At 48.7% G+C, this 63,382-nt stretch overlaps 1 protein-coding gene and 2 pseudogenes across 1 annotated transcript; 1 reads left to right on the top strand and 2 right to left on the bottom strand.

Annotated features, from left to right (window-relative positions):
• Window positions 1-20,655: 20,655 nt before the first annotated feature.
• LOC115892734 lies at window positions 20,656-21,002 on the bottom strand (annotated as a pseudogene).
• Window positions 21,003-21,009: 7 nt separating this feature from the next.
• Window positions 21,010-21,106, bottom strand: LOC115893041 (annotated as a pseudogene).
• Window positions 21,107-47,195: 26,089 nt separating this feature from the next.
• MCHR1 (melanin concentrating hormone receptor 1) lies at window positions 47,196-50,959 on the top strand. Its single transcript, XM_010378286.1, has 2 exons — window positions 47,196-47,898; window positions 49,100-50,959. The coding sequence occupies exons 1-2, from the start codon at window positions 47,610-47,612 to the stop codon at window positions 50,077-50,079; spliced, it is 1,269 nt and encodes a 422-aa protein (XP_010376588.1). The 5' UTR covers window positions 47,196-47,609; the 3' UTR covers window positions 50,080-50,959.
• Window positions 50,960-63,382: the final 12,423 nt, after the last annotated feature.

Below are 63,382 nucleotides of genomic sequence, written 5' to 3'. Positions count from 1 at the left end.
GAAAGGGAGGACACTGACACCTGCCTGCTCCTCCCTACCTGCCGAGGCCGTGGAGATCTGCAGCAGCGAAAGTACTCTGGGCTTAGAAAAGGAGAAGGGCTGCGTGAGCCCAAGAGCTTGCATCGGAAGGCTCCAGAAAGAGCATCTGCAAAAGAGAGGATTCCACTCTCTTGCAAAAGAGGGGATGACCCCCGACGGCTCTTGGAATTCTAAAATCCTATACCCTTGCCCGCACCCATTCATGTAGTGAAGGGGCGCCCGTTAGGCGCAGAGGCCACACGCTCCGCACGTGAACCCGGGCGCCTCTCTGAACCTATTCTGGGCGTGGGGCGGGGAGCGGGAGGCTGCCCGATTTAAAAACATGTATATGTATAGGTGTAGGTATATGTATATGTATATGTATATGTATATGTATATGTATATGTATATGTATATGTATATGTAATGAGTGAAGTCCATGACTGCAACAGGGAGAAAGGAGAAAGGCAAAAGGGGAGAGAGAAACTAGGTAAGCCAGGCCCACTGTGATGAGAGCCGCGGTCAGGCAGTCCCTTCACATCCCCCTTCCTCCCCAGCAATGGGAGAGAGCCCAGAAAAGGAAAAATAACCCCAACTCGATGGGGTGGAAAAGGGGGAAGCGCTTTCCGGAAGGCGTCGGGGATAGGGTCACCAGACGGAGTCAGAGGAAGGAGTAACAGTAGGTAGAGGAAGAAGGGGTCAGGGGCGTCCTTCTAGGTTTGGGGCGGACCCGTGCGAAGGCGCAAAGACTGAAAAGGGGCCTCTCACTTTACATTCCAGGGTAAACTCTCACTATGACCCCCTTCTCCTCCTCAAAGACTTCTGGGACTGCCCATTGGTGAACTCTCAGAGGGAGGGCGGGAGAGGGTGCTGCTCTCTCCAACAGCTGCAAGAGTCAAAGTGGCCTTGGGTATTCTCAGTTACTCACTATAAATCAGCTTCCAGTTCAGTACCAATGCCGGACGCAGAATCTTGAAGTTAGACGGGATCGTCGTGGGCTCTTAGTCACACAGACCTTCCCCCAAGGCAAAAATTCTTGCACAAAATACCTGATAGAATTGTTTATTCGATAAATATTTTTTGAGTAAGAATACTGAGGAAGTAAGCTAGATGAGATACAGTCACTACCCTGGGGGTGCTTACACCAAATTGGAGGACGCTAAGGCACATACTGCGGTGACTGCAATGCCAGGCGGGTATCCCAGGTGACTAAAAGAGGATGCAGAAGTGTGCCTCCGAGGAGAAAGTACCCCCGCTGGAATTATTGGGGTGGGGCAGATTTCCCCAAAACATGACCGGGTGGGGCGTTCCAGATAGTACCCACCCAGACACAGCCCTCCTGAAAAAGCCCAGGTAAGGAGGAGGCACAAGTGTATTTTATTAGTCACAGGAAGAGAGATCTGCCCATTCATGGCAGAGACTACAGACAACCTCACCCTCTCACAAATATCTCTCTTCTTTTTCTGGACAACTTAAATTGTGTATGTCTTGTATACTATATATAGACACATATATATTTTGTGGATATATAAAAGGTTAGGCCGGGTGTGGTGGTTCACACCTGTAATCCCAGCACTTTGGGTGGCCGAGACCAGAGGATTAATTGAGGTCAGGAGTTCAAGACTAGCCTGGCCAACATGGCGAAACCTCGTCTCTACTAAAAATACAAAAGTGAGCCAGGACTGGTGATGCACACCTATAGTCCCAGCTACTTGGGAGGCTGAGGCATGAGAATCACTTGAACCGGGGAGGCGGAGGTTGCAGTCGGCCAAGATCCCACCACTGCACTCCAGCCTGGGTGACAGAGTAAGTCAGACTCTGTCTCAAAAAAAAAAAAAAAAAGGGTTTATGTATTTCTTATAGGTGGTCTGCCTCCCTCTAATCTCTGAGCCCACTCCAGCCTGGGTAACAGAATAAGACTCAGACTCTAAAAAAATAAAGTAATGAAATTATCTCTGACCCTAGATCCTAATGTCATCCTCTAAAGCTTCACACAACATGTCTAATCTCACTTCATCCCCTTTCCCACACCCTCGACCCATCTCCACAAAACAATAGGGATTAAGTTCCTTTTTCTTGCCCTGTCCTTACTGATGGTTTTCATATGCCTCGTTATCCTAAGGACTTCATGTGGACATCCTTCAGGATCTACTGGGAGTATGTGTTGTGTCCTTCCCCATAAACATTCTCTTTCTTTTGGTAAGGGAACCCCACTTTCCTCCGGGGAACTGTCAAATGCGTTGAAACCAGAAGGACTCCATCTTAAATAGGGGCTGGGTAAAATAAGGCTGAGACCTACTGAATTGCATTCCCCGGAGATTAGGCCTTCTAAGTCACGGGATGAGATAGGTCAGCACCAGATACAGGTCAGCACAAGATCCAAAGACCTTGCTAATAAAATACGTTATGGTAAAGAAGCCAGACAAAACCCACCAAAGCCAAGATGGTGAGAAAAGTGGCCTCTGGTCATCCTCACTGCTCATTATACACTAATTGTAATACATTAGTATGCTAAAAGACACTCCCACCAGCACTGTGACAGTTTACAAATACCATGGAAATGTCCAGAGGTTAGCCTGTCTGGTCTAAAAAGGGGAGGAACCCTCAGTTCTGGTTCCAGGGATTGCCCACCCCTTTCCCAGAAAATTCATAAATAATCCATGCCTTGCTTAGCATATAATCAAGAAGTGACAGTAAGTATAAGCAGCTGAGTGGCCGATGCTGCTGCTCTGCCTATGGAGTGGCCATTCTTTTGTCTCTCTTTTGTTTTTTTTTTCTCATTTTTTTGAGACAGTCTCACCAAGTCACCCAGGCTGGAGTGCAGTGGCACAATCTCAATTCACTGCAACCTCTGCCTCCCAGGTTCAAACAACTCTCCTCCCTCAGCCTCCGGAGTAGCTGAGACTACTGGCGCCTGCCACCACACCTGGCTAATTTTTGTATTCTGGTAAAGAGGGGCTTTCACCATGTTGGCCAGGCTGGTCTAGAACTCCCGGCCTCAAGTGATCTGCACCCTCACTTGGCCTCCGAAAGTGCTGGGATTACGCCCTAGCCACTGCGCCCAGCCTCTTGTTTCCTTACTTCTCTAATAAATTTGCTCTCACTTAACTCTATGAATTCGCCTCAAACTGTTTCTCGCACGAGATCCAAGAACCCTCTCTTGAGGTCTAGATCAGGACCCCTTTCTGGTAACAGAACCACTCCTCCCCACTGTCTATCCCTGTAGCTGCCTTGGGAATGACTCACTACTCACCTTGGGGTGGGGGATCACATGGCCTAGTCCTAACCAATGAAAGCACTCCAACCCCTGCCTGCCATCATTTGTAGTGATTGATTTAGGAAAAGACATGTGATCAAGACAGTCCAGTCAGCATGAGTCCTGGCATCTTGTTACAACTACTGGGATGGGGCCGAGAGCAGTGGCACATGTCTGTAATCCCAGCACTTTGAGAGGCCAAGGCGGGGGGAATCACCTGAGGTCAGGAGTTCAAGACCAGCCTGACCAACATGGTGAAACCCTGTCTCTTCTAAATACAGCTGGCTGTGCTGGCGCACACCTGTAATCCCAGCTACTTGGGAGGCTGAGGCAGGAGAATTGCTTGAATCTGGGAGGCAGAGGCTGCAGTGAGCCAAGATCAGGCCATTGCACTCCAGCCTGGGCAACAAGAGCAAAACTCCGTCTTAAAAAAAACAAAGAAACAACAACAACAAAAAAAACTATTGGGATGGAGTTTCCTCTGCAGGAGGGTTGCTGAACTGTCTGGCTGTACACCTGGCATTAACAGTGAGGACCACAGGGAGAATAAAGCGAACACAAAACCAAACAATCAGAGCTGATATATGCATAAAGGCCATGATGGATGATAGCTCTGTTTGAGAACCTGGATCCAGTTCTTTTCTGGCTATTTGATTTCATAGGTGTCTTGGGTCAGGGCCCTTAGAAACAGAGCCTGTAAGAGAGATCCAATGAACAGGATTTAGTGAGGGAGGCAAATCCTGTAAGGGAGGAAGATGAGCAAGACAGGGAAAGGAAGAGAGCCGAGTCGGGCTCAGCCTGATCTTTCTTTGGCCTGATGCACAAAGGAGAGCTCTGGGCAGAAACAACACCACAGTCACTCACCTTGAGGCATGGACAGCTTTTTGTACCCTAGTCCATGTCAGTGGTTGTGGGCCTTCAGGAAGTTAAGGTCCCCAAGGTCACTCCCTTCAAGTGAGGGCAATTCTCTGAAATTTTGGGCAGCTGGGAACCCTTAGCAGCCAACACTCATAGCACCTGGGGGATGGGCGCACTTACCTGCTTAGGAGGCATCATTTGAGTCTTCTGCTGTGGGCCAACACATTCCTATTGTTGCAGCAAAAATGTAACTATGTAAAGTGCTCAGGTATGACCTGACTGCCAAACAGTACCGTGAGCCTATGGCCTTCCTTGGTCTGACTCCCTACGTCTATTATTAAACTGTACTTTTTGCGTGTGTGTATAGAGACAGGGTCTTACTCTGTCGCTCAGGCTAGAGTGCAGTGGTGTAATCATAGCTCACTGTAGCCTCCAACACCTGGGCTCAAGTGATCCTCCTGACTCAGCCTCCAAGGAGTTTGGAAGTACAGAAGCTCACCACCTTGCTCAACTAATTTTAAAAATTTTTTTTGTAGAGACAGGGTCCAGTTATGTTGCCCAAGCTGGAATCAAACTCCTGGCTTCAAGCGATCCTTCCACCTCAGCCTCGCAAACAATCGGATTATAGGTGTGAGCCACCATGCCTGGTTCATTTTATTTATTTATTTATTTATTATTATTATTATTTTTAATTTGTATTTATTTATTTATGACTGAGTTTTGTTCTGTTGCCCAGGCTGGAGCGCAGTGGTGCAATTTTGGCTCACTGCAACGTCCGCCTCCCAGGTCCAAGTGATTCTCCTGCCTCAGCCTCCTGAGTAGCTGGGACTACAGGTATGCACCACCACACCTGGCTAATTTTTTTTGTATTTTTAGTAGATAACAGGATTTCACCATGTTGGCCAAACTGGTCTTGAACTCCTGACCTCCAGTGATCTGCCTGCCTTGGCCTCCCAAAGTGTTGGGATTACAGGTGTGAGCCACCGCACCTGGCCTCATTTTCTATTTGCATTGGCAGATATAGTGGCTGCACTGACCCTTTGGCTCAACCTGACTTTATAACCAATTCTTTCCACCCCTTCCCTCTCGAGCCTTTCCCATAAACTGATACTAAGCCAGATTCACTCTTGTATTTCCATAATTAATTCTTTTTTTTTTTTTTGAGATGGAGTCTCACTTTTGTCACTCAGGCTGGAGTGCAATGGCAGGATCTCGGCTCACTGCAACCTCTGCCTCCCCAATTCAAGCAATTCTCCTGCCTCCATAATTAATTATTTAACACAAATGTAAAACTTTAAGCCTAACTCTGCTGATCATGAGCAACAGTTGTCTTTTTGTCCATTTCCATCCTTCATTGCACCTTACTGAAAACATGTGCTGATTTCATTCTGTCACCTATCCACTGACCACCACTTCTGATTCTGCTGCCGCTGCTGAAAAGGGCAAACGCAATGACAGGAACCTTCAGCAAACCACTAAAGACTGATTTTCCTCCTTCCAACCTGTTAATTCACACTCTGAGAAAAGTTACTCCCCCATCCTTTCCCTCTCTATCTCTCTGCGTGGAGAATCTCTCCAAAAGTATTTGCCAGGACTTGACCAACTCCGTCTTCAGCACATCCTGTGCTTTCCTATTTCTTCTTAAATCTTTGTTCAGATTAGTCCTTTTGCCTAGAATGTCCTCTCTTATCTTCATCTATTCAAATCCAAGCTGACATCCCACTTCCTCCAGGAAGCCCTCCCATATCCCATATTCCTCCAACGTAGGTAAATCTTTTCTTTCTCTGACAATCTGTAGCTCCTATTACAACAAGCACAATGTGAAGCATTCCAAGTGCATTATCTTGTTTCAGATGAGGAAACTGAAGCTTAGAGAGGTTAAGTAACTTGCTCAATATCACACAGCTTAAAACTAGCAAAGCTAGGATACAGATATTAAAATTAAGATCCAGGCCGGGCGCGGTGGCTCAAGCCTGTAATCCCAGCACTTTGGGAGGCCAAGACGGGCGGATCACGAGGTCAGGAGATCGAGACCATCCTGGCTAACATGGTGAAACCCCGTCTCTACTAAAAAAATACAAAAACTAGCCGGGCGAGGTGGTGGGTGCCTGTAGTCCCAGCTACTCGGGAGGCTGAGGCAGGAGAATGGCGTGAACCCGGGAGGTGGAGCTTGCAGTGAGCTGAGATCCGGCCACTGCACTCCAGCCTGGGTGACAGAGCGAGACTCCGTCTCAAAAAAAAAAAAAAAAAAAAAAAAAAAAATTAAGATCCTGGGACCGGGCGCAGTAGCTCACGCCTGTAATCCCAGCACTTTGGGAGGCTGAGGCAGGTGGATCACTTGAAGGCAGGAGTTTGAGACCAGCCTGGCCAACATGGCGAAATCCCGTCTCTACTAAAAATACAAAAAGTAGCTGGGTGTGGTGGTGCATGCCTGTAATCCAGCTACTTGGGAGGCTGAGGCAGGAGAATCGCTTGAACCTGGGAGATGGAGCCTGTTAGTAAGCCGAGATCGTACCACTGCACTCCAACCTGGATGATGGAATAAGACTGTCTCAATCAATCAATCAATCAATAGATCCTGGGTGTAATTCAATAAACATTTGTTGGCTACATACAAGGAACTAGAGGAAATATTAAAAAGTGAAATAGATCAGCTCTGCCACAATCAAGAACAGGGTCCGTGAAATGATGCTAACACGAACAATGCCGAAAGGACAGTAGAATGAGGTCTGGTCTAGGAAGGGAATGTTCCTGTCTTGTGGAGAACCCACTGAGGCCACACAAGAAAAAGCATATGTTTGACAGGCAGTAATGAGGTGGGGCACTCCAACTTAGGAAGCACTGTGAGTAATAATGCGGAGGAAGAAAAACAGAGGACATGTTTGAGCAAGGGAGTCGTCTGGTTTGTTTGAGAGATAAGGTTTGAAAGTTTCCTGAGGCCCGTTTGTAAAAAGAACGCCATGGTAAAAGAGGCATTACGTTCTGGAAAACAGAATCCAGACTGTCTTAAGATTCACCTGGTAGTTTGTCAGTTGGAATGGAAGGAGAGTGAAATGGGACTGTGAAGATAAATTAAACCACTACTGTTATTCAGCCAGGAGGAAATAAAGACTCACAAGAGGGGAACAATGAGCATGGATTTTTTCCCCTCTACCCTGTAAACACTTTCCATATCTCTGTCCCCTAGACATTATAGCATCCTTGATAAAGAGCAATAATTTTTTTAAAAAATTGCCCATAACCTTTAAACTGCTAACAATTTATTCAAATGTAGTAAGCACTCAGCAAATATCTTTGGAAGTGAATTGAACGTATAAGTGGGGTGTTCAAATGTTAGGGCTCTGTGGCCAAGCACGGTGGCCCATACCTGTAATGCCAGCATTTTGAGATGGAGCCAGCATTACATACCTGTAATGCCAGCATTTTGGGAGGCCGAAGTGGGAGGATGGCTTGAACCCAGGAGTTCGAGACCAGCCTGGGCAACATAGCAAGACCCCCATCTCTATTATATTAAAGTTTTTTTGAAATGCTAGGGCTCAGCCAGGTGCGGTGGCTCACACTTGTAATTTCAGCTCTTTGGGAGGCCGAGGCGGCGGATCACTTGAGGCCAGGAATTGGAGACCAGCCTGGCCAACTTGATGAAACCCTGTTTCTACTAAAAACACAAAAATTAGCCGAGCATGGTGGTGGGTGTCTGTAATCCCAGCTACTCGGGTGGATGCGGCAGGAGACTCACTTGAACCCTGGAGTCAGAGGTTGCAGTGAGCTGAGATCGTGCCACTACACTCCAGCCTGCGTGACAGAGAGAGACTCCATCTCAAAAAAAAAAAGAAAAAAGAAAAAAAAAGTTAGGGCTCTGTTTACATAGTTTTACTGGGTCATGCCTGGGATTGCAAACACCTACTGTATTACTTGATAACAAAACTGAACTAGTTTTTATTCAGCACCTACTGTGTACATCATCATCTCATTGAATTCTTCCATGAACACATCATAGAAGGTACTGGCCTTATGTCCATTTCACAGATGATGAAAACTGAGGGTCAAGCAGATAGAGGGACCAACAGTCCAGTTTGCAGGAACTGAAGGGTCAAGATGCAGGACTTTTACTGACCAGGGGAAACTAGGAAATTTGCTCCCCCTACAAGAGACCTTGCCTTGCATCACACATGCCAAGCTTTAAACACAAGTCTGATTAACCCAAACCCCCATGGGATTTTATTCTGACTTTCTGATCATTGCAGCCAATATAAATGTCTTCTTTGGGTACTTTTAGGATACAATCCAAACATAACCTCGAATCTGGCTCATGTAGTCGGGGCCTACTTGAGACTGAAGTACTTGACAGGCAGAGAATCTCAAAATGGTTGGGTTTTCTTCAGCGAGGAAAGGAATCCAGGCTGCGGAATGTCATTCCTGGAGGACGGTCTCAGGAACGGTTCGATTATCAGTTGTTCTTTGGCGCCCCCTGGTGGTTGAGAGCTGTAACACCGTTTTTGCCCCTGGAGTAGAGAAGAGGCCGCGCTGGTAAACAACCAGGAGGTGGAACTGAACTGAAAGTTCTTATTGCTTGTGGAACAAAAAGATTTTGTTTTAAAAACAAAAACTTGGCATGGCGCGGTGGCTCACGCCTGTAATTCCATCACTTTGGGAGGCCGAGACGGGCGGATCACGAGGTCAGGAGATTGAGACCATCCTGGCTAGCATGCTGAAAATACAAAAAGTTAGCCCAGTGTGGTGGCAAGCGCCTGTAGTCCCAGCTACTCAGGAGGCTGAGGCGGGAGAATGGCGTGAACCCGGGACGCGGAGCTTGCAGTGATCTGAGATCACGCCACTGCACTTGAGCACTCCAGCCTGGGTGACAGAGCGAGACTCCGTCTAAAAAAAAAAAAAAAGTGGCTCAAGCCTGTAATCCCAGCACTTTGGGAGGCCGAGATGGGCGGATCACGAGGTCAGGAGATCGAGACCATCCTGGCTAACACGGTGAAACCCCGTCTCTACTAAAAAATACAAAAAAAAAAAAAAAAAAAAAAAAAAAAAACCTAGCTGGGCGGGGCGGCGGGCGCCTGTAGTCCCAGCTACTCCGGAGGCTGAGGCAGGAGAACGGCGTAAACCCGGGAGGCGGAGCTTGCAGTAAGCTGAGATCCGGCCACTGCACTCCAGCCTGGGCGACAGAGCGAGACTCCGTCTCAAAAAAAAAAACAAAACAAAACAAAACAAAAAAAACTTGCAAAGCCTTTTTTTTTTCCTCCTAAAATGAAAGCCTGCCATGATGTTATAGCCTAGGGTGAGGAGAATCAGACACAAAATTTAAGTGGATGCCCAAAAAACTTAGCAATTAAGAAAAATAATACAATATTTAAAAAAAATCAACATTAGGCCAGGTGCGTTGGCTCACGCCTGTAAATCCCAACACTTTGGGAGGATAAGGCGAGAGAATTGCTTGAACCTAGGAGTTCAAGACCAACCTGGACAACACAATGAGACCCCCCCATCCCTAAAAAAATAAAAAATAAATACAGAACAGGCAGAATCTGATCCTGCACTTGTCCTACGCTGCCTCACTCACCTCACCCTAATTCTAATCCAGTGAGCACTGACACAGGAGCCGGGAAAGCCAGTCCTATCCCCAAATGCTCTGGGTGAGAACTCGAAGGTGGCAGCTCAAAACCTCACTATAGGGCCAGGCGCGATGGCTCATGCCTGTAATCCCAGAGTCCTCTTCCACACCCCAAGGAGGTCACACAGTCAAATTCTGACCAAAGTACCCAGTCTCCCAAACCAGGCCAATCAGGATGCCCCATCAGGACTTCTGTCAGCATCAAACTCCTCCAACTTCCTAAGAGCTATAAAGACAAATGTAGGTGGCTGGGTGCCATGGTTCATGCCTGTAATCCCAGCGCTTTGAGAGGCTGAGGCGGGCGGATCGCCTGAGGTCAGGAGTTCGAGACCAGCCTTGCCAACATGGTGAAACCCCATCTCTACTAAAAATACAAAAATTAGCTGGGTGTGGTGGCGAGTGCCTGTAATCGTAGCTACTCTGGAGGCTGAGGCATGAGAATCGCTTGAACTCAGGAGGTGGGATCCGGCCAGTTGCACTCCAGCCTGGGCAACAGAGTGAAACAGTCTCAAAAAAAAAAAAAAAAAAAAAAAAAAGACAAATGTAGGCTTGGAGCTGCCGGTGGCCATCTAGCTATCAGAAGGCAAGACCAGATTTGAAAATAAGGCCCAGGCTGAGCACAGTGGCTCATGCCCGTAATCCCAGCATTTTGAGAGGCCGAGGCTGGCGGATAACCTGAGGCCAGGAGTTCAAGACCAGCCTGGCCAACATGGTGAAACCCCGTCTCTACTAAAAATACAAAAATTAGCCAGGTATGGTGGTGGGCACCTGTAATCCCAGCTACTTGGGAGGCTGAGGCCAGAGAATTGCTCGAACCCGGGAGGCGGAGGTTGCAATGGGCTGAGATCACACTACTGTACTCCAACCTGGGCAACAAAAGTGAAACTCCCTCTCAAAAAAAAAAAAAAAAAAAGAAAAGAAAGCCCAGTCTATAGCCATACCACCCTGAACATGCCAGATCTCATATGAAAATTAAACCAAATAATAACAAGGAGCAATTAAGGGTATAGAAGAGACAGGGGCAGAGTCCCTGTGATATGATTCAAACCCCTAGATGGAGCTGTGCCTGAAGTCCTCAGCATATGGGGGCAAATCACAAAATTGGGTGGGGAGGTAATAAAGACTCCAGCAATTAGGTGGAACTCTGCGCTTTGAGTTGGTGGAACAAGTTATACTGGTTTCTCTCTTTACCAAAATGCTACCTGATTAGAACAGCGTTCTGAAGTTATTCTTTTTTTTTTTTTTTCTTCCTGTGGAGACGGAGTCTTGCTCTGTCACCCAGGCTGGAGTGCAGTGGTGTGATCTCAGCTCACCACAACCTCTGCCTCGTGGGTTCAAGCGATTCTCCTGCCTCAGCCTCCCGAGTAGCTGGGATTACAGGCATGCACCACCTTGCTCGGCTAACTTTTGTATTTTTAGTAGAGACGGGGTTTCACCATGTTGATCCACCCGCCTCGGCCTTCCAAAGTGCTGGGATTACAGGTGTGAGCCACCGCGCCCGGCTGTGAAGTCATTTTGTTTTTCCTGCCTGTTTGTGCTGCCGTCCTACCAACTCATTCTGAAGTGATTATTTTTTCTTGCCTGGACGGACAAGGAGACCCCACTGCACCTGAGTTTTGGAAAACTAGAGGGTGGAAAAAGCAGCAGCAGCCACAGCAAAAACACTGATGAGAGTCAAACTGAATAATTATATTACACTAATGGTACCAGCTCCCCACAGGTGAATAAAATGTGCCTCATGATAGCAGTCATACAACAAATACCTTATAAGAAACTCATAGAGAAGAGGGGCAGAGCAACTCAGCGGAAAAGCACGTGTGGTTTCAAAGTCTGGCTCTGCCCTGAGCCATGTGACCTTAGGAAACAGACTGTGTCCCTGAGTTTCAATCTTGTCATCTGTAAATTAGGAGTAACCATACCGATCACAAGTCCACACCTGCCCTAGCACCGCTGTGGGGCTCAGCAGTCTCTGACGTGCAGTGAAAAAGTGGAAGTTCTAGCTGGGCGCGGTGGCTCATGCCTGTAATCCCAGCACTCTGGGAGACCGAGCTGGGCAGATCATGAGGTAAGGAGTTCGAGACCAGCCTGGCCAACATGGTGAAACGTCATCTCTACTAAAAATATAAAAATTAGCCAGGTATGTAGGTGTGTACCTGTAATCCTAGCTACTCAGGAGCCTGAGGCAGGAGAATCACTTGAACCCCGGGAGGCAGAGGTTGCAGTGAGCCGAGATCGTGCCATTGCACTCCAACCTGGGCGACAGAGCAAAACTCTGTCTCAAAAAAAAGTAGAAGTTCCTTTCCCGTCTATCCTGGGTCTTCACTGTCTACATGTGTCCCCTCACTCCCAGCTGTTTGGGGTCACGCTGTGCTTTGGTGTGGGTCAGTACCTGGACTCCTGGCCTGTCCCCTCAAGGTGTGTTGCTTCCTTCCCACAACACCAGGCCAGTGGTTCTTGCTTTCTTTTCTCATCTTGGGTCTCTATTTTCCCACACCGCACACTTTACAGAGTGTTGGGGTGAATACAGAGAATGACAACAGAGAACTTACAGCTGTGGCCTAAACCTCATAGTAATGAGATGGAGAAAATTGTGTTCACTGGAACTCCTTTCAGAGGAAGCACCGTTTATTTGTTCAGAAATTAAAAAAAAAAAAAAAAAATTATTTGACCCAGTGCAGTGGCTCATACCTGTAAACCCAGCACTTTGGAAGCCCAAGGCGGGAGGATTGCTTGAGCCCAGGAGTTTGAGACCAGCCTGGGAAACATAGCAAGACACCATCTCTACAAAAAACTTAAAAATTCGCCGAGCATGGTGGCGTGAACCTGTGGTCCTAGGCACTTGGATAGCTGAGGTCAGTGGATCGCCCGAGCCTGGGAAGCAGAGGCTGCAGTGAGCTGAGATTGCGCCACTGCACTCCAGCCTGGATAACAGAGTGAGACCAGGACTCAAAAAAAATAGGAAAAAAAAAAAAAATCCTTGATAAACCCACGTTGGGGAGAAGTTGAGCGCCCCCCATTATTTAATAATAAATAAATAAATAAAATACCTAGAGGAGGAAAAACTACAACCCAAGGCACAACGTACTGGCACTATTCAAACAGCACACATACAGATTTGTGGGGATCAGGGGATCTCTCTTTAGGCCCAAGCTAGTGAACTGAAACAGTATGACAGCAAGTATCATTGAAGGCCAGGCCATTGTAACCACTTGATTCTACCTCCGCTCAGCCAGTCTAGGCCAGAGTGCTTAGGAGCAGAGCAGGGATGTACCGATGTCCCCAATTCTCCACTCCTCTTGACCAGTAGGAACCCAGTATGGATGAGATATAATGATTAGGTCCATAATGCTCAAACTCAGCTTGTGACTTTGAGCAAGTGACTTTTTTTGGGGGGGGGGGAGGCAGAGTCTCACTTCTCACTCTGTTGCCCAGGCTGGAGTGCAGTGGCGCCATCTCTGATCACGGGAACCTCTGCTTCCAGGGTTCAAGTGATTCTCAAGCCTCAGCCTCCCGAATAGCTGGGATTACAGGTGTGTGCCACCATGCCTGGCTAATTTTTGTATTTTTAGTAGAGCCAGAGTTTCACTGTGTTAGCCAGGCTGGTCTCAAACTCTTGACCTCAGGTGATCCACCTGTCTCAGCCTCCCAAAGTGCTGGGATTACAGGCATGAGCCACTGCGCCTAGTGCAAGTGACTTTAACAGCACTTTTGCAAAATGCGAGTGATAATGCATTCCAATGGTTATAGACAAAGGTTAAGTAATTTAGCTGAGTTCAAACAGGCAGTAAGTGGTAGAGCTATGATTGGAACACAGACCATCTAGTGCCACAGTCCAGCCTCTTAGCTACAATGCCCTGCTTAGTTGTGGCTGGTCAGCTCTCTGTGGGTCCAGCAAGGGCTAACCTAAGAGAACACACCAGCAAAAGGGCTATGACAGTGCAGTGTCTTAAAGGTGGCTCTACACAAAGTCACAAATTAGTCACAGTAACTCGTTACTTTGTATTCCTCTCACCTGTTCTGTGAGATGCCACAATTTCTCCTGCCTTCAGTTGCATTGCTTGGTGTATGATACATAGTCAATCTTTTTATCCATATCTCAGAAACAAAATGTAACACAAATTCTACTTGTGGGTATCTTCCTGTAGTTGGTTTTACAATGCACTTGCATGTTGCTTTGTCAGGAAAGAGCGATTCTTTCTCCAAAGAGAAAAGTTGTTTCACTAATATTAACCTCATTCCCTATAGCTCAGTATCCTTGCCTTTCTCTCTACAGAATCACTTTTTATCCAAATGCTGAGTCACTATATGCTTTTTTGAAGACATTTTAAATAGCACTCAATTCAGTACACGCAGCACCAACACTGCACCTAACTCAGTTGAAGTTAAGACAATATGAACAGCTATGTTTAATTTATCAAATTTGGAAGCAATGATGATTCCATTAAGATAAAAAAAAATCATGTTTTAGGATTAGTTAAATGTGGTAGCAAATGGTGGTACTGATTAAAATTCTTACAACTGCAAGTGACAAGAAACAGACTAACTTAAGCAAAAGGACTGCATTAAGCCAGGAAACTTCAAAAGTCCCTGTATTATTCCAGCTTCAGGTATGGCTGGATTCAGGACTCCAGAATATAACCAGGACTCAGTTTCCTGCCATTTCTCTTTCTTTTCCGCAGGGTTGGTGTTAGTGGCAGGTTTCACACGCTGGCAAGCTGGAGCCAGCAGCTCCAACTCCAGCTCTAGGACCCCTGGAGTTTAGCCAAGCGAAAATGAGGAGGAGAGGCTTTGTCCCAGACATTTTAGCCTGAGTCTCAATGCCTCTTATTGGCTCCAACAGATCACATGCCCAGCTCTGAGCCAATCAACGTGGCCACATCCAGGTCAGTTACTACTGCCCCCGCCCCCTGCCGAGGAGACCGGCTGGAAACCCGGGGGCTGTTGGGTCTTTCCCCGGGAGATGGGGAGAGAGGATGCGGGGCAGCTGGCACCACGTACGTGCCTTACGGGTGGTCTGTGGGGACTTAGGAGGGCTTAGCACCCAGAGCATTAGCCCAGGGCCTGACCCCGGGTGGCCTCTCCGGGCCGCTGGCTGCTTGGCAGGGCTGGAGGGGAGGAGACCCACAGTTCCGGGCCTGAGTCACCTCCCTCCTGGCCGGACTTAGGCGGCACTGACTCAGCGCCTGCGTGAGCTGGATGCTGCCTGGAAAGCTAATCAGCCTCCGAGGCGAGTCATGCCTCTTGTGACGTGGGCTTGTGCCGTGAGTGGGCGGGAATGAATGAAGAAGCGTGGGCTCACCATGGTTCCTAGAGCTTTGATGAAGTGACGGGAGAGGGAGGCGGAAGTCAAGAGCAGCCCTTGGAAAAGGCTGCCAGCCCAGGCTGCGGTGCTGTCTGCAGGCCTGTGCAGCCTGGTCCCAGGGTGGGCTCTCTGCACGCGGGCCCGTGCAGCCTGTTCCCGGGGTGGGCACACAGCTGCCACCGCCCCACACCCCGGCACCGGGGAGCGCCCCAGGGCTCCGCTGTGGCCTGCCCTGCGGCTAGCAGGCCCTCCTCCGGTTCTTCCCTGTGTTTCAAACCTAAGTTCCATGAGGCAGGACGGGGTTGGTGGGGGCAGGTGGGAGGGCCGGGGATTGGAAGATTGGCTAGCTCCACCTCCTGCCCTCCCCACCGCACCCTAAACTTGGTCTTGACAAATGGATCTCTGTCCCTTTAGGGGAGAGAAGAGGAGAAGAAATGGTGGTAGAGAAAGAAAGGCAAGGGGAGCTGTGCAGAACCACTCTAAAGTTGGAGAGTTCAATGCGGAGCACCTGCTCTGTGCCAGGCCCCCAACTGGGAGGTGTGGACAACGTTCCTGCCTTCCGGGTGCTCAGAGTCTAGTCTGGAGATAATAAGAAAAATAGTTAATCGCCATGGAATGCGCTAGCGCCTTAGCCTGAAGCAGGGGTCTGATTGTTGAGGTTTGTTGAAGGAAAATGCCTGTAAGGGCTGGGGGCTGGGTGCGGTGGCTCACGCCTGTAATCCCAGCACTTTGGGAGGCCAAGGTGGGTGGATCACCTGAGGTCAGGGGTTGGAGATCAGCTTGGTCAACATGGTGGAACCCTGTCTTTTCTAAAAATGCAAAAATTAGCCAGGCGTGGTGGTAGGTGCCTGTAATCCCAGCTACTCGGGAGGCTGAGGGAGGAGAAGCACTTGAACCCGGGAGGCAGAGGTTGCAATGAACCGAAATCGTGCCACTGCACTCCAGCCTGGGTGACAAGAGCAAAACTCCCTCTCAAAAAAAAAAAAAAAAAAAAAAGAGGGGGAGGGGAGAAGGGGAAAGGAAGAAGGGGAAAGGGAAGCAGGTATCGAAGGAGAAATTGCTGAGCCTGGTCTCAGGTCTAGCCTTGGCCTGGGTCAGAGGAGTGGGCTCCAAACAGAGTGGCCCCTTCAGAGGCAAAGGGAATGGCCTTGTCTGCCTCCTTTCAGGCTTTGGATGGGGCTGATGGGAGGCAAGGTGGAGGGTGCTTGTCAGCCAAGGGCCCCTCTCCACATAAGGGGACAGCTGGGGGGCAGCTGCGAGTCTGTAGACCCAAGACTTGTAGCAGCTGAAGGACCCGTGAGCAGCCTGGTAAAGCGACCTGGGGAGGCACCAGCAGCATCTGCTGCAGTATGGCCGAGCTAGCTGTTTGGTGGAGGACAAGGGTAGGGAGCAGAGGTCAGGGAACTTCCAGAAGGTCATTCTGCTGAATTGTGAAGAACAGCTGAGGAGGCAGCCAAGAGAAGAAAGGCCCGAGGGGGGCCGGGCACCGTTGCTTATGCCTGTAATCCCAGCACTTGGCAGGCCAAGGCGGGCGGATCATGAGGTCAGGAGTTCGAGACCAGCCTGACCAACATGGTGAAACCCCCCGTCTCTCCTAAAAATACAAAAATTAGCCAGGGCATAGTGGCATGTGCCTGTAGTCCCAGCTACCCGGGAGGCTGAGGCAGGAGAATCGCTTGAACCCAGGAGGCGGAGGTTGCAGTGAGCTGAGATTGTACCACTGCACTCCAACCTGGGTGACAGCGTGAAACTCTGTCTCAGAAAAAAAAAGGCCCGAGAGGTCAACATGTGCAGAAGTTACAGGGGCACATAGCCCTTTCTGGAAACCTTAAGATGTTTAAGGGTAACACAGGGTATTGGGGGAAGCAGGAGAAGAGGCCTGACCGTGAAGGGTCCTCTGTGCTCAACAAAAACAGGAGTTCTAAAAGAACTGGATTTTCCTTTCACCCCACCTCAGTCCTTTCTGCAAACGTTTGCCCTGTGTCACAGGGCAAGCCGGCCCCTGTTCAGTTGCATGAAATCAAGACCCAGACACTGCAGAACTGAAGTGGGGAAGGACTGACCACCAGTTGGCAAGAGGCTGAAGAGGGTAGGCCAGAGAGGGGCTGTCTCTAAGGGCTAAAAATACAAGGGTTGAGACCAACTGAAGTGTGGCAATTTCCTTGATGTTGGCATTTTGGTTTTGTTCTCCTTTTTTTAAGGTAAGAGTTATATAGCTCAGTAACATCAGTATTTTGGAAGTAGGATAGGAAGAAAGTCTCATCACAAGGGAGCCCCATGGAGAGGAATGAGCACAGAATTTGGAGTCAGAAGAGTGGAAGGCCTGGGCTTGGGGCCTGGCTGCACCGTGCCAGCTGGATGGTTCTGGGAAAGCTGCCCAACTCTCTGCTTCGCAGTCCCCACATCTGTCACTGGGGATCACATCTGCCTCACCGGATCAGCTGAGATAAGGCACGTGTGTAAAAGGCTGTACAAATGTTAGTTACTATAAGATTGTCTCAAAAAAATAAAACCCACAGCAAAGAGTATCCCAAGGCAGGCTCATTTTACTTCAATTACCATTTGGCACCAAGCAGATCAGGGGACTTACTGGATGACACAGCAAGTCAGTGGCAGAGCCAAGGAGTGCACTCATCCAAGTTACTGATTCCGATGTTGTCAGCAAAACCAGCTGAAACCCATCTTCACACTGCAGTTCAGAGGGTGTCCTCAAGAAGCGCCTCTCTGCAAAGCATGTTCAAGTTGGTTCCCAGTGGCCTGGTGTAACTGGATGACGCTCCCAGGAAGCAGAGTGAAAACAGACAAAGAGTAGGAAACTAATATCCAGAGTTGGCCATTTGTCCCAAGGACCAGAGTGGAGACTGCATTTCTAAGTGCTTCCTCTGTCCACAGCCCTCCTCCCCCATACCTTTTAAAAACAGATTTGCTGACTGGGCACAGTGGCTCATGCCTCTAATCCCAGCACTTTGGGAGGCTGAGGCAGGCGAATTGCCTGAGCTCAGGAGTTCGAGACCAACCTGGGCAAAACCCTATCTTTACCAACAAATACAAAAAGTTAGCCGGGCCTTATGGTGCATACCTGTGGTTCCAGCTACTGGGAAGGCTGAGGTGGGAGGATCACTTGAGCCTGGGAGGCGGAGGTTGGAGTGAGCTGAGATGACGCCACTGCACTCCAACCTGAGTGACAGAGTGAGACCCCCATCTCACAAAAACAAAACACAGATTTGTTGGCTGGGCATAGTGGCACATGCCTGTAATCCCAGCACTTTGGGAGGCTGAAATGGAAGGATCACTTGAGTCCAGGAGTTTGAGAACAGCCCAGGCAACACAGCAAGACTCTGTGTTTCCTTAAAAAAAAAAAAAAATTAGCCAGGTTTGGTGGCATACACCTGTAGTCCTAGCTACTCTGGAGGCTGGGGTTCGAGGATCTCTTGCTCCCAGGAGCTCGAGGCTGCAGTGAACTGATTATACCTCTGTACTCTGGCCTGGGCAACAGAGTGAGACCCTGTCTGAAAAAAAAAAAAAAAAAAAAAAAAACCCACCACATTTGTTGAAATATAATTCACATACAATAAAAATACATCGTTTTACCGGGCACAGTGGCTCACACCTGTAATCCCAGCACTTTGGGAGGCCGAGGCGGGCAGATCACAAGGTCAGGAGATCAAGACCATCCTGGCTAACACGGTGAAACCCCGTCTCTACTAAAAATGCAAAAAATTAGCCGGGCATGGTGGTGCGTGCCTGTAGTCCCAGCTACTCAGGAGGCTGAGGCAGGAGAATTGCTTGAACCAGGGAGGCAGAGCTTGCAGTGAGCCAAGATCATGCCACTGCACTCCAGCCTGGGCGACAAAGCAAGACTCCGTCTCAAACAAACAAACAAACAAAAAAATACATCGTTTTAAAATGTACAATTCATGGTGGTGTGCACCTGTAGTCCCAGCTACTGGGAAAGCTGAGATGAGAGGATCACTGTGAGTCAATGCAACCTCTTTGCTTTATAAATTACCCAGTCTCGGGTATTTCTTCATAGCAGAGTGAGAATGGACTAATACATCCTCCCACCTCGGCCTCCCGAAGTGTTGGGATTACAGGCGTGAGCCACTGTACCAGGCTGTTTACACTCTCTTGATGGTGGCCTTTAAAGCACAAAAATTGGTGGGAAGCAGTGGCTGATGCCTATAATCCCAGCACTTTGGGAGGCCCAGGTGGGAGGATTGCTTGAGGCTGGCTTGGGCAACATAGCGAGACCTCCATCTCTACAAAATTTTAAAAATTAGCTGGGTGTGATGGTGCATGCCTGTAGTCCCAGGTACTTGGGAAGTCAAGGCTGGAGGATCACTTCCCAATCGTGGCGCTCTGGACAAGTGGCAGGCCCTGCACTTGGGAGGTTGAGACTGCAGTGAGTTGTGATCGCACCACTGCACCCCAGTCTGACCAAAAGAATGAGACCCTGTTTTAAAAAAAAAAAAAAAGGCCAGGCATGGTGGCTCACGCCTGTAATCCCAGCACTTTGGGAGGCTGAGGTGGGTGGATCACGAGATCAGGAAATCGAGACCATCCTGGCTAACACAGTGAAACCCTGTCTCTACTAAAAAAAATACAGAAAATTAGCCTGGCATGGTGATGGCACCTATAGTCCCAGCTACATGGGAGGATGAGGCAGGAGAATGGCGTGAACCCGGGAGGCGGAGCTTGCAGTGAGCCGAGATATACCACTGTACTCCAGCCTGGGCGAAAGAGTGAGACTCTGTCTCAAAAAAAAAAAAAAAGACACAAAGGGGAAAAAAAGCACAAAAGTTTCAAAATCATTATTAAGTCTAATTTATTATTTTTTTTCTACTGTTGCTTGTGCTTTTGGTGACAATCTAAGAAGTCTTTGCCATACCCAAGGTTTACTGCTGCATTTTCTTCTAAGAGTTTTATAGTTTTAGTTCTTACAGTTAGGTCTGTGATCCATTTTGAGTTAATTTTCTTTCTTTTTTTTTGAGATGGAGTTTTACTCTTGTTGCCTGGGCTGGAGTGCAATGGCACGATCTCAGCTCACTGCAACCTCTGCCTCCTGGGTTCAAGTGATTCTCCTGTCTCAGCCTCCCAAGTAGCCTGGGATTACAGGTGCCTGCCACCACGCCTGGCTAATTTTGTATTTTTATTAGAGACGGAGTTTCACTGTGTTGGCCAGACTGGTCTCAAACTCCTGACCTCACGTGATCCACCCGGCTTGGCTTCCCAAAGTGCTGGGATTACAGGCATACACCTCCATGCCCAGCTAATTTTGTAATTTTAGTAGAGATGGGCTTTTACCATGTTGGTCAGGCTGGTCTCGAACTCCTGACCTCAGGTGATCCACCTGCCTCGGCCTCCCAAAGTGCTGGGATTACAAGCGTGAGCCATAGTGCCAGGCTGCTTTTTTTTTTTTTTTTTTTTGTTAATATACTAATAATGTTTATTGAGGGAATCAGGATAAAACTAAAATAAAAGACTTAAAGTACGTAAGAAAGAGGGGTAATTGAAGTGAAAGCATTTTTTTTTTTTTTTTTAGGTGGACACGAAGTAGAATTTATTGGTGAGTATTAAGAGGGGGCAACACAGTGGAAGCCCTCATGAGTGCAGGGCCTGCCACTTGTCCAGAGCGCCACGATTGGGAACGTACTTGACCCATCTGGGATGAGCCGCTTCTCAGCCACCATGTCTTCAAATTCATTGGCATTGAACTTGGTGAAGCCCCACTTCTTTGAGATGTGGATCTTCTGGCGGCTGGGGAGCTTGAACGTGGCCCTGCACAGGGCCTCAATCACATGCTGCTTGTTCTGCAGCTTGGTGCGGATGGACATAACTTGGCCAATGTGAACCCTGGCCACAGTGCCCTGGGGCTTTCCAATGGCACCTCGCATGCCAGATTGGAGCCTACACTGGGGTAGTGCAAGGTCAGAAACATGAACATCCATCTGAAAGGACTGTCTCCAAGGTCCCTTAGAGCAACCCATACAACAAACAGGCTGCATCACCACGAGGGAAGCTGCTGTTTGCAGCCTTTTTTTTTTTTTTTGAGACGGAGTCTCGCTCTGTCGCCCAGGCTGGAGTGCAGTGGCTGGATCTCAGCTCACTGCAAGCTCCGCCTCCCGGGTACACGCCATTCTCCTGCCTCAGCCTCCTGAGTAGCTGGGACTATAGGTGCCCGCCACCTCGCCTGGCTAGTTTTTTGTATTTTTTTAGTAGAGACGGGGTTTCACCATGTTAGCCAGGATGGTCTCGATCTCCTGACCTCGTGATCCACCCGTCTCGGCCTCCTAAAGTGCTGGGATTACAGGCTTGAGCCACCGCACCCGGCCATTTTTTTTTTTTTTTAATGGCATGTGGATATCTGGCTCTTCCATATTCATTCCCCCAATGAATTGTCTTGGCATCTTTGTAAAAAAAAAAAAAAAAAATCACACAGCTCCTTTTTAAAGAAAGTAGACCAGGCCTGGTACGGAGGCTCACGCCTGTAATCCCAGCACTTTGGGAGGCCGAGGCGGGTGGTTCATTTGAGGTTAAGAGTTCGAGACCAACCTGGCCAACATGGCGAAACCCTGTCTCTACTATACAAAAAATAGCCGGGCGTGGTGTCAGGTGCCTGTACTCCCTGCTACGTGGGAGGCTGAGGCAGGAGAATTTCTTGAACCTGGGAGGTGGAGGTTGAAGTGAGCAGAGATCATGCCATTGCACTCTAACCTGGGCAGCAACAGTGAAACTCTGTCTCATAAATAAAAATAAATCAATAAATAGACCATAAGCAGCTTGTGCAGCTCTTACAATTTCTGGCAAGTGAAACCAAGCCTTGGACACAGGCACTTCAGACCAGTGCCTATAGCCTGAGGTGACCACTGGTGCTTAATGTGGATTCCTAATACTTGATGGAGGGAAAAAAAAAATCCTATTCTGTCTCAGACATCACAGGAGCGTGGTGCCCACCGGGAAGGCGGATGACCTAGCTTGATCTGGTTCTTCCCACCTGCTACAGAAACCCTTAGCACCTCACTGGATCTGCAAGGCCTTTAGAATCAAGTAGCAGAGCTTTCTCTTCCTCAGGGCTCCACTCAAAGCTGGTAGCTTTTTTTTTTTTTTAGGCAGAGTCTCACTCTGTTGCCCAGGCTGGAGCGCAGTGGCATGATCTCAGCTCACTGCAAGCTCTGCCTCCCAGGTTCACACCATTCTCCTGCCTCAGCCTCCCAAGTATCTGGGACTACAGGCGCCCACCACCACGCCCGGCTAATCTTTTGTATTTTTAGTAGAGACGGGGTTTCACCGTGTTAGACAGGATGGTCTCAATCTCCTGACCTCATGACCCGCCTGCCTCAGCCTCCCAAAGTGCTGGGATTACAGGCGTGAGCCACCGTGCCCGGCCAAAGCTGGTAGCTTTTAGGTCATCTAGTAAATGGGTTGGAACAGCAAATAGTATATAATGACGCCCAAATCCAAAGAGACACATGAAGTATCACTTCTCTCTCTCTCTCTTTTTAATTGTAAGAAATGGGATCTTGCTATATGCCCAGGCTGGAGTACAGTGTGATTCACAGGTGTGATCATAGCACACTGAGGCCTTGAATTCCTGGGCTGGTGCCCAGGTGTGTGCCACTGCACCTGGTTAATCACACCTCTTTTGAGGCAGTGGGTATAAACTGCTCTTTACTGTTTTTTTTTAGAGACAGAGTCTTGCTCTGTCATCCAAGCTGGAGTGCAAGTGGTGTGATCATGACTCACTGCAGCCTCGACCTCCCAGGCTCAAACGGTCCTCCTTACCTCAGCCCGCTGAGTAACTGGGACCACAGGCATGCACCACCATGCCCGGCTAATTTTTTATTTTTTTTTTAGAGACAAGGTCTTACTATGTTGCTCAGGCTGGTCTTGAACTGTCAGGCTCAAGTGATCCTCTCGACTCAGCCTCCCAAAGATTTGGAATTACAGGCATGAGCCACCACACCCCACCTGTTCTTTTGTTTGTTTGTTTGTTTGTTTGTTTGTTTGTTTGTTTGTTTTGAGACGGAGTCTCAATCTGTAGCCCAGGCTGGAGTGCAGTGGCGTGATCTCGGCTCACTGCCGTCTCCACCTCCGGGTTCACGCCATTCTCCTGCCTCAGCCTCCCGAGTAGCTGGGACTAAAGGTGCCGCCACCACACCCGGCTACTTTTTTGTATTTTTTTAGTAGAGACGGGGTTTCACTATGTTAGCCAGGATGGTCTTATCTCTTGATCTCGTGATCCACCCGCCTCGGCCTCCCAAAGTGCTGGCATTACAGATGTGAGCCATCGGCCTCCCAAAGTGCTGGCATTACAGATGTGAGCCACCATGCCTGGCAAAAAAGTGTTCTTTGTAGAATAAAACAGCATGTGTTCAGAACACTGGACCCCAAAACCTTTACTGAGAAATTGGGCCTTTGTGTTTTCATGACATTTCTGTCACATTTAGGATACCTGTACTTTTCTGCTCCCCAGGCCCTAGGAGCATAATGTTGTCAGTAGAGTGGAATAGCATTGTGTCTTGTGTAATGAGGATGTGTCTAAAGTCTGAGATTTGGAGAATTGGCAGAAGAATTAATGGAGTCCCGAGGCAAGATGGTAAAGGTGTATTGATGACCCTGATGCATGAAAGCAGGGTGTCTGACCTCTTCTTCTTGAAATAGAAAAATAGAATTTGTCAGCTCAGTAACTGTATACCAGGTGTGGGAGACTGTGTTTATTTTCTCAAGCAATGAGAACATATCTGAAACAGCAGCTGCAGTTGGCGTTATCACATAATTAAGTTTATGGTAATTCACTGTCATTCTCTCAGAGACCCATCTGCCGTCTTCACTGGCCAAACTGAAGAATGAAGGGGAAATGTGATAAAATCACCACCTCAGAATCTTTCAAGGCCGTGATGATATTATTAATCTCTTCAGTTGCCCAGGAGTTCAGTGTTGCTTTTGGTTTATGTGTTAGGCTGTTTTTATGTTGCTATTAAGGAATAACTGAGACTGGGTAATTTATAAAGAAAAGAGGTTTAATTGGTTCATGGTTCTGTAGGGTGTATAAGAAGTATGTTGCAGATATCTGCTTGGTTTCTGCTAAGGCCTCAGAAAGCTTGCAATCATGGCAGAAAGTGAAGGAGGAGCAGGCACATCACATGGCAAGAGTGGGAGCAAGAGAGAGGGAGGTCCCAGACCTTTTTTTTTTTTTTTGGAGACAGTCACACTCTGTCGCCCAGGCTGGAGTGCAGTAGCACCATTTTGGCTCACTGCAACCTCCGCCTCCCGGGTTCACGTGATTCTCCTGCCTTAGCCTCCCGAGTAGCTGGGACTACAGGTGTGTGTCATCACACCCGGCTAATTTTTTGTATTTTAATAGAGATGAGGTTTCACCATGTTGCCCAGGGTGGTCTTGAATTCTTGAGCTCAGGCAATCTGCTGACCTTGTCTTTCCAAAATGCTTGGATTACAGGTGTGAGCCACTGCACCTAGCCAAGGTCCCAGACTGTTAAACAACCAGCTCTCATGTGAGGTTACTGAGAAGTCACTCATTATCAAGGGGATGCTGCTAAACCGTTCACAAGAGATCTGCTGCCATGATCGAATCACCTCCCACCAGGCCCCACCTCCAAGATTGGGAATCACATTTCAGCATGAAATTTAGAGGGGCAGACGTCCAAACCATATCAGTTTATCCATTTGGTAAGGAGGAATTTCCATTTGACTTTTCTCATCATCACGTCTCTTACACTGCCAATCTAAGGGCCAGTACAGTAATTGCTGCTAGTGGCTGGGGCTATCTATTCTGGGGATATAATTAGGGACATGGAAATAAATAGCTTTGGAGATCCATATGACCTATTGTGAAGTCATTCCTATCAAACAAACTCTATTTATTTTTATTTTATTTTATTTTTTGAGACAGGGTCTTGCTCTGTCACCCAGGCTGGAGTGCAATGGTGTGATCACCACTCACTGCAGCCTTGGGCTCCCAGGCTCAAGTGATCCTCCCACTTCAGCCTCTGGAGTGGCTAGGACCACAGGCTCACACCACCACTCATGGCTAATTAAAAACATTTTTTTTGTGTGGAGACAAGGTCTCGCTCTGTTGCCTAGGCTGGTCTCAAACTCCTGGGCTCAAGCGTTCCTCCTGCCTCAGCCTCCCAAAGTGCTGGGATTACAGGTATGAGCCACTGCACCCGGCCCAAACTCCAAGTATTATTTGATTCGGCTTTTTTTTTTTTTTTTTTTTTTTTTTGAGACAGAGTCTTGCTCTGTTGCCCAATCTGGAGTGCAGTGGCACAATCTCTTCTCACTGCAGCCTCCACTTCCCAGGTTCAAGCAATTCTCCTGCCTCAGCCTCCCAAGTAACTGAGATTACAGGTGCCTGCCACCACACTTGGCTAGTTTTTGTATTTTTAGTAGAGATAGGGGGTTACACCATGTTGGCCAGGCTGGTCTTGAACTCCTGACTTCAAGTGATCAGCCCACCTTGGCCTCCCAAAGTGCTGAGATTACAGGCATGAGCCACTGCACCTGGCCCAAACTCCATTTATTATTTGATCCATCATAAACACTACTCTGATGCGTAGATCCCAGTAGACTTCTGGATTCCCAGGAACTAATTGTTAGCCCAGATCTGTCATGCAGTTATCACCCAAAGGTCTGGTATTGCCAGGCGTGGTGGCTAACGCCTGTAATCCCAGCACTTTGGGAGGCCGAGGCGGGCGGATCACTTGAGGTCAGGAGTTCGAGACCAGCCTGGCCAACATGGTGAAACCCCATCTCTACTAAAATACAAAAGCCCGGCGCGGTAGCTCACGCCTGTAATCCCAGCTACTCGGGAGGCTGAGACAGGAGAATGGCTTGAACCTGGGAGGCACAGGTTGCAGTGGGCCAAGATGGTGGTATTGTACTCCAGCCTGGGCGACAGAGCAAGACTCGATCTCAAAAAAAAAACCAAAATTACCATACTATTCAGCCATCCCACTTCCAAGTATATATATTTAAAGAAAATGAAACCAATATCTCAAAGAGACATCTGCACGCCCATGTTTATTGCAGCATTGTTTGCAATAGCCAAGTTATATAATCAACGAAAGTGTCTATCAATGGATGAATAGATAAAGAAAATGTGGTATTTATACACAATGGAATGCTATTCAGTCTTAAAAAAAAAAAAGGAAATCTGTCATTTGCAACAACATGGATGAAACTGGAGGACATTATGCTAAGTGAAATAAATCAGGTTCTGAAAAACAAATACTGCCTGTTCTCACTTATATGTGGAAGCTAAAACAATCAAACTCATAGCAACAGAGAGCAGAAGCTGAGAGTGGGGGGAGTGGGGAGATGTTAGCCAAAGAGTACAATGTTTCAGTTAGACAGGAAGAATAAATGATAAGCATTTGAGGTGATATGTTAATTAGCTTGATTCAATCACTCCACATTATATACATATATAATATCACTTTGTACCACATAAATATATACAATTATAATTTGTCAATATTCAATTAAAAAGAAAAAGGCGAGGCTGATCCTGAAGGGATTGCAGACTGTCAGCTTAATCACATCTCTTGTAGCTGAGCAATGAGTCCTTTCTCAAAGAGGAATCTGAATGGCACAGTTGCCATGTCAGCCACAGGGAGGTTCAGATAAATTAGTTGCAACCTGGTCTCATTCCAAAGTTAGTAGCTCTTTCTACCCACTTGGAAGGCCTGGATGGGACACTAAGAGGCAGTAGGAAGGTACTGGAGGCAGCATGCAAAGATAGGAGAGGAAGGACTGACAGCCCAACACAAGATGACTTTACGATGCTGCGGCTCTTGCCTGCCAGCTTTGCACCTGCTATTGTGTGGGGGAATCAGGGCTATCAGCCCTCATTCCACTTTCTTCATCAACACAAAGGGCTAATGACACATTTTAAAGGTTTGGGTGAATGTGCAAAGACTCTGCTAACAGCATGTTCCTGACTTTGCAAAAGGATGTTTTGGGGCCAGCATGGAGCACCCTCCTTTGCCATATGACCCTGGCTTTGAATTCACCTCATGCCCCTACACGTTGAGCAGGGTGCAAGCAAGATAGTCCAGGCCATTTCCATTGGCCAGGCACTTGGCTTCAGAGCTTTACAGTTGATGTCACCAAAACCCCTGGACAAGGCCACCACCACCTGCAAACTCCCCCTGAAAGGAGAACATTTGACCTGCTCTCCTCCAAACCATCTGGCTCTTGACCTGTTTTTCAGTTCTGCCCAGTCCTTTTCTGAAGATCAAGCCTAATTATAACAGTAAACCCTTTTTCCTGCCATCATGTGCCTCCCCCTACTCACCATCCCCTCCCTGGAGCACCCCAAGGGCTAAGTGTGTCTCTCTGCCTCCCCCAGCACTGATGTCTACCTCTCCTATAGTTCCCAGGACATGGCTGCTGTCTGCATGTTTCTAAGGCTCAGCGGGCTCACTGTATCAGATACTACTTGTTCCCCTCTTTCCCACCTTCCTTTTCCAACACATTCCCACCAAATAGCAGGAGTAGTCTTGTTAAAATATACATTTCATAGGCCGGGCGCAGTGGCTCACGCCTGTAATCCCAGCACTTTGGGAGACTGAGGCGGGTGGATCACCTGAGGTCGGGAGTTTGAGACCAGCCTGGCTAACATGGAGAAACCCCGTCTCTACTAAAAAGACAAAATTAGCCGGGCGTGGTGGCGCATGCCTGTAATCCCATTAACTTGGGAGGTTGAGGCAGGAGAATCGCTTGAACCCAGAAGGTGGAGGTTGCGGTGAGCTCAGATTGTGCCATTGCACTCCAGCCTAGGTGACGAGTGAAACTCTGTCTCAAAAATAAATAAATAAAATAAAATATACATTTCACCATGCTACTCCACTGTTGAAAACACTTTAGTGACTAGGCACAGTGGCTCACGCCTATAATCCCAGCATACTGGGAGGCCAAGGCAGGTGGATCACTTGAGGCCAGGTGTTCAAGATCAGCCTGGGTGATGTGGTGAAACCCCATCTCTACCAAAAAAAATACAAAAATTAGCTGGGCATAGTGGCACACACCTGTAGTCCCAGCTACTAGGGGTGGGGAAGGGGGGTGGGACTGAGGCAGGAGAATCGCTTGAACCTGGGAGGCAGACGTTGGAGTGAGCCAAGATTGTGCCACTGCACTCCATCCCGGGCAACAGAGCGAGAGCCCATCTAAAAAAACACAAAAAACAAAAAACATTTTAGTGGCTCCCAGTTGCTTTCAAAATAAATAACCCCTTAACAGAGTGTGGTAAACATTGCATTTTTTTTTTTTTTTTTTTTTTTTTTTTTTTTTTTTTTTTGGTTGCTCAGAAGTTGATCCCCCAGAAAACCAAGACTTTGAGAAATTCTCTGGGAAGGGAAATACCAGTGCTCTGAACAGCCCCTGGTGGGAGCTGCTGGTGGGAATGGCAGCAGCTGAAGTGGGCTTCCTCATTTCACTGGGGATGTGTAGAGCCTGCAGTGACAGAAACCAAGTTGCAGCGCTTACTTAATTTCTGGAAGAGAGCGAATGTGGTTATTGTAATAGGCAGGGCCAGTGGAGTTACCCAAACGGTCTGATCTACAGATATTGATTTGGCTAATTGACCGTGGAGCCTGTAGAACCAAAATATATGAACAGCTCATCCACTAAGTTGCTACTTGATGTGTGTATGTGAAAAACTTCAGGCTTGGTCAACAGAGGTCTGACTTTAGCCGCTGTGATTGAGAGCCCAATCTCTCACCCAATTTCCAAGCCTGAGTCAGTCCCTGTTCCAGAGATCCTGGAAGAAGTGAAAGCTGGATACCTGTAAGAAAGGACCCTGCAGTTCCACACGTACGAGCTGGGAATCTGCCTCCAGCCTTCCCCAGGGGGATCTGAGACTATTGACCAGGGAACTATACACAATGAAAAGATTAATACCAGACCTTTGATTTTTGTTTCCTCTTTTTTGAGAGGGAGTCTTGCTCTGTTGCCCAGGGTAGAGTGCAGTGGTGCTATCGCGGCTCACTGCAACCTCTGCCTTCTGGGTTCAATCAATTCTCCTGCCTCAGCCTCCTGAGTAGCTGGGATTACAGGTGCCCACCACCACGCCCAGCTAATTTTTGTATTTTTAGTAGAGACAGGGTTTCACCATGGCCAGGCTGGTCTCAAACTCCTGACCTCAGGTGACCCTCCCACCTCAGCCTCCCAAAGTGCTGGGATTATAGATGTGAGCCACCACGCCCGGCCTAGTATGGTAATTCTATATTTAGTTTTTGGAGGAACCTTGCCTCAGCTTTTAAACTGGGATCACGCTCTTCTTGGGGTGGTTCCCAGTCACTGACTAGGCAGAGCTGTGGTACAGGGCCCAGTCATTTCTGCCTAATGTTGGGCTGCTTTCCTCTAAAGCTTCTCGCTGGGTTGGCACTTTGCTTGGAAGGAGAAATGGCCAGATGTGCGATTATATACTGATTCATGGGCTGTAGTCCATGGTTTGGCGGGTGGTCAGGGACTTGGAAGAAAGAAGATTGGAAAATTGGTGGCAAAGACATTTGGGAAAGAGGTATGTGGATAGACTGCTCGGAGTGGGCAAAAGATGTGAAGATATTTGCGTCCCATGTGAATGCTTCTTAAAGGGTGCCCTCAGCAGAGGAGAATTTTAATAATCAAGTGGATAGGATGAACCATTCTGTGGATACCAGTCAGCCCCTTTCCCCAGCTACCCCTGTCATTCTCCAGTGGGCTCAGGAACAAAGTGACCATGGTAGCAGGGATGGAGGTTAAGCATGGGCTCAGCAACATGGAATTCCACTCACCAAGGTCGACCCGGCTATGGCCACCTCTCAGTGCCCAATCTGCCAGTAGCCAAGACCTACATGGAGCCCCCACCAGGGCACCATTCCCCAGTGTGGTTGGCCAGCTATGTGGTGGCAGGTTGATTACACTGGAACACTTCCATCATAGAAGGGGCAGTGTTTTGTCCTTATTGGAACACACACTTTGAATAAGGACTTGCTTGCCCTGCACGCAATGCTTCTGCCAAAACTAGAGTGTGTGGGCTTGTGGAATGTCTTACCCACCATTATGGTATTCCACACAGCGTTGCTTCTGACCAAGGAACCCACCTGATGGTCAAAGAAGTATGGCAGTGGGTCTACTTGGGTGGGACCCACTTCCTTGGGTCCAGGAATCAAGGGGTAGAAATGGGAGTGGCACCACTCATCATTACCCCAGTTGACCCACTAGCAAACTTTTTGCTTCCTGTTCCCTGGTGACATTATGTCCTGCTAGCCTGGAGGTCTTAGTTCCAGAGAAAGGAATGCTTCTACTAGGAGACATAACAGTGATTCCATTGAACTGGAAGTTGAGACCAATGCCCAGCCACTTGGGGCTCCTCATGCCTCTGAGTCAACAGACTAACATGGTAGTTATGGTGTTGGTTGGGGTGATTGATTCAGAATGCCAAGGAAACTGGATGCCTGCAATACAGTGGAGGTAAGGAAGAGTATGTCTGGAAAATACAGATTTTTTTAGTGCATCTCTTAGTATTACCACGCCCTGTGATTAAGGTCAGTGGGGAAACTATAATAACCCAATCCAGGCGGGACTGTGAATGGCCCAGATCCTTCAGGAATGAAGGTTAGGGTCACCCCATGATATGGTTTGACTCTGTGTCCCCACTCAAATCTCATCTCAAATTGTATTTCACATGTGTCAAGGAAGGGAGGTGATTGGATCATGGGGTGGTTTCCCCCACTCTGTTCTAATAGTGAGTTCTTGCGAGATCTGATGGTTTTATAAGTGTTTGACAGTTCCTCCTTCACATGCTCTCTCTCTACTGCCGCCTTGTGAGGAAGGTGCCTGCCTCTGCCTCTGCCATGATTGGTTTCCTGAGGCCTCCCCAGCTGTGAGGAACTGAAAGTCAATTAAACCTCTTTCCTTTGTAAATTACCCAGTCTCAGGGAAGTTCTTTATAGTGGTGTGAAAATGGACTAACACACCTTGTCAGGTAAAGAACCATGACCAATGTTGGGCGTGGTGGCTCAAGCCTGTAATCCCAGCACTTTGGGAGGCCGAGGCGGGCGGATCACGAGGTCAAGAGATTGAGACCATCCTGGCTAACACGGTGAAACCCCATCTCTATTAAAAATACAAAAAATTAGCCAGTGTGTGGTGGCTCACGCCTGTAATCCCAGCACTTTGGGAGGCCAAGGCGGGTGGATCACAAGGTCAGGAGATCGAGACCATCCTGGCTAACACAGTGAAACCTCGTCTCTACCAAAAATTCAAAAAATTAGCTGGGCGTGGTGGCGGGTGCCTGTAGTCCCAGCTGCTCAGGAGGCTGAGGCAGGAGAATGGTGTGAACCCAGGAGGTGGAGGTTGCAATGAGCCGAGATCGCGCCACTGCACTCCAGCCTGGGTGACAGAGTGAGACTCCATCTCAACAAAACAAAACAAAAAACCATGACCAGCTGAGATGCTTTCTGAAGGCCAAACGTATAGGGAATGGGTAGTAGAAGAAGGAAGTTATCAATACCATCTACGACCACATGATTAGTTAGAGAAACAAGGACTGTAATCATTATGAGTATTTCCTATCTATTTTGTTAAGAAAATGTTTGTGTGTATATGCAGATATATTAAGCAAATTTCTTTGTTTTCTTTTATTCTTTTTTTTTTTTTTTTTTTTGAGACGGAGTCTTGCTCTGTCGCCCAGGCTGGAGTGCAGTGGCCGGTTCTCAGCTCACTGCAAGCTCCGCCTCCCGGGTTCACGCCATTCTCCTGCCTCAGCCTCCTGAGTAGCTGGGACTACAGGCACGGCCACCTCGCCCAGCTAGTTTTTTTTTGTATTTTTAGTAGAGACGGGGTTTCACTGTGCTAGCCAGGATGGTCTCGATCTCCTGACCTCGTGATCCGCCTGTCTCGGCCTCCCAAAGTGCTGGGATTACAGGCTTGAGCCACCGCGCCCGGCCTTTTGTTTTATTCTTTTATCATGTAACATAAGTTTTATTGACTTTATGTTAGTATTTAAAATTTTTTTTCAATGATCAAAAAGTTGAAATGAGGCCGGGCACAGCAGCTCACACCTATAACCCCAGCACTTTGGGAGGCTGAGGCGGTGGATCACCTGAGGTCAGGAGTTCGAGACTAGCCTGGCCAACATGATGAAACCCCATCTCTACTAAGAATACAAACATTAGGGCCGGGCGCGGTGGCTCAAGCCTGTAATCCCAGCACTTTGGGAGGCCGAGGCGGGCGGATCACGAGGTCAGGAGATCGAGACCATCCTGGCTAACACGGTGAAACCCTGTCTCTACTAAAAAAATACAAAAAAACTAGCCGGGCGAGGTGGCGGGCGCCTGTAGTCCCAGCTACTCGGGAGGCTGAGGCAGGAGAATGGCGTAAACCCGGGAGGCGGAGTTTGCAGTGAGCTGAGATCTGGCCACTGCACTCCAGCCTGGGTGACAGAGCGAGACTCCTTCTCAAAAAAAAAAAAAAAAAAAAAAAGAATACAAAAATTAGGCTGGATGAGGTGGCTCACGCCTGTAATCCCAGCACTTTGGGAGGCTGAGGCAGGTGGATCACAAGGTCAATAGATCAAGACCATCCTGGCCAACGTGGTGAAACCCTGTCTCTACTAAAAATACAAAAATTACCTGGGTGTGGTGGTGCCTGTAGTCCCAGCTACTCAGGAGGCTGAGGCAAGAGAATCGTTTGAACCTGGGAGGCGGAGGTTGCAATGAGCCGAGATCATACCACTGCACTCCAGCCTGGGCAAAAGAGTGAAACTCTATCTCAAAAAAAAAAAAAAAAAAAAAAAAAAAGTTAGCCAGGCGCAGTGGCTAACGCCTATAATCCCAGCACTTTGGGAGACTGAAGTGGGTGGATCACCTCAGGTCAGTAGTTCGAGACCAGCCTAGACAACATGGTGAAACCCTGTCTTTACTAAAAATACAAAAATTAGCCAGGCATGGTGGCAGGCACCTGTAATCCAGTTACTCCAGAGACTGAGGCAGGAGAATCGCTTGAACCTGGAAGGCGGAGGCTGCAGTGAGTCAAGTTCGCACCACTACACTCCAGCCTGGGTGACAGAGTGAGACTCTGTCTCAAAGAAAAAAAAAAAAAAAAAAAAAACAGTTGAAACGTATGGAGGGTTTTTTGGTTTGTTTTTGTTTTTGACACACAGCCTCACTCAGTTGCCCAGCTTGCAGTGCAGTGGCACGATCATGACTCATTATAGCCCTGAACTCCTGGGCTCAAGGGATTCTCCTGCCTTAGTGTCTTAAGTAGCTGGGACTACAGGCACATACCACCATGCCTGGCTAATTTTTAAATTATTCTTTTGTAGAGACGGGGGTCTTACTATATTGCTCAGGCTGGTCTTGAACTCCTTGGCTCCAGTGAGCTTTCTGCCTCAGCCTCCCAAAGTGATGGGATTACAGGCATGAGCCACCAAGCCCAGCCTAAGAAGTGTTAATTTTACATCATACTATTCGAGTTATGGAATAATGAATAAATACCACTCAAGAACTTTACCTCCTCTTCTGGGGGATCGGTTTAGTGCGTTTTCAGTTGTGCACAGGGTAATTGTTTCATTTAGGCAGAATTATGACCTTGTTACTGTCTTTACTTTGGGAGATTAAGTATGGTTTAAGGAGATGTGTGTGGATGCCAAGTTGACAAGGAATGGACTTGCCATGGGTAATATCAGGTGTCAACTTGACTGGACTGAGGGATGCATAGTTGGCTGGTGAAACATTGTTGCTGGGTGTGCCTAAGAGGGTGTTTTCAGAGGAGATTTTTTTTTTTTTTTTGAGACAGAGTCTGCCTCTGTTGCCTGACTGGAATGCAATGGCATGATCTTGGCTCACTGCAACCTTTGCCTCCTGGATTCAAGTGATTCTCATGTCTCAGCCTCCCAAGTAGCTGGGATTATAGGTGCCTGCTACCATGCCTGGCTAGTTTTTGTATTTTTAGTAAAAATAGGGTTTCACCATGTTGGTCAGGCTGGTCTTGAACTCCTGATCTCAGGTGATCCAACCCCCTTGGCCTCCCAAAGTGCTGGATTACAGGCATGAGCCATGGCGTCCAGCCCAAAGGAGACTGATGTGTGCTTCAGTGGACTGAGAGAGGAAGACCCGCCCTCAGTGTGGGTGTGCACCATCCAATCTGCTGCCCACCCCCAACCCCATCCCACCCCTAGGACAAAGCAGGCAGAAGAATGGGGATACTCAGCTCATGCTCTCCCTCCCTCGCTCCCTCCTGGAGCTGGCTGCCTCTGACTCCTCCTGCCCTTGGAAAACAAGACTCCAAATTCTTCAGCTTTTGGAATCTGGAACTTGTACCAGCAGCCTCATGGGGGCTCTCAGGCCTTTGGTCTCAGACTGGAGGCTGCACTGTTGGCTTGGCTGGTTCTGAGTCTTTTAAATTTGGACCGAGCCTCACTACTGACTTCTCTGGTTCTCCAGCTTGCAGACAGCCCCTTGTGGGACTTTGCCTCTGTGATTGCGTGGCCCAGTTCCCTCTAATAAATCCCCTTTCATATATATCTTATTGCCTCTGTTCCTCTGGAGAAACCCTGACTAATTCAGATACTTATGTTAACTCCATAACTTGGCTGTTGTGAGTAATGCTGCAATAAACATGGGATACAGATATCGTCTTGAGATACTGATTTCATTTTCTTTGGATATAGACTCAGAAGTGGGATCGCTGAATAATATGGTAGTTCTATTTTTGGTTTTTGGAGAAGCCATGTCTCAGCTTCTGAGCTGGGATCACACGCTTCTTGGGGTGGTTCCCAGCCACCAACTACGCAGGGCTGTGGTGCCAGGGCCTAGCCGCTTCTGCCTAACGTTGGACTGCCTTGCTCTGGGGCTTCCCACTGGGCTGGCAGAGCCCTTGTCAGGTCAGCATCACAATCTCTGGACCCCTTCCCGATGTGCTTCCCTTCTTCCTTGGCTAGTGCTCACCCCACAGACATATTTGGTGCTCCTCTCTCCACCCCAGCATCTGCTCCCAGAAAACCCAACCTGTGGCACTTTGTTTCTTCATCTGTTAAATGAGATGAGAAAGAAAAGCAACTTTTCAGCCGAGCACGGAGGCTCACACTTGTAATCCCAGCACTTTGGGAAGCTGAGGTGGGTGGATCATATGAGGTCAGGAGTTTGAGACCAGCCTAGCCAATGTGATGAAACCCTGTCTCTACTAAAAATACAAACAATTAGCCGGGTGTTGGCCAGGCACGCTGCCTCATGCCTGTAATCCCAACACTTTGGGAGGCCGAGGCGGGTGGATTACCTGAGGTCAGGAGTTCGAGACCAGCCTGGTCAACATGGTGAAACCCTGTACTAAAAATACAAAAATTAGCCAGGCATGGTGGCGCATGCCTGTAATCTCAACTACTTGGGAGGCTGAGGCAGGAGAATGGCTAAACCCAGAAGGCGGAGGTTGCAGTGAGCCGAGATCGCGACACTATATTCCAGTCTGGGCAACAGAGCCAAATAAATAAATAAAAACCACACAATTAGCCGGGCATGGTGGTGGGTGCCTGTAGTACCAGCTTACATGGGAGGCTGGGGCAGGAGAATCACTTGAACCCGGGGAGCAGAAGTTGCAGTGAGTTGAGATCACACCACTGCATTCCAGCCTGGGCGACAGAGTAAGACCCTGTTTCCAAAAAAAAAAAAAAAAAGAAAGAAAGAAAGAAAGAAAAGAAAAGCAACTTTTCATCCTTTTTTTCTTTAAAAACTTGAGCCTTTCCTTGGTTCTCTGGAGCACTTCCCAGTGTTTTCCGGGCTGTGAGCCCTCTTTAAATTATCAGGCCCAGAAAAGGATGGAAATGTGACAGCAGTCATGTCTCACTCCCCTTCCAGCTAAGTAATCAGCTCTGGAAGCCACTTGCTGTGTGGGCTGTAGACTGACTGATGCCAAGTAGCCATAAAACACCATACGCTGGACACTGTAACTCACTCCCTATAGCCAGTACACAACTCCCTATAGCTGTACACAATAGTGCACAATAGCCAGTCACTAACCAGTGTTATTTCTGTAAACCAGAGAGCATCCTTGAAACTCAACTCTGCAATCGCCCCCTCTCCTGATTAATCCCCTTTAAAAACTCAAGCCTCTCTTTTGAGCACTTCTCAGTGTTTTCCAGGCTATAGTCCTCAACTGTGGCCCAAATCACTCTCTATATTAATTTTGCCTCAGTTTCCTTGTCTGGATTGACAGAGGATAACAAAATACTTAGTTGTTGGCCAGGTACAGTGGTTCATGCCTGTAATCTCAGCACTTTGGGAGGTCGAGGTGGGCAGATCACTTGAGGCTAGGAGTTCAAGACCAGCCTGACCAACATGATGAAACCCTGTCTGTACTAAAAATACAAAAATAAGCCGGGTGTGTTAGTGCACACTAGTAATCCCAGCTACTTGGGAGGCTGAGGCAGGAGAATTGCTTGAACCCAGGAGGCAGAGGTTACAGTGAGCCAAGATGGCACCACAGCACTCCAGCCTGGGCAACAGAGTAAGACTGTTTCAAAAGAAAAATAATAATTAGTTATTTCAAGAATTACACAACGATACCAACTTGAACGCCTCCTCCTGTATCAGTGGGCTGATTTTCCATTTGCCCCTTCAAATTCACTTTTCTCCCTTTCCACCCTGCCCTGGGCCGCAAGAGGTTGACCCTCAAGAACAGCATCGACAAACAGAGGTCAGAGGGCAAGAGGAGAGTGAGGTCAGATTATTTACTCCTTTGGACTGCTCCCTGCCAGGTTACTGCTGATTGGCCCCCTCACTTTTTTTTTGTTTTGTTTTGTTTTGTTTTTCCTTTTTGTGGAGAACGGGGTCTTGCTGTATTACCCAGGCAGGTCTCGAACTCCTGGGCTCAAGCTATCCTCCCGCCTCTGCCTCCCTGAGAGCTGGGATTACAGGCGTGAGCCACCGCGCCCGGCCGGCTCCCTCACTTTTTAAAAAATTTTTATTTTTTGAGATGGCAACTGAGTCTTGCTCTATTGCCCAGGCTGGAGTGCAGTGGCACAATCTTAGCTCATTGGAACCTCTACCTCCCGAGTTCAAGAGATTCTTGTGTCTCAGCCTCCCAAGAAGCTGAGATTATAGGTGCCAGCCACCACGCCAGGCTAATTTTTGTATTTTTTTTAACTTTTTTCTTTTTTTTGAGTAGGAGTTTCACTTTTGTTACCCAGGCTGGAGTGCAATGGCACAATCTCGGCTCATGCAACTTCCGCCTCCCAAGTTCAAGCAATTCTCCTGCCTCAGCCTCCTGAGTAGCTAGGACTACAGGCGTGTGCCACCACACCTGACTAATTTTGTATTTTTAGTAGAGACAGGGTTTCTCCATGTTGGTCAGGCTGGTCTTGAACTCCCGACCTCAGGTGATCCGCCCGCCTCAACTTCCCAAAGTGCTGGGATTACAGGCGTGAGCCACCGCGCCGGGCTCCCTCGCTTTTTGACTGCTTTTTCTGGGTTCTGCCCACTTCTCCCCTTCCCTCAGCCCCCAGGCCTGGGAATGGCAGTGGCTCTCTGCTATTCACAGCCTCAGCGAGCTGACCAGCATTCCTTCTTGGTTTCCGTTAGCTATGCCCAAACCCTGGCAAATACGCCCTTTACTAAACTCTCCTGCATCTCCCCATCTGAGCTTGTTCTGTTTCCTTCTGACAACCAGATGGGTTCTCTCAATGAGGATACTTTCAACTGCTGCAACTCTTCTCAACGGATATGGTTTGGATTTCTGTCCCTGCCCAAATATCATGTCAAATTGTAATCCCCAATGTTGGAGGATTGCACCCCAGCCTGGGCAACAAGAGCAAAACTCCATCTCAAAAGAAAAGAAAAGAAAAGAACAAAAGGTATGTGGCACCTTCCCTGTCGCTTGTTTCCTCTTGCTCCTGCCATGTAAGATGACCCTGCTTCCTCTCCGCCTTCCAACATGATTTTAAGTTTCCTGAGACTTCCCCAGCCACACTTCCTGCACAGCCTGCAGAGCCGTGAGCCAATTAAACCTCTTTGCTTTTTAAGTTACCCAGTCTCAAGGAGTTCTTTATAGCAGTGTAAGAGCTGACTAATACACCAGTGTCATGTCCAGGCACAACAAATTTCAAAGGGGCAAAAGAGACAATCTCTTCTTGTATCTTCTTTGCAAGAACAAGGAAATCTTTACCAAATGCCTCTCACCACAACACTCCTCTCCTTTACTGTCACTGGTAAGAATAAATCACACGCTGCTTTAGCCACAGGTTCCCAGAAAACAGAGTCTGAGACAAAGTGGGTGTGTCGGTATTTTACTGGGAAGTGCGATCCTAGGAACCACGAAGGAGGGTAGAGGAGCAAAGCAGGGAAGCAGATAGCAACAAAGCAATGATTTCCAGTTGGCCAGGGCTAAAAGTGTTTGATTGCTCTAACCTATGGGACTGCTGGGAAGCTACATGAAATATGCCTCAGGATGGTATGTCCTGGGGGATTTGGGGGAAAGCATCTATCCATGGCTTCCACCCTACATTGGTCAAAGGTTCCTCTAAGGAGTGTTAACTCTCTCTGCACTTCTGGGTTGTTCCTGCGAGGGCACTCCGTGGATTCCCAGATTCTAAGTTGTGGCAGCAACAGAGAAGACCCAAGACAGAGGGTAAAAAGCACACAGCACCGCGAGGTCACAGCTATATCTGCACCTGTACCTGGACTTGGTCAGGGACTGTGCCAGAGCAGGTCGATGGATGAACTATGAGCTAGGTGTGGTGAAGAGGATCTGAAGAGACGCACACGGGTGTCCAGTAGACATGCTCACCCCTAAAACATTCACTGGCAAGAGGAATGAGATTGCTGTTGATTCACTGGTTTAAAGTAATCGTTTGTAGTAGAATGGGTGTTGAGCATGCTACCCGAACTCTTCAAAGAGGATGTCCTTAACTCCCTCTCTAAAAGACCCCTTCACCCCCACTCTCATCACCCTATTCATTTCCTCTGTGACACTTACAACAGTCAGTAATCAGCCTGTGTAGCTGGCATTGTGGATTGACTCGCTCAGTGTTCACTCCTCCCAACTTCACTCCTGGCATTCAAAGGCCAGAGAGATCAGACCCACCCCTCTCTGCTTCCCGTCCTGCTCAGTCTTGGTTTAAATTCCTCTAACCCAGCTCGGTCATTTTGGTAGTGCAGATAATGGCAGAGATGGCCTAACTCCAGAGCCATGATCTTGTAACTACCTAAATCCCTTTGTGACTAAGTTACATGGATTTGTCTGGATTTGAACCCGAAAAGGACACCTCGTTCACTTATTAGCTTGCTCGTCATTATTTGTCTCTTCCCACTTTAGTTTAAGCTACGTAATACCAGGCACTTGCTCGTTTTTCCTCACTGTATCCACAGAGCCTAGCACAGTGCCTGGTATATAGTAGATGCTGTGTAATGATTTGTCTGATGGATGGATGAGTGAATGGAGATGGGAAGACTGTGGCATGTGGAAGAGGAGGAGATACTGGACAGTAATGCTGATTTTCCCAAACTGTAAACTTTGGAATAACCAAGAGCTCAGTCCTCACAACGCCTTTATTCACACTTACTCCCTAGGTAAGCTCATCCAGTCTCAGTTTAAATTTATATCTCTATGAGCTTTTGAAATTGCTAAATAAAAAATAAAATAAATTAAAAAATTTATATCTTCAGGCACGACTTCTCCCCTGAATTTTTTTTTTTTTTTTTTTTTTGAGACGGAGTCTCGCTCTGTCGCCCAGGCTGGAGTGCAGTGGCGCAATCTCGGCTCATGGCAACCTCCGTCTCCCAGGTTCAAACGATTCTCCTGACTCAGCCTCTTGAGTGGCTGGGATTACAGGCATGCACCACCATGCCCGGCTAAAACTTCTGACTCTTATATCCAACTACTAACCACCACTTCCCTTAGGAAGTGAATAGGCATCTTAAATGTAGCATGTCTAAAGGAGAACTTTTTTTTTGAGATGGAGTCTCACTCTGTTGCCCAGGCTGGAGTGCAGTGGTGGGATCTCAGGTCACTGCAAGCTCTGCCTCCCGGGTTCATGCCATTCTCCTGCCTCAGCCCCCTGAGTAGCTGGGACTACAGGTGCTTATCACCACACCTGGCTAATTTTTCGTATTTTTTTTAGTAGAGACAAGGTTTCACCATGTTAGCCAGGATGGTCTCAATCTCCTGACCTAGTGATCCACCCGCCTTGGCCTCCCAAAGTGGTGGGATTACAGGTGTGAGCCACCATGTCTGGCCTAAAACGGAACTTTTTTGTTGTTGTTGAGACAGAGTCTTGCTCTGTTGCCCAGGCTGGAGTGCAGTGGCACCTTTCTGGCTCACTGCAACCTCTGCCTCCTAGAGGTGGTTCTCATGCCTCAGCTACCCAAGAAAGAGGGAGGAGGTCCCAGACTTTCTTCCTTTTTTTTTAAGAGACAGAGTCTCACTCTGTTGCCCAGGCTGGAGTGCAGTGGTGCGATCTCAGCTCACTGCAACCTCCGCCTCCCGGGTTCTAGTGATTCTTCTGCCGCAGCCTCTGGAGTAGCTAGACTACAGGCGCACGCTGCTACATCTGGCTAATTTTTTGTAGTTTAGTAGACACAGGTTTCACCGTGTTGCCTAGGCTGGTCTCAAATTCCTGAGCTCAGGAAATCCACCCACCTCGGCCTCCCAAAATGCTAGGATTACAGGTGTGAGCCACTGTGCCCAGTTGAGAGACATTCTTAAACTTCCTAGGAGGGCCTGGACAAATTGAGCCCCCATTGCCCACAGCAGCAAACTTGGCAACGTACCCTTATCCTGGCTTTTCCTTCTTCCCTGACTCACTCTGTTCCCTGACACCTGCTCCTTAAAATCACATCTAAAATAAACTACTGCACACAAGTCCTTGTTTCAAGCACTGCTTTTAGAGAAAACCAAATTAAGAAAATTGGTACCGGGGTGACAGTAGAAAGACGGGGACCTCCCCCACAACTCCATCCAATTGAGTTTCTGGAATATATCAATTACCAGTCAGAAGCCAACAAGGATTCCATTGCTGGTGGTAAATAGGGGGCTCAACAACCCTGGCCTGGTGTGCAGTAGCATCACATTGACACTCTTACCTGTGGTTGGTTGAAATGAGGTATAAGTGGAAGAGGAAACATTGAACTATGCAGTAGCTCTAGATGTGAATAGTGTGGAAGCTGTGGTCATTATAAGGACTATGGAGTTAGCTGGTTTTTGTTAACTGCTTTGGAAGCCTTGAAGAAAAAAAAAATGGCAGACTTTGCGTGCAGTGGCTCACACCTGTAATCTCAGCACTTTGGGAGGCCAAGATGGGCAGATCACTTGAGGCCAGAAGTTCAAGACCAGCCTGGCCAACATGGTGAAACCCCGTCTCTACTAAAAATACAAAAATTAGCTGGGTATCTGGCACGTGCCTGTAATCCCAGCTACTCAGGAGGCTGAGGCACAAAAATCACTTGAGCCTGGGAGGTGGAGGTTGCAGTGAGCTGAGATCAGGCCACTGCACTCCAGCCTGGGTGACAGAGGGAGACTCTGTCTCAAAAAAAAAAAAGGACAGATAAAAAAAAAAAAGGCAGAGTCAGATAGCCAACTGTCAATTCAGGACATACAACAAAAGCCAGAAAGCCTTCAAAGCAACAATTAGAGACCCTCATCTTCTGCAGCAATAAGGCAGACATTGCTGAGAATAAGACCCAGATTCTAATTGTAAGAGTTGCAGAGTTGCAAGAAAGATGGAATATGGGCAGCCCTAACGCATCACCAATGCCAAAGTCAAGCCTCTCATAGGAAAGGATTGGAACCCTGATGCCTAGGAGGGGACATCTGGATGTACTTGAGAACATTGAACCCCCAGATTTCTCTGAACCCCCTGAACATTCCAGGCCAGCAAAAGTAAGCCTGTCTCCCTTGTTGGAGGAGAGCAGCCTGCCCTTGTCTGGAAGTCATGCTAGGATTCAACTGACTTGCAAGAGGATATTTATCCTCAGATATACTCCTTATTTCCTCTCATTGCTTCTTCTCCTGACTCTTAACAGTCAGAAGTACAGGGGACTTATTTTTTGGGGGGCAAGATATAGGGGACTTTATTGATGGCACATGATAAGGTGGGTCTCCGTAGGCCCCACCCTCTTCAGGGGTCTGACATGGAAACTGTGTTGAGCGGAGATGCTCAGTATGGTGGGGGCTGAGCACAGCAGGGCTCCCCAGCAGCTGAGGGCCCCTCTCTTCCTCTTGTGCTCTCACTGGGATTGGTGGCCTGGGGCTCTTACTCCTTGGAGGCCATGTGGACCATGAGGTTCACCACCCTGTTGCTGCAGCCAAATTCACTGTCATACCAGGAAATGAACTTGACGAAGTTGTTGCTGAGGGTAATGCCAGGCCCACCATTGAAGGTGAAAGAATAGGTGTCACTGTCAAAGTCAGAGGAGACAACCTGGTGCTCAGTGTAGCCCAGGATGCCCTTGAGGAGCCCCCTCAATGCCTGCTTCACCATCGTCTTGATGTCACTGTATTTGGCAGGTTTCTCCAGATGGCAGGTCAGGTCCATGACCAACATGTTGGTGGTGGGGACACAGAAGGCCATGCCAGTGAGCTTCCCATTCAGCTCGGGGATGACTTTGCCCACAGGCTTGGCAAGAATGATGTTCTAGAGAGCACTGCAGCCATCACACTACAATTTCCCAGAGGTACTATCAGGAGTCTTCTGGGTGGCAGTGAAGGCATGAACGGTGGTCATGAGTCCTTCCACAGTGCCAAAGTTGTCATGGATGACCTTGGCCGGGGGGGGTTAAGCAACTGGTGGTGCAGGAGGCATTGCTGATAATCTTGAAGCTGTTTCCATACTTCTCATGGTTCAGGCCCATCACAAACATGGGAGCATCAGAAGGGGCAGAGATGGTGACTCTTTTGGCTCCCCCATCTAAGTAAGTCCCAGCCTTCTCCATGGTAATGAAGACACTGGTGAGTCCATAACATAATCAGCACCAGCATCACCCCTTTTGATTTTGGTGGGATCTCATTCCTGGAAGATGGTGATGGGATTTCCATTGGTGACAAGCTTCCCATTTTCAGCCTGATGGTGCTATGGAACTTATCATGGATGGAATCATACTCAAATATGTAGACCATGTACCTGGGGACAATGAAGGAGTCATTGATGGCAACAATATCCATTTTGCTAGAGTTAAAAGCAGCCCTGGTGACCAGGCACCCAATATGTCCAAATCTGTTTACTCCAGCTGACTTTTACCTTGGTGCCTCAGGGACACAATTGGCACTGCATGAGAAGATGCAGCTGTCAGTCGAACAGGAGGAGCAGAGAGCCTGTCATTGCTTCCAACTCAATAACTGGGGTCAGAGCTCAGTGTTGTATCTTGGGATGGGAAATACAGCTTCTGCTTTTGGATAAAATAGTCCACCCATGAGGACCAGGACCAGCCAATAAGGACTGGGAGAAATAAAGGGAACTATGTATGGGAGTGGATTTTTTTTTTTTTTTTTTTAAGAGAGGGCCTTGCTTTGTCACCCATGCTGAAGTGCCATGGTGCAAACACTTCTCTCTACAACCTCAATCTCCTGGGTTCAAGCAATCCTCCTGCCTCAGACTCCCGAGTAGCTGGAACTATAGTCACACGCCACCATGCCTGGCTAATTTTTAATTTTTTGTAGAGAGGGCCTTACTGTGTTGCCCAGGCTGGTCTTGAACTCCTAGGCTCAAGTGATTCTCTGGCCTCCACCTCCCATCGTGCTGGGTTACAGGTGAGAGCCACCGCACCCAGCCAGAAGTAGATCTTGAGGGTGCTAGACCATGATGCAAATATAAGGTTGAAAGGAGATAGTTTTGGCCAGGTGTGGTGGCTTATGCTTGCAATACCAGCACCTCAAGAGGCTGAGGCAGTAGGATCCCTTGAGCTCAGGAGTTCAAGACCAGCTTGGGCAACATAGCGACACCTTGTCTCTACAAAAAATTTTAAAAAACAAAATTAGTTGGGCGCCGTGGCTTGTGCCTATAGTACCAGCTACTAGGGAGGCTGAGGTAGGAGGATCACTTGAACCAGGGAGTCAGAAGTTGCAGTGAGCTGAAATCTCACCACTGCACTCCAGCCTGGATGACAGAGTGAGCCCCTGTCTCAAACAAATGAGTAGGCGAGGTGTGGCGGCTCACGCCTGTAATACCAGTATTTTGGGAGGCTGAGGCGGGTGGATCACTGGAGGCCAGGAGTTTAAGACCAGCCTGGGCAACATAGTGAGACTCTATTTCTAGTAAAATTAGCTGGGCATGGTGGCACATGCTTGTAATCCCAGCTACTCTGGAGGCTGAAGCCAGAGAATCACTTGAACCAGGAGGCGGAGGTTGCAGTGAGCTGAGATCACACCACTGCACTCCAGCCTGGGTGACAGAGCCAGACTCTGTCTCAAATCAAAAAATAAATTAAGTAATAAATTAATTTAAAAAGAAAGGAGATCGTTTATTGACAGGGGAGCACTCTTCTGTAACGCAGGATGTAGCTGGAGCCAGTTCTAACATGCTTCTGGGATAGCTCCACGAAACGGTCTATGATAATAAGATGGGGATGCTGGGACGGCCATTGCAGAGTTTTGGGATGTTTTGTGCATGGTAAAATATACATAAAATTTGCCTCTTCACTTTATATATTGTGGTACAATATACGTAACATAAAATTTACCATTTTAACCACTTTTAAGTGTCCAGTTTAGCGGCATTAAGTACTTTCACCATGTTGTGCAGCCATTATCACTGTTCATTTCTAGAACTTTTTTTTTTTTTTTTTTAAGACGGATTTTCTCTATTGTTGCCCAGGCTGGAGTGCAGTGGCACGATCTCGGCTCACTGCAACCTCCGCCTCCTGGGTTCAAGCGATTCTCCTGCCTCAGCCTCCCGAGTAGCTGGGACTACAGGCACGTGCCACCATGTCTGGCTAATTTTTGTATCTTTAGTAGAGACGGGGATTCACCATGCCAGCCAGGCTTGTTTCGAACTCCTGACCTCAGGTGATCTGCCTGCCTCGGTCTCTCAAAGTGCTGGGATTATAGGCATGAGCCACCACACCTGGCCAGCTATACACTTTTAAACAACAAGATCTCATGACCACTCTCTCATTATCACAAAAACAGCAAGGGAGAAATCTGCTCCCAAGATCCAATCACCTCCCACCAAACATGCTTCCTCACTTCCTTCAGGACTTTTCTTTTCTGGAAGTGCTTCTCAGTGAGGCCTTCCTTGACCGCAAAGAGCTTCTTTTTTTTTTTTTTTTTTTTCTGAGACAGAGTCTCATTCTGTCACCCAGGCTGGAGTACAATGGCGCAATCTCAGCTCACTGCAACCTCTGACTCCTGGGTTCAAGCAGTTCTCATGCCTCAGCCTCCCAAGTAGCTGGGATTACAGGTGCTTGCCACCACACCTGGCTAATTTGTGTATATTTAGTAGAGACAGGGTTTCACCATGTTGGCCAGGCTGGTCTCGAACTCCTGACCTCAGTCAATCCTCCCGCCTCAGCCTCCCAAAGTGCTGGGATTACAGGCATGAGCCACTGCACCTGGCCCAGACTGATCAAAACATGTCTGATCATGTCTTTTCTCAGCTGAAAACCCCCTGGTGACTCCCATTTCCCCTAAAGGAAAAGCCAAAGTGCTTACACTGGCTGGCAAGCCTGGCAGAATCTTCCCTGCCTGCTCCTTCCTCTCTGATGTCAGCTCCTGCTAATCTCTACTATAGCCACAGTGCTCTCCAGAGTCACCCTGCATACTCCTGCCACAGGGCCTCTGCACTGGCAATTTCCATGGCCGGGAATGCTGGTCCTCCGGAATATTTCTAAGCATGTTTCCTCACTTCCTTCAGGACTTTTCTCAGAGAGGCCTTCCTTGATGATCAATCCTCTACCAGAGTAACCTCTACCTCTCCTGGTATTCGCGGGCCCTCTCACCCTGCTTTAAGTTTTTTACAGCAATTGCCAATATCATAAGTTATCTTTATGCGAAGTATATTTCTTTTCCTGAGACAGGGTCTTTCTATGTCACCCAGGCTGGAGTGCAGTGGCCCAATTTCAGCTCACTGCAATCTCTGCCTCCTGGATTCAAGCGATTCTCCTGCTTCAGCTGCTTAAGTAGCTGGAATTACAGGCACCTGCCACCATGCCTGGCTAATTTTTGTAGAGCAGAGTTTCACAGTGCTGTCCAGGCTGGTCTTGAACTCCTGAGCTCAAGCAATCCGCCTGCCTTGGCCTCGCAAAGTGCTGGGATCACAGGCGGAGTCACTGCACCTGGCCCTACGCTGTTCTCCAGAGTGACCCTGCACACTCCTGCCACACAGCCTTTGCACTGGCGATTTCCACAGCCAGGAATGCTGGTCCTCCAGAATATTTCTAAGCATGGTTCCTCACTTCCTTCAGGACTTTTCTAAAAGTGCTTCTCAGTGAGGCCTTCCTCGATGATCAATCCTATATAAAATAGCAACCTCCATCTCTGCTGATATTCAGGGGCCGGCTCACCCTGCTTTAAGTTTTTCATAGTAATCGCCAATATCATGAATTGTCTTTGAGGGGTTATCTGTCTCCCCCCAACTTGAACGCAATCTTCATGAGGACAGGGACTTTATCACCCACCCCCCGTTTTTTTTTTTTTTTTTTACTGCAAAACCTAGAAGAGTGCTTGGCGGGTAGTAAGTACTCAATAAATGTTTGTTGGATGAATCCAATAAGTAAACAAGACAGAGGACACATGTAGGGATCCGTCTGTGAACCTTGAGCCCCTGGCTCCTGAGTCCGGCAGTGGATGCAGTGGCAGCTCCTGTCTGTGAGGGCCCCAGAGGCCGGCCACGGGATGCCTCCTTGGAAAATTCACTCAACGCCTTTGCCGCTGAGGCTGTTCCTCTGGGATGATCTCTTTGGGGGATCACGCTTGGATATTTGTCTCGAAGAGTCCCAGGCCAAACCTCAGGGACCTCAGAGCATTTAGAAAATGAACACCTCTGTGAGCCTGGTCCAGGCAGATCCCGTGCAGATGGGAGTTTGTCCCCTTCCGGTCCCCGAGGTCCTGGCTATGGCCAGTATGGAGTGACCTGCGTGACCTCTGAGTGCCAGGCAAGGGTTCAGCAGCCAACTCCTCAACTACTTCTGCAGGACGCTGGCAGCATAGCCAGCGAGATGGTTGGAAGCCGTCAGGGCACAGAGAAGGGGCCGAGGGTGCCCTGAGTGTGCGTGGGGGGAGCCCTGCTGCAGTCCAAGCCTTTGATTCTGAAGCTCTGGACCCTGCCATGTGGCCCAGCCACCCATACCTGGGATAGGGGCTAAGCCAAGCTACTGTGTCCTCCAAAGGGAGGCAGCCTGTTTGCTTTGTCCGTTTGCCTTTGCAGAGACCTCGATCCTCATGCAAGACAAGCAGCGGCCCCTGTAAGTGCACGAGACAATCCCAAGTGTCAGTGGGAAGGAGATCCCTTTCCTGATGGGGCTGCCTGTGCCCAGTCCCTCCCAGCTTCCCCAGGGCCCTGGGGCTCTGCAGGCATTCAGAAGTGGAAGCCAGCCACAGCCCGGGACTGAAGAGGTTAATGTGTCTAGGTGATGTCAGTGAGAGCCGCGAAGGAGGGAGTAGGGAGGGCAGTTGGGCTTGGAGGCAGCAGTGGCTGCCAGGCTGCCGAGGAAGACCCCCTTCCCGACTGCGGGGCTTGTGCTCCTGGACAAGGTGGCAGGCGCTGGAGGCTGCCGCAGCCTGCGTGGGTGGAGGGGAGCTCAGCTCGGTTGTGGGAGCAGGCGACCGGCACTGGCTGGATGGACCTGGAAGCCTCGCTGCTGCCCACTGGTCCCAACACCAGCAACACCTCTGATGGCCCCGATAACCTCACCTCAGCAGGTGAGTTGACTGGGAGTCCTCCCTCCTCTGGGCTGTGGGTGGAAAATGGGAAGGTTTCACCCCTGAGCTAAACTGCTTGGGAAACTTTATCACAGTTCTTGGGGACAAAATCTGTGGTCTGCTTTACTCAGAGGGGCAGGGGAGAAGGGGGCAAGGGTCCACAGGGGCAGATGGTCAGGAGCAGAGCAGGGGGCGAAGGCATGTTCAGAATGGCAAGGAAGTGGGGCCAGCCGCAGGCAGCAGGGGAAGGCTCGCGGCTGAGTTCCAAAGAGGCTTGGCAGAAAAAATTCCAGGCTGGAAAAGCAAGTGAGAAGCTGAAGGGTGGTATGTGGGAGACAGCTGGGGGCTCACTCCTGCACTGTTAGCCTCAGCTTTTTACTCGTACTTGGGTGATGAGGTCTGAAACATCCTTACTGCCATCTGGGAGAGGCCCTGGGAAGGGAAGACTTCACGGAGCCATGAGGGGATTAACTTTTCTGGTGAATTAAGCTTCCTGACATTTCCAGAGCTGCGGTGCCCTGGAATTCCAGCTTTGAAGGAGAAGGGAAGGAAGGAAAAGAGGAAAGGCTTATGTGGATAATTTTTTCAGGCTGCTAAGCTGCAACACACAGCTTCTGTCTCTGCTTCACTCGAGAAGCCCAGGCTCAGAAGATACCAAGCAAGGAAATCCCTGCTAGGAAGCCTGGGGTAGGGAGGGCTGCTGACTTGACCGGGGCACAGCTGGCAAAAGCCTCTACAAGACAGTCGCCCAGAGATGCCCAAGAATCAGTACACCGTTTCCAACCAGAGATCTCCAAAATGAAGCACTCAGGGCTGCACATACGAAAAGCACGTGCGCACACACATACATACACACTTACTTTTATGTCCTTCTGGCTATTTTGATGAGGTTTCCTGGTGAAGCCCGGGGCGCACAGAGTAATCTCTGCAGACAGCTGTGGTTCTTGCCTCTGGTGCCTGCAGGAGGCAGGCTTCTTGCGTCCTTGCAAGACGGGTGGCTCAGGGGACTCTGGTAGGATTCACCAGGAAATCCATGGAGGAGGGAAAGGGGACAAGATTAGCAACGATGAAGGGAGGGAGAATGGTGGGAGAGGATTCCAGATGAACGGTGGGTCGCTGGAGGCTGAGCATGCCAGCAGGATGTCAGTTCTCAGAGCAGAGCCCATGTCAAATGGCCGACACTTGCTCCTTCTGTCCCCAGGATCACCTCCTCGCTCAGGGAGTGTCTCCTACATCAACATCATCATGCCTTCGGTGTTCGGCACCATCTGCCTCCTGGGCATCATCGGGAACTCCACGGTCATCTTCGCGGTTGTGAAGAAGTCCAAGCTGCACTGGTGCAACAATGTCCCCGACATCTTCATCATCAACCTCTCGGTGGTGGATCTCCTCTTTCTCCTGGGCATGCCCTTCATGATCCACCAGCTCATGGGCAATGGGGTGTGGCACTTTGGGGAGACCATGTGCACCCTCATCACGGCCATGGATGCCAATAGTCAGTTCACCAGCACCTACATCTTGACCGCCATGGCCATTGACCGCTACCTGGCCACCGTCCACCCCATCTCTTCCACGAAGTTCCGGAAGCCCTCTGTGGCCACCCTGGTGATCTGCCTCCTGTGGGCCCTCTCCTTCATCAGCATCACCCCCGTGTGGCTGTATGCCAGACTCATCCCCTTCCCAGGAGGTGCAGTGGGCTGCGGCATCCGCCTGCCCAACCCGGACACTGACCTTTACTGGTTCACCCTGTACCAGTTTTTCCTGGCCTTTGCCCTGCCCTTTGTGGTCATCACGGCCGCATACGTGAGGATCCTGCAGCGCATGACGTCCTCAGTGGCCCCCGCCTCCCAGCGCAGCATCCGGCTGCGGACAAAGAGGGTGACCCGCACAGCCATCGCCATCTGCCTGGTCTTCTTTGTGTGCTGGGCACCCTACTATGTGCTACAGCTGACCCAGTTGTCCATCAGCCGCCCGACCCTCACCTTTGTCTACCTGTACAATGCGGCCATCAGCTTGGGCTACGCCAACAGCTGCCTCAACCCCTTTGTGTACATCGTGCTCTGCGAGACGTTCCGCAAACGCTTGGTCCTTTCGGTGAAGCCTGCAGCCCAGGGGCAGCTTCGCACTGTCAGCAACGCTCAGACGGCTGACGAGGAGAGGACAGAAAGCAAAGGTACCTGACACTTCCCCTGCCGCCCTGGACACCTCCAAGTCAGAACACCACAGCAAGCCGTGGGGAGAGAGGCCAAGAGAAACCCAAGACTGCTCTGGGGGAATGCAGGAAGGTCAGGTGGTGAGTGGTTGTTGCAATGAAATAAATACATTCCATGGGGCCCACACATTGCTGGGGAGGCCTGGAGTCAGGTTTGGGGGTTTCAGACCTCAGAAATCCCTTTGGGGGAGCAGGATTAGACCTTTGGATAGAACAGAAGCTGAGCAAGAGAAGATGTTGGTCTGGATCATCGGTTGCACTATATCTGCGCGCTCTCAAATGTCTTCTCAAGGCAAGAGGTAGAAGGCTACTGACTGGGTTTCAAGTCAGGCAGGGCTGGAGTGTGAGCAGCCGGGGCCGTGTTGCACAAGGCCTGAGAGACGGGAAAGGGCCCGACAGCTCTTTCCCACCTCTCACTGGTGTGATGGAAGGCGGCCTTTCTCCCAAGCTGGTGGATAATGAAAAATGAAGCATCCCATCTCTTGGCATTCCAGCATCCTGTCAATGTCCCTTTTGCTCTAGAGGATGCATGTTTATTTGAGGGGATGTGGCACTGAGCCCACAGGAGGAAAAGTCCAGTTTCCTAGGAGGTCTGCTTACTGAGAATGACAGGGAGATCTGGGGTGGGTGTGGGTCTTAAAACTAATAAAAGTTGGCGGCGGGGTGCTTTTGCAGCTTTGGTGACATTCTCTCCACGGGGCACATTTGGTCAGTCGCTAATCCAGCGTGAGTGTCCGTGTGTTCTGCATGTGCAGGGGTCATTCTAGTGCCTGGTGTGTTGGCATCATCTTTTTGCTCTAGCCCTTCCTCTCCAAAATAAAAACAAATAAAGGAAAATCTCCACCCACATCACTCTGTTCTTGTGGACTTGGGGGTGGGTGTGGGGTCGGGGGGAAGGTGGGTAGCAGAAAAGAGAGAGAGGGGTCACTTCATTGTGGAATTTAGACCTTGGTGCGTGCTGCATTTTTAGGAAGCATGAAGCAGGGATGTTTTTCTGAACCCACAGGGAGGATTCAGTGGCATGAATGGAATTACTGGGGATTCATTCGATTGCAGTTCCGCTGCTAGGCTTGTTCTTGGGACTCAGCTTCCTGTCTTCTGCACAAAATCCCCTGGACTTTGTTGTCACCAGTGCTGGCCCCTCAGGCCCCAAGTCCCAACCCCCACTTCCCCCCAGCCCCCACCCCCGCTGAGTCACCAGCCGCAGAACCAGCTCTTAAGGCAGCTGAAGCCTGTATGCTTTCTATAGCTGAGATCTGGTGTGGGCCCCTTGAACAGAAGATTACAGCCAGGGCCGCTGGGAGGCAGCCGTGACTGCTGCTTGGCTGCTGCTTCTTGACGTCTTCACTGAGAGGGGACTGGGAGCCGTCAGTGCAGTGCTCAGCAGGCCTTACTGAGACAGCAGGAGAAAGCTGCAAGCATCCGTACAGCAGGGGCACCAGCATAGCCTGTTCCTCTTCAGAGTTGCAGCAGGGAGCCTCTTCAGAAAACTTCTGGGCAGCTTCCTTGGGTCCTGGGGACTTTTTTTTTTTTTTTTTTTTTTAAACACAGGGTCTTGCCCTGTTGCCCAGGCTGGAGTGCAGATGACACAATCACAGCTCACTGCAGCCTCAACCTCCCAGATTCAAGCGATCCTCCCACCTCAGCCTCCCAAGTAGCTGGGACCACAGGCGCACACCATCATGCCTAATTTTTTATATTTTGTAGAGACAAGATCTTGCCATGTTGCCCAGGCTGGTCTCAAGCAATTCTCCCACCTTGGCCTCCTGAAAGTTGGGATTATAGGCTTGAGCCGCCACATCCAGCCCCTGGGGAGCTCTTTATCATCATCATTAGTATTTCCTGGCCTGTGTTCCTCTCCGCCTAGCACCTGCGGGGTAAAGAAGCTGATGGTTATTTTCCTTGCTCACTAACAGTAGGGTCTCCAGCTGCCACCGGTAACTTGAAATCTTTTAGACACACACTCAATAAAAGAAAGAAGATTCTGGCCAGGCACGATGACTCACACCTGTAATCCCAGCACTTTGGGAGGCGAGGCAGGTGGATCAGCTGAGGTCAGGAGTTTGATACCAGCCTGGCCAACATGGTGAAACCCTGTCTCTACTAAAAATACAAAAATTAGCTGGGCGTGGTGGCGGGCGCCTGTCGTCCCAGCTACTTGGGAGGCTGAGGCAGGAGAATCACTTGAACCCGGGAGGCAGAGGTTGCAGTGAGCCGAGATCGCACCATTGCCCTCCAGCCTGGGTAACAAGAGCGAAAACTCCATCTCAAAAAAAAAAAAAAAAAAAAAAAAAAGAAAAGAAAAAAGGATTCTTAGGGAAGCCTTGAGGCAAATCCAAGACGCCCCAACTCCTAGCCACAAACATGATAAAAGGAGGTCTTCCTACATCAGGGTTATGTACTGGAAGGCTTTCCCAGGTGTCTATCAGCCCCAGCCCCTGCCTGCTCGTCACTCCCTCTCACCTTCCAGCACTCCAAGGAGGAATCCCAGAGAGGAAACAACGGAGACGGCCTCTCCCAGAGAATGCACATCACCAGGTCAACAGCTCACAGTGGCTGAGTGGGCACACGCCCAGCGAAAGCCCCAGCAGCTCCCGGGGAAGGGTGCAGCCTGTCCTTCAGCTCTTAACCCCACGCTGAAACAACTAAAATGGAAGCAGAGTGGGTGGAGTCATGAAAGTGGGTGGATAGCAATGTAAACCTCCCAGAGGGGAGAGGCAGAAGGGGAGAGATGAGTTAGGGAGAACAGGTAGTTGAGGGGAGAAGTGGGGCAGGGAGGCTTGAAGGGTGGGGGATTACGATGGGAGCTGCCACCAGCACACCTCTCCCCAGCCTGATCCCACAGTAACCTGGACACACTCGCGATGTGGACGAGGGTAAGCACATGCAGAGGTGAGCACTGGGTTGCTGGCAAGGCATTTTCCTGACATCACTGGTGGGAATGGTGGACCGAGTGCAGGGCTGGGATCTGAGGCACGAGGGGAACTTTCTTTTCCTCTTCCTTAAGCCTAGGGATGTGGCCAGAACCTTGGAGAGCCGTGGGGGCCACTGTGAGCTGCAGACAGAGTCCAAGAAGGGGGTGAAGGCCCTGCAGTCCATCTCTTTGCTCCTTTCCCCCTTCCTACATTTAACAGTCAGTTTCTCTCACAGGGGCCCCATCAGGTCATCTCCTCAAATCCGGCCAGTGCTTCATCCACTGCTGCCTTATCTTTTCCCCAGAAAATACTTCCTCTCCAACTGTGAGGATTATGCTCCAAAACTGTCCCCCAGCACCCAGCAGAATTTCACAGCTGAGAGACTTTGACCTCAAAATTTAGGTTGCAAGTGAATCCGCAGAACCACTTCTGCACATTGCTGTTCACAAGAAAAGCAAGCAGAGCACCAAACATGGCGACTGGCATTGGGTTTCTGTTTGCTTGTTCCTTTCTGAATCATCAGTTTTCATTTAATTAATTAACTTGTTTTTATTTATCTATTTATTTTGAGACAAGGTCTGGCTCTGTTGCCCAGGCTGGAGTACAGCAGTGCGATCTCAGCTCACTGCAGCCTTGACCTCCTGAACTCAAGCAATCCTCCCCTCACTTCGGCCTTCCGAGTAGCTGGGACTACAGGTGCATGTCACCATGCCCAGCTGTTTTTTGTTTTGTTTTGGTGGAGACGGAGTTCCACTATGTTGCCCAGGCTGGTCTCGAACTCCTGACCTCAGGTGATCCGCCTACCTCGGCATCCCAAAGTGCTGGGAATACAGGCAAGAGCCACCATGCCTAGCCTCTTTTTTATTGTAAAATACACATAACATAAAATTTACTCTTTTAACAATTTCAAGTGTAGAATTCCGTGGCATGAAATACATTCACATTATTGTGCAGCCCTCACCACCATCTATCTCCAGAAATTTTTCATCTTCCCAAACTGAAACTCCATACCAATTAAATACCAACCGACCATTTCTCCGTCCCCATAACTCCTGGCAACCACCGGGTTACGTTCTGTCTCTGTGGATTTGACTGGTCTAGGAACCTCGTATAAGTAGAATCACACAGATTTTGTTCTTCCATTGAGGGAAGAGCGAGACCCTCTCACATTGTTTTATGTTTTTTTATACTCAGAAAAGAAAAGAGAAGCGAAACTAAAGGCAGGTAGCCCAGCACCCAGGAAAACCCTGGTAGTTAAAATTCGACCCCTGACCTAGCAACTGTTGTTGTGTACAGATTCCAGACATTGTGTGGAAGGATGCTGTGAAACCTCCCATTCTGTTCTGTTTCACTCTGATCACCAGTGCTTGCAGCCCCTGTCAGGTAACCCCTGGCTCGCTCAATCAATCATGACCCTCTCTCGTGGACCCCCTTAGAGTTGTGAGCCCTTGAAATGGACAGAAGTTGAGCACCTGATGAGCTCGGATTTTAAGACGCTAGCCTGCTGATGCTCCCGGCTGATTAAAGCCACTCCCTTCACTATCTCGGTGTCTGAGGGGTTTTGTCCGGCTACATCATGACTGGCTTATTTCACTTAGCATAATGTCCTCAAGGTTCATCCACGTTGTCATATGTGTCAGAATCTTCCTCCTTTTAAAGGATGAATGATATTGCATTGTATGTGTATACCACACTTTGTTTAACCATTCATCTATTGTTTCTACCTTTTGGCTATTATGAACCTGAGTGCACAAATATCTGTTGGAGTCAGTGCTTTCCATTCTTTTTGGCATATACCCATAAGAATTGCCAGATCAGGCTGGGCACTGTGGCTCACGCCTGTAATCCCAGCACTTTGGGAGGCTGAGGTGGGTGGATCACGTGATCAGGAGATCAAGCCCATCCTGGCTAACACGGTGAAACCCCGTCTCTACTAAAAATACAAAAAATTAGCCGGGCGTGGTGGCGGGCGCCTGTAGTCCCAGCTACTTGGGAGGCTGAGTTAGGAGAATGGTGTGAACCTGGGAGGCAGAGGTTGCAGTGAGCCAAGATCGCACCACCCCAGCCTGGGTGACAGAGTGAGACTCCATCTCAAAAAAAAAAAAAAAATGAATTGCCAGATCAGGCTGGGTGCAGTGGCTAAAAACACAAAAATTAGCCAGGTGTGGTGTGGTGGTGCACACCTGTGGTCCCAGCTACTCAGGAGGCTATGGCAGGAGAATCACTGGAATCCAGGAGGTGGAGGTTGCAGTGAGCCAAGATTGCGCCATTGCACTCCAGCCTGGGCAACAGAGTGAGACTCCATCTCAAAAAAAAAAAAAAAAAAAAAGCCAGATCAGGGGCAGGGCACAGTGGCTTATGCCTGTAATCCCAGCACTTTGGGAGGCCAAGGTGGGAGGATCACCTAAGCTCAGGGGTTCCAGACCAGCCTGGCCAACATGGTGAAACCTCATCTCTACTAAAAATATAAAAATTAGCCAGGGCCGGGCGCGGTGGCTCAAGCCTGTAATCCCAGCACTTTGGGAGGCCGAGACGGGCGAATCACAAGGTCAGGAGATCGAGACCATCCTGGCTAACACGGTGAAACCCCGTCTCTACTAAAGAATACAAAAAAAAACTAGCCGGGCGAGGTGGTGGGCGCCTGTAGTCCCAGCTACTCTGGAGGCTGAGGCAGGAGAATGGCGTAAACCCAGGAGGCGGAGCTTGCAGTGAGCTGAGATCCGGCCACTGCACTCCAGCCTGGGCGACAGAGCAAGACTCTGTCTCAAAAAATAAATAAATAAAAATAAATAAATAAAAATTAGCCAGGCATGGTGGCACATGCCTGTGATCCCAGCTACTTCGGAGGCTGAGGCAGGAGGATCACTTGAATCTGGGAGGTAGAGTTTGCAGTAAACAGAGATCATACCACTGCATACTAGCCTGGGCCACAGAGTGAGACTCTATTTCCAAAAAAAAATAATAAGAAGAAAAAAAGAAAAAAGAAAAAGAATTGCCATATCATATGGTAGTTCTATTTTTAATTTTTTGAGAAACTGCCATAGTGGCTGTACCATGTTACATTCTCACCAGCAATGTGCAAGTGTTCCCATTTCTCCACGTCCTCATCAACACTTCTTTTCTTTTTCTTTTTAAAATAAAAGACATTCTAATGCGCCTAAAGTGGTTTCATTGTGATTTTGATTTGCATTTCCCTAATAATTAGCAATGTTGAGCATCTCGTCATGTGCTTCCTGACTATTTGTATTTCTTCTTTGGACAAATGTCTATTCAAGTCTTTTGCCCATTTTTTAAATTGGGTTCTTTTGTTATTGTTAGCAACCATATTTTCCTCAATTCAAACTAGTAATAATTGGTTCTGCATGACTTGTTACTAAGGAAAAAAATAAATGTTAAAAAATTAAGCTCCTTCTCCTCTGCAGTTCAATAAAATACTTTTTTTTTTTTAATTGAGCACTGGGATGGAGAACCACTTGTTCCTCAAACCTCTTCTTCCTCGCATGCCTATGATCCGTAATAAGTCAAACTGACCCAGTAGCTTGAGCTGAGGAGATCAGAAAAAAACAAGGCAGCAAAACAGTGATGGACGACTGTTCCCAGACCAAACTAAGGGTCGGGCTGCTTATTCTTGCAGCCCAATAACGAGATGCGGATTAAATGGGAAAGAAGGAAGTTTTTATTTCTGTAACCAGTTTTAGGGAGAGGCCTGAAAAATATTGCCAGACCAACTCTAAATTACAAAGCTTTCCAGAGCCTATGTACCTTCTAAGCTGTATGTCTACATGTAAGTGTGCATTCATCTACAAACATATATAGTGATTAACTTTTTTTTTTTTTTTTGAGACGGAGTTTCGCTCTTGTCTTCCAGGCTGGAGTGCAGTGATGAGATCTCGGCTCACTGCAACCTCCACCTCCTGGATTCAAGCAGTTCTCCTGCCTCAGCCTCTTGAGTAGCTGGGATTACAAGCATGTATCACCATGCCCGGCTTTTTTTTTTTTTTTTTTTTGTATTTTTCCTGGAGACGGGGTTTTACCGTGTTGATCAGGCTGGTCTTGAACTCCTGACTTCATGATTCGCTCGCCTCGGCCTCCCAAAGTGCTGGGATTGCAGGCGTGAGCCACCGTGCCTGGCCCTGATTAACTTCTTTTAATCTATAACTAAGGTCTGAGTCCTGAAGACTTTCCTCTGCAGCCTCAGTAAATTTACTTAATCTAAATGGGTCCAGCTGTGAGCTGATTACCCGTATCTTGTTTCCTGCTAAATCATGGAGGTTTGGGGCATTCCTTCAGACCCCCAGTCAACTTGTTTGTGGAAGCCTGGGGTGTTTCTTCAGACCTGCAATAAAATTTGTTTAATCCTAAATGGGTCCTGTTAAGAATTCCTTCGTTATTTTGTCATGCTTTAAGGCCCAGGAAAGGCCTAGGCAAAACTCTTGGTGAACTTTTGTTACATTCCAGCCTTTGTATAAGCACACTGGCTCTTTCAGCATTTTTTTTTTTTTTTTTTTTTTTTTGAGACGGAAGCTTGCTCTGTCACCCACAGCTGGAGTGCAATTGTAAGGAGATCTTGGTGCACTGCAATCGCCGCCTCCCAGGTTCAAGAGATTCTCCTGCCTCAGCCTGTGGAGTAGCTGAGATTACAGGTGCACATCACCACGCCCAGCTAATTTTTAATTTTTAGTATAGACAGGGTTTCACTATGTTGGCCAGGCTGGTCTTGAACTCCTGACCTCAGGTGATCCACCCGCCTTGGCCTCCCAAAGTGCTGGGATTGCAGGTGTGAGCTACCGCGCCCGGCCAGCTTTTAATATTTAACTTAACCACTCAGTCAGTACTGAAGCGGTTGTTATGGAGGCCTGCGTGAGTAAGACCTGGCCTGCCACACCCCGTCACCGGGGTACACCAACCTCAGATCTAATCCTGAGGACAGTCGAGGGAGGAACTTTCCAGATGGTCAGAGATGGGCTGGATAAGCCACTCACTTAATTCTCTGCAAAGCTGTCTCCTCCACTTGTGATGAATCATGGTGATCTCAGACTACACAGAAGGGCAACACCTGAAAGAAAATAGTCATTGCTGCCTTTTGAATCCGTCAAAGCGGATTGGGCTTCCATCCCTCGGCTGCCTCTCTTTGAAGCTTCCTCCTCTCAGGGCTCTCCCCATCAGAGATCCTGTGCCCCTTCTCTCCCCAGAAGGGCAGGGAAATCCCTAGTCTTGCACCTCCATATCACCTAGCTCTGGGGGTAAAATCAGGATGATTAAATGAGATGTTGCAAATGCAACCCAAGTGCTCCCCAGGGACACCTTAACGGGAACTAACACTTATATAAACCCACTGAAGTCTCCATCCTGCGAGGCGGTGGGCCAGCAAGTGCCTTCCCAAATATCTCTGTGTGGTCACCTGCTGCCTTGGGCTCAGGGCGTTGCTCAGCTGGTCACTACCTCTCCAAGCTGCTCTACCTCTCTGCAGGTGGCTTCCCCCCAAGGCAGCCAGTGCTAGGGCAAGCCTGAGGCTGGGGCTCAGGGATTGTCAAAGCAGAGAAGGAGGGAGCGGGTGAGAGTCCAGAATAGGACTGGAGTTGGCTGGCAGTCCTCACAATCCCTGCAGTCTGCCTGTTGCATTCTGTCATTGTGGGGAGAGGCCTTCCTGCCCTCCCAGGCCTGGCCTGCTGTCCCATGTCTGAGCCACAGACACTGGGCGAGACCCCTTTTCCCGTTTCCCATTTCCTCTCTCCTCCTGGTTCCAGGATCTCCAAATCTCCCCTCTTCTGGCTAACCTGGAGAAATCCACAATTCAATGTAAAAGGCAAAATAGTTCATGCCAAGGAAGACACTCCTTCACTCTTATGCACCACAGCTTATTCCTCTGTGCCTCCGTCTCTCTCACTGGGGAAAGGGGGAGAAGAGACGCTTCATCTTTGCACACCACCCTCAAAAACACCTGTTAAATGCTTGTCAAAAGTATTAGTAATTTTTCTGGCTGAGCATGGTGGCTCACTCCTGTAATCCCGGCACTTTGGGAGGCTGAGATGGGTGGATTACATAAGTTCAGGAGTTCAAGATCAGTCTGGGCAACATGGCAAAAACCCCACCTCTACAAAAAATACAAAAATTAGTTAGGCATGGTGGGAGCATGCCTGTAGACCCAGCTACTTGGGAGGCTGAGGTGGGGGGAGGATCACTTGAGCCCAGGAGATAAAGGCTACAGTGAGCTGAGATTGCACCACTGCATTCCAGCCTAGGCAACAGAGTGAGAGCCTGTATCAAACAAAATATATATATTAGTAATCTTCTAACAGAAGTTCTGTCCAGGATCTTTAGAGTATAGAGTAGAATCCAACATTTGGCTGCTGAGAAGCTCATCCGAACCACAGATGTGGTGTTTTGTTTTTCTCTTGCATGGTATAAAAAAGATTGTGAATTAGTTGCCAGCTTTTGAATCCATAGCTTTACTTAAAAATCTGGGTGACCACCTTCTCTTGAAATATCAGAAGATCTGGCTACAGGGTCTACCTTCCCATGTGCCAACAGTGTGCTGGATGCAGGAAGCTACACTCTTAGGCAGTCACGCACTCCCCAGTTTGCCACAGTCTCCACTCCTCCCTATCGTCCCCTTGACTCAGCCAGCTTCATTAATTTAAGTCACTTGCCTGCACCATACTGACATTTAATTTCGTATCCCTGGGCCCAGCTCATCAAATAGAGCTTTGTGAACCACACCAATGATTTTGGATTTTATACCAAAGCCAAGAGAAATCATCAAAAGGCTTTTAACAGGAATGATATTGTTACTCGATAGGTCTTGACTGTGAGTTGTCCAGGTTCCTGGCACATTGAACAAAGAATTAGACAAAACACACAAAGCAATGAAAGAACGAAGCAACAAAAGAAGAAACAAGCAAAGAGAGCGCAGATTTATTGAAGTGAAAGTACAGAGCGGGAGCCGGCTCAAGCAAGTGGCTCAAGAGTCTCGATTACAATGTTCTTTCGGGTTTTTATTAAGCTAAAAGAATTTGGTGGCTGGGTGCAGTGGCTCACGCCTGTAATCCCAGCACTTTGGGAGGCCAAGGTGGGTGGATCACCTGAAGTTGGGAGTTCAAGACCAGCCTGGCCAACATGGTGAAACCTGGTCTCTACTAAAAACACAAAATTAGCTGGGTGTGGTGTTGCATGCCTGTAATCCCAGCTAGCTACTTGGGAGGCTGAGGCAGGAGAATTGCTTGAACCCGGGAGGTGGAAGTTGTGGTGAGCCAAGATCTCACCATTGCACTCCAGCCTGGGGAACAAGAGCGAAACTCCGTCTCAAAAAAAAAAAAAAAGAAAAGAAAAAAAGAATTTGGTAACACCCCTAGGTGCCCTTTAGAGGCCTCCAATTAGTTACACCCTATGAAGGATTGGCCTACGACTAATCAGAAGCTGAAGTAGAAACTTCTGTCTTGTTATCATAGGAGTGAGGGTATGGCCTGTGTGCAGCCCAGTCTTGCCTAGAACTGGCTGCACCTGCTGTTTTTTGCTTATGCCTTAACCCATGGTTACTCTAATTCCCTATCATCCTGCCTCAATATGATTAGATTTTCATCCTTAAATCATCACTATAGATTCTGTGTAGAGAATGGGATAGAAGCAGGTGGAAAATGAAAGCAAGGAGACCCAGCGACCCTGGAGACCAGGTGACCCTGTACAGCAGCAATGGTAATGGCCTGGATTAGGGTGGTGGCAGTGGAGGCGGCAAGAGGTGGACACATATGAGATGTCTTTGTAAAGCAGAAGCCACAGCCATTGGGAGGAGCTGGATGTGGAGGGTGAAGGGGAATGTGTAGATGGCATGTGTGATGGAGGATGGAGGCACCATTGATTGAAATCAGGAAACTGAAGGGGAAACAGATTTGTGGGAGGAGTTTTTTTTTTTTTTTTTTGAGACGAAGTCTCACTCTTGTCCCCAAGGCTAGAGTGCAATGGCACAATCTCTGCTCACTGCAACTTCCGCCTCCCAGGTTCAAGTGATTCTCCTGCCTCAGCCTCCCAAGTGGCTGGGATTTACAGGCATGCGCTACCAGGCCCAGCTAATTTTGTTCTTTTTAGTAGAGACGAGGTTTCACCATGTTGGCCAGGTTGTCCTCAAACTCCTGACCTCAGGTGATCCGCCTGCCTTGGCCTCCCAAAGTGCTGGGATTTCAGGAGTGAGCCACCGCACCCGGCCGAAGAGATTTTAGAAAGTCCATTTGGGGTTCGTTTACATGTGAGATACTCAAGTATCCTCCAGGCTTCAGACAAACCAGGCTGAAATAGAAATGTGGGAGTCATCAGCCTACAGATAGATGAGACGGCCTAGGAAGAGAGTGAGTGCAGGGCCACACGACAAGAGGGCTTGAGCTCTGGGAAGTTCCACCACTCAAAGGCTGAATGGGAGAAGAACAGTTAGTAAAGCAAACTGTAAAAGAATGCCCAGAGAGGCAGAAGGAAAACCAACAAAGTGTGGCATCCTGGAAGCGAGAAAAGAGAGTGGTTCCAGGAGGGGAAGTCTGCCTAGGAGGTCAGGTCGGCAAGACAGGGAAGCATTCATTGGATTTAAGATCACAGTGGTCAGTGGGGACACAAACGGTTGGATTGAGGAGCAACTGCCTCTTTTAGGGGAAGCAAATGCTCCCTAGTTTGCCACAGTCCCCACCACTCCCTACGGTAACACTTGGCCTGAATCACCCTCTTATCCTTGTCTGATATTTATACTTGCGATGTTGGCCTGGAGCAATGAGTACTATTTTGTAGCATGATTTTAAAAGGGTGATTTTTTTTCTCCCTACTAAACATGGACAGCACTTAACACTATACCGAGCACTTAATAAATGTTAGCTTTTTATGTTTAATGGAGTCTTGCTCTGTCACCCAGGCTAGAGTGCAATGGCTCGATCTCAGATCACTGCAACCTCTGCCTCCTGGGTTCAAGTGATTCTTCTGCCTCAGCCTCCTGAGTAGCTGCTATTCCTGAGTAGTTGCTATTACAGTCACCTGCCACCATGCCCGGCTAATTTTTGTATTTTTAGTAGAGACAGGGTTTCGCCATGTTGGCCAGGCTGGTCTCGAATTTCTGACCTCAAGGGATCCTCCCACTTCGGCCTCCCAAAGTGCTGGGATTACAGGTGTGAGCCACTGTGCCTGGGCTAAATGCTAGTTTTTAATTGTATCTCTCTTTCCAGGCCTGTCCTCCATTAACCCCCATGGGATGTTCTGGAATCTTTTCCTTCTTCTCTGGTTGATTGTAAATAACTTGAAAGCCCTGTCCCTACCTTGCGGTTTTTTTCCACCTGACTTGGCTTCCACTCTGCTAACCTCCTTGAGTCCTCCCACCCTTCCACTCCAGCTTGGTTCTCTGCCTCTCCATGAAGCCATCCCAGTCTTACCTATCCTAGTCTCTGCTAACCCCATCGTGAGCTTGTGGTTAGGGAGGAAAATTTCTTCATATCTCAGCAGCTTTCACACATTGCTTTGAACATGGAAGGTACTCACTACATAGTGGTTGATTGATACCTTGTTCACACCTCCTTAGAACTGGACACCTATTGTCTTGCCTGCCAAGCCCTTCTTCCTTCTCTGGAAGCTGTTCCCTGTCTCTCCACCCTGCCCTCCCCCATGCTCATTATGACGATGGAAACCTTACTTCTCTACCATGGACAGCCCCCGCCCTGCCATGCACATCTCTCTCAGCTCCAGAGAGGAAGCTACAGTGTCTCACTGAGCTCTTGGAGGAGAGCAGCAGTTATAGCCCACATTTATTGAAGATGTGCCAGAGACTGTTCCAGATGGTGCATAAACTCTTCATTCAAGCTCATTAAACCCTGACAAGATCCCTATAAGGTAGGCAATATTTTCATCCCCGTTTTACAGAGGAGGAGACCAAGGCAGAGGCCTCCTGGCTGCTGCGTCTCCCATGCAGTACATAGGCTTATCACACTCCAATTTCTCTCTTGTTCTGTCACTATCAAATCCCCACTTTATTCTCCTTGCAGCCACTTCCACAGCACAGTCCAAATTGTTTCTCAGCTCCGTGGCTTTCCTTGAGCAGTTCCACTCGCCTGGGAACACTATGCCCCTTTTAATTGGCTTGAGTGACTCCTAATCTTTAAGACTTAGCTCAGGTGTTGTCTCTTCCAGGAAGCCCTCCTTGAACAACCTCTTGCCTCTCAGGTGACGGAATCGATACCATCTCTCCATCACACTTTATTTATTATTTTTTCTTTCTTTTTTTGTTTTTGAAATGGAGTCTCGCCCTGTCACCCAGCCTGGAGTACAACAGTGTGATCTCGGCTCACTGCAACCTCCGCCTCCCGAGTTCAAATGATTCTCCTCCTTCAGCCTCCCG

Source organism: Rhinopithecus roxellana, chromosome 13, assembly GCF_007565055.1.
Source record: "Rhinopithecus roxellana isolate Shanxi Qingling chromosome 13, ASM756505v1, whole genome shotgun sequence".
Lineage (NCBI taxonomy): Eukaryota > Metazoa > Chordata > Mammalia > Primates > Cercopithecidae > Rhinopithecus > Rhinopithecus roxellana.
Note: the sequence above shows the minus strand (reverse complement) of the source record. Positions and strands in the feature narration are given on the sequence as shown.

Excerpts from the sequence above, each read along its gene's own strand:
- MCHR1 (XM_010378286.1), top strand. The coding sequence starts at position 47,610 with ATGTCAGTGAGAGCCGCGAAGGAGGGAGTAGGGAGGGCAGTTGGGCTT. Across the intron at positions 47,899-49,099 it reads CGATAACCTCACCTCAGCAG|GATCACCTCCTCGCTCAGGG; the intron begins GTGAGTTGACTG and ends TTCTGTCCCCAG.